General features: G+C 36.9%; 2 protein-coding genes and 1 pseudogene across 2 annotated transcripts; all 3 read right to left on the bottom strand.

Moving 5' to 3' along the window:
- Positions 1-7,853: 7,853 nt before the first annotated feature.
- On the bottom strand, positions 7,854-9,099 carry LOC126080465 (olfactory receptor 10AG1-like). Its single transcript, XM_049891680.1, has 2 exons — positions 9,037-9,099; positions 7,854-8,786 (listed from the first exon to the last, which is right to left on the bottom strand). Exons 1-2 carry the CDS (start codon positions 9,097-9,099, stop codon positions 7,854-7,856), a joined length of 996 nt encoding a protein of 331 aa, XP_049747637.1.
- A 20,853-nt stretch (positions 9,100-29,952) lies between these two features.
- LOC126080464 (olfactory receptor 10AG1-like) lies at positions 29,953-31,208 on the bottom strand (annotated as a pseudogene).
- A 20,929-nt stretch (positions 31,209-52,137) lies between these two features.
- Positions 52,138-57,507, bottom strand: LOC126080463 (olfactory receptor 10AG1-like). The gene is made up of 3 exons (XM_049891678.1): positions 57,403-57,507; positions 55,211-55,389; positions 52,138-52,828 (listed from the first exon to the last, which is right to left on the bottom strand). Exons 1-3 carry the CDS (start codon positions 57,505-57,507, stop codon positions 52,138-52,140), a joined length of 975 nt encoding a protein of 324 aa, XP_049747635.1.
- Between the last annotated feature and the right edge of the window lie 14,582 nt (positions 57,508-72,089).

Here is a 72,089-nt window from a genome sequence, read left to right as displayed (position 1 = left end):
TGTAGACAGCAGAAGGATGGATCATTTTTTTTTAAATCTATTCTGCTGCTCTTTTCTTTTTGCATGGGGTATTTAGACCATTTACATTTAAATTCATTACTGAAAAGGAACATTTACATTTAAGTACATTACTGAAAAGGAAGTGTCTACCTCACTCATTTTGCTGTTTGTTTTTGAATGTTTTGTGTCTTCTTTGATTTTATACTCTGATTTTTCTGTTTTTGTTTGTACATGGTTGCTTTCTTGTGATGAACCTCTTTGCATTTTTTCTTCTTTTCTCATGAAGGTTTTTCCTTGACTATTTCTTAGTGTTTACCACATATATTACATTACACAACTTATAATTGCAACAATGAACAACTGTTAATATATAAACTTAACAAAACAAACTTATTTCTGATATGCTCATCCCTCCCTCATTTATGTTGGTGTGTCTCCATTAACATCAGTATTCAACCTTGATAAGTTTTCTTTGTGCTTATTTCTTATAAAATGCATGTTGTATTGTTTGTGGTATTTAATTACTGAATTTATTCCTTGAAAATGCCATATGCTTCACCCTCATAATTGTCCGTGTTGTTGCATATTTGGAAACCTCTGTCTCATATTTTATTAATTTAGTTATTTTGTTCTGTGTATAGATACAAGTATTTATTTAATGCTCTTGCCTTTCCATTTGGAGTACTCCCTTAATTAACGCATCAAAAGATTCTCTGTTGTTGTTGTTGTTAGAGGCCAAGGAGTTGAATTTGACTCATACCAACCCTGTGTACCACAGAAAGAAACACAGCCACGTCCTTTCCTATCCTCACATTTCTTCGTACCCTTGAGCTCTTTGTTGCAGCTACTGTGTCAATCCATCTCATCGAGCATCTTCCTCTCCTTCACTGATCCTGTACCCTACCAAGCATGATGTCCTTCTCCATGGACTGATCTCTCCTGATAACAAGTCCAAAGTCCTTGCCTGTAAGGAGCATTCTGGTTGTACACCTTCCAAGTCAAATTTGCTTGTACTTTTGGCAGTTTATGATATATTCAATATTCTTTGCCAGCATCACGATCGAAAGGAATCAATTTTTATCCAGTCTTCTTTATTCATCCTCCAGCTTTCACATGCATGTGAGTCAATTGAAAACACCATGGCTGGGTCAGGCACACCTTATTCTTCAAGGTGACACCTTTGCTTTTCAAAACTTTTTAAAGGTCTTTTGTGGCAGATTTGCCTGATACAAATGTGTCTTTTGATTTCTTGACTGCTGCTTCCGAGGGTGTTGATTGTGGATTCAAGTAAAATGAAATCCTTGACGCCTTCAATCTTTTCTCTATTTATCATGATATTGGTTCTTGGCCCAGGTGCGAGGATTTTTGTTTTCTTTATGTTGACATGTAATCCATACTGAAGGCTGTGGCCTCTCATCTTCATCAGTAAGTGCTTCAAGTCCTCTTCACTTTCAGCAAGCAAGGTTATGTCATCTACATAATGCAGTTTGTTAATGAATCTTCCTCCAAACCTGATGTCCTATTCTTCTTATAGGACAGTTTCTCAGATTATATGTTCAGCATATAAATTGAATAGGTACAGCTGAAGGATACAACACTGACACACACCTTTCCTGAATTTAAACCACACAATATTCCCTTCTTTTGTCCGAACGACTACCTCTTGATCTATGTACAGATTCATCATGAGCATAATTTAGTGTTCCAGAATTCCCGTTCTTCACAATGCTATCCATAATTTGTTATGATCCACACAATCAAATGCCTTTACATAGTCAATAAAACACAGGTAGACATCTTTCTGGAATTCTCTGCTTTCAGCCAGGAACTATCTGACATCAGCAATGATATCCCTGGTTCCACATCCTCTTCTGTATCCAGTTTGAATTTCTGGCAGTTCCCTGTGTATATATTGTTGCAGCTGCTTTTGAATGATCTTCAGCAAAATTTTGCTTGCATGTGATATTGATGATATCGTTCAATAATTTCCAAATTCGGTTGGATCACCTTACTTGGGAATAGGCATAAGTATGGATCTCTTCTAGTCAGTTGACCAGGTAGCTGTCATCTAAAGTTCTTGGCATAGATGAGTCAGCACTTCCAGACCTCAACGAGATGGACTGACACAGTGGCTACAACAACGGGCTCAAGCATAACAATGATTGTGAGCAAGTTGCAGGACCTGGCAGTGTTTCCTTCTGTGGTATGTAGGGTGGCTATGAGTTGGAATCAACTCAACGGCACCTAACAACAACAGCATCTTCAAGAAATAAGACTTTCTTTCAAGGTACTAGTGGAATCTTTATGGTTGTTTATGCAGCACTTTACCTTTGCCTCTGAAGCCCTGAGCTCATCTCTTTCTTTTACAAGTTTATCTAGCAAAAGTAGGACCAACCAACTAGCTTCTTTATACTTCTCATTCTGACAAAATTCTAGAAAGCTATCACACATAAAATCACCCAAGCCTCACCTTTCCCCAATACCTCATCTGTTGGTGGTGATACTTTCCATATTTGCATGGCCACCTCACACCATGGATTAGCAGTTCACTCTTTACTACTGGGAGCAGAGTCATCAATATCTTTAAGACTAACCAGACTTGAGAACCCATTTAGAAAACTCATCTTTATAATTTTATTTCTCTGGAACAATTCCCGGTACCAGATTCTGTCTTAGTTATGTAGTGTTTCTGTAACAGAAGTACCACAAGTGGATGGCTTTAACCAATAGAAGTTTATTCTCTCAGTCTGGGAGGCTGGAAGTCCAAATTCAGGGTGTCAGATCTAGAGGAAGACTGTCTCTTTCTGTCAGCTCTGGGTGAAAGTCTTTGTCAATATGTTGTATTGTGTTGTTTTCTTGCCACTTTCAGAATTCAATCCCTGTCTTTGGATTTCAAGAATTTGATTTGGCTGTGGCATGGAGTTGATCATTTGGTGTCTCTTCTGATTGGGTTTCGTGTAGCTTCCTATAGTTGCAGGCTTGATTCTCTGTGCAGGTCTGGGAAATCCTCTCTGATTACCTCTTGGAAAATCATTTTGGATATAACACTTGAAGTAAACTGAACTGTTTCTTGACATACAGTATTATTTTCAACACTTAATTGAACTATCTTACGTTTATCCTCAAAAAATGAGGATGCATATAAAGAGGTACTAATATTTTTAACATTTTCCTCCTTAAGAATCTGATAATATTTTCAATAATGCAAACCTCAACTTTTCCATTATTTGAAATAAAATAAGGTTGTTAAGGCGAAATAGAAAATTGTGCTCTATACAATTCCTGAATCAAAAGAATTGATTGTGAGGATACAGTAAAGGTAGTTACGATATGCATTTGCAGTTCTTTTATTATTAAGCAACAACTGAAAGTCAAACAATAAGTATTGAGTCCCTAAATATTGGTCTGTACTTCTCCATCCTGATTGATATAGTCTCCAAGGAAAGTTTTTTTCTGACACTACCTCAGAGCAAATGAATCAGAATTCAACACTTTTATATCACCCCTGAGATGACTGTAAAGCATGCAAAGGATTGAAAATCATAGAATAGGCAATCTTTAATAAAGCCTTATGGAGCACAGCTCTATTCTGTAACACATGAATTTTCCATGAGTCAGACCCTGACCTGATGTTAGCTAACACCAACAATTGACTTAGATAACATTAAAAAAAGAGTGAACAATATATCTATGAAAAGTGGTTGGAAATAAGGCATAAACAAAAACTTATTTGGATTATACCGAGTGTGAACCCAGTTTGGTGATGATTAATTAATTTTCTATTTGTCTCCATGATATCTTTATTTTTAACATTGTAGATAAGGAAATATGTTAAGGAAATTCCTTAATTACAAATGTGGTCATAATTCAGACTGTAACAATGTCACGTGATAAACTAAATCCATGTTAGGTGTGCTCAACTTTTTTTTTTTTTTAAAGCATGTTAATTCTCACAAAAACACTGCAAGGATCATATATTTTTTTTTCAAATATAAAAAGTGACATTGAAGGATGAAATAATTTCCCAAGTCAAACAAAACTTAAGTGGTGAAGGCCTATCTCAAACCCAAGTCTATAAACAGATTATGGGTAAAAACCTAAAAACCAAACCTGTTTCCATCAAGTCAGTCCAACTCATAGCAACATTACAGGACAAAGTAGAAACTGTCATATAGGTTATTCAAGGAGCAGCTGGTGAATTCGAACTGCCCTCTTTTTGGTTAGTACCCATAGCGCCTAAACACTGCTCTAGCAGGGGTTCTGAACATGGGTACAAAAAAAAAAAAAAACCCATTCCCATCAAGTCGATTCTGACTCATAGTGACCCTATAGGACAGAGTAGAACTGCCCCATAGAGTTTCCAAGTAGATCCTCGTGGATTCAAACTGCCAAAAAGTTTGGTTAGCAGCTGTAGCACTTAACCACTAAGCCACCAGGGTTTTCAGAACATGTGTGTGAAGTAGGAAAAATTATGCAAACTCTTTGTGTGTGGTTTTTTTTTTCTATAAAATATTGTGAGAGTGTTAACACTTTATACATATATATATATAAAGATACGATAAAAGTACATATAGATATTGGTCCCTTAAAGTGTCATTTTTGTTTTTTATCATCTTAAGGAGATCCTTTGCAGCTGTTTTGCCTGATGCAATATGTCATTTGATTTCTTGACTGCTGCTTCCATGGTTTTGATAGTGAATCCAAGTAAAATGAAATCCTTGACAACTTCAGTCTTCTCTCTGTTTATCATGATGGGGCTTATTGGTCCCGTTGTGAGGATTTTTGTTTTCTTTATGCTGATGTGCAATCCACACTGAAGGTTATAGTCTTTGATCTTCATCAGTAATTGCTTCAAGTCCTCTTCACTTTCAGCAAGCAAGGTTGTGCCACCTGCATAATGGAGGTTGTCTATGAGTCTTTCTTCAATCCTGATGCCCCATTCTTCTTCATATAGTACAGTGTTTTGGATTGTTTGCTCAGTATACAGATTGAATAAGTATGATGAAATAATATAACCTGACGCACACCTTTCCTGACTTTAAATCATCCAGTATCCCCTTGTTCTCTTTGAACGACAGCATCATTGTCTGTAAACAGGTTTTTCATGAGCATAACTAAGTGCTCTGGAATTCCCATTCTTCACAGTGTTTATGTGTGTGTGTGTATATATACAAAAGCCAAACACACAGCCATTGAGTCGATTCCAACTCAAAGAGAACATATGGAGCAAAGTACAACTGCCTTATGGGTTTCTAAGGTTGTAAATCTTTGCAGATTCCCACATCATTCTCCTGCAGAGTGGCTGGTGGGTTTGAACTGTTGACCATTTTTTGTTATCTGCAGAGTCCTTTAACCACTGCACTACCAAGGTACATACATACATACATAGATACACACACACATATGTATACATACATACATGTATAATAAATATCATATATAATTATCATTTATAATTAATAGCATAAATGATATATATGTGTATGCAGTTGGCCCTGTGTTTCTGTGAATTCTCCATCCACAGATCCAATCATCTGACATTCAACACATTTGGAAAAGTAGAACAACAACAACAAAAAGTTCCCAATAGCAAAATTTGGATTCAGCAAGCTCTGAGCACCATGCTAAATTCATGCAAATAAACTGATGTGTAGGCTTTCCCTGACATAGCCTGTCAGAATTTCACATGTCCTCAGTCTCTCTCTAGCACTGTTTGTTTGAGCATTGTTTGACTCTTGTCTTGACATTATTCCCTAAACAATACAGTACTGTATAACAAATATTTGCATTGAATTTACATTGTATTAGGGATTATAGGTAGTCTAGAAATGGCTTAAAGTGTATGGGAAGGTGTGCATACATTATATGCAAATATTACACCATTTTATAAAACAGAATTGAGCATCTTCCGATTTTGGTATCAGCAGACATAATGAAAAACAATCCCCCTTGGATACCAAGTGACATATATATATATAAATAATCAACTACCATCTTAGAATGCAGTAACTGCTACTTAATATGGTTCCCATCTCATCTGATTCTTGTTCAAGGCTTGGTTTACAGCCTTAAGTGATTTAAACACTTGAAAGTTTCATTACGGCACTCACCAACCTCTACAGTGCTTTTCTAAGACATTTGCATTTTTTAATTTTTTTTTTGTTTTCCATTAAAAAAAAAAAACAGCAACAACCAAAAAAATCAAACCCCTTGCCTTTGAGTTGGTTCTACCTCATGGTGACCCTATAGGAGAGAGTAGAACTGTCCCATAGGGTTTCGAAGGAGTGGTTGGTAGATGTTCTCTACAGAAGATCTAAAGCACTTTCATGGATTCCCACTGCACTTGGAATAATTCAAATTTCTTACCAGGAATGGAAGACTGCTATATAATTAGGCCACTACCTTTATCTCCATGCTTATCTGCCTAAAGTGTTCTTTACATAGTTACTCCTTCTAATTGTTTAGGACTTGGTTTGAATGTTACTTCTTCACAGAGGCTTGTCCAGGTTTATCATAAAGATTATAGTATTATTGTTCTTGTGCAAAGCACTACACTGATTCCATGCAAATGAAATGATGTGTAGGCATACCCAGCTGTAGCCTCCTACCATGTCACAGATCTTCAGTCTCTCTCTTCAGCACTCATTGTTAGTTCATTGTTCACCTGATGTCTTGTCACTATTCCCAAAACAAGACTGCATAACAAATATTTACACAGCATTTGCATTGTATTAGGTATTATAGATAATCTAGAGGTGATTTAAAGTGTATGGAAGTTTGTGAGTAGGTTATATGCAAATATTGTCCCATTTTATATAAAGGACTTGAGTATCCACAGATTTTAGTATTTTTGGGGGTCCTGTGACCAATTCCCCATGGATACCTAAGGAACACTGCATAGTTTTAATTAATGCATATTTCAAAACCTGGTTTTTAAAATGGGTATCACAACTCTATGGGCACTCATGGAAATTAATAATGTTTTACCTTAAGTGATAGATTATACATTACAACTGACTAACTTAAATCAGCCCAAGCAAAAATTCTTATTGAGGGATGACATTGCACAATGAAATTATAGAATTACTAATATAATGATTTGCTATATGCTAATACATATTTTTTTAAGACATATATTACTTACATAATTTGAGTAGAGATTTTTTATAAGAGATTATTTACTTGGAAATGATTGTTTGGGAAGACAAGGTGTCTTACTAATTTAGTGCTGCTATAACAGAAATACCCCAAGTGTATAGCTTAACAAAAAGAAATTTATTCTCTTACAGTCAAGGAGGCTAGAATTCCAAATTCAGAGGGACAGCTCCAGGGGAAGCTTTCTCTCTTGTTGGCTCCATGGTAAGGTCCTTGTCATCAATTTTCCCCTGGTCTAGAAGCTTCTTGGAGCAGGGACCCCAGGTCTAAAAAACACTCTTGCCTCCTGATTCTTCATTCTTGGTGATAGGAGGTCTCCCTGTCTCTATGATAGTTTCTCTCTTTTATCCCTAAAGAGATTGACACAAGATACAACCTATTGTTGTAGACTGACTCCTGCCTCATTAACATAACTGCCTCTAATCCTGCCTCATTAACATCATAAGGTAGGATTTACAACACATAGGGAAATCACCAAACCAATTGCCTTCTAGAAGTCTCAGGCTCATAAAACAAAATGGTGGACTAGCACTACAATACTGAAGATAATAGCCTAGTCAAGTTGACACACATTTTTGGGGTACAAAATTCGATCCATATTACAAGGTATGGTCAAAGGTGTACATCTTTTGAAATTTAATTAAAAATATGAAAGAAAACAATTTTTATACATTAAACTGATTCTTTAATAGAGTGAGTTATTTACAGAGCAATTTCCTCAGTGCCATTATGACATCCTTGTTCCTTACACAATATATCATGGGATTAAACATAGGAGTTAGGATAGTGTAGAAAAGAGAAAGCATTTTGTCAGTTCCCTCTGAGTGTCTAGTGTTAGGTCTTAAGTAGGCAATAATGGCTGATCCAAAGAATAACACCACAACCATTAGATGAGATGAGCAGGTGGAGAAGGCTTTGGCTTGACTTGTGGCTAATGGCAACTTCAGGATGATGGAGATGATTTTACTGTAGGAGCCCAGTATCCACAGAAATGGAACCATGACAAATAACACAGCAACTGTGTAGACCAACATCTCATTTACAAAGGTGTCCCCACAAGCCAGCTTGAGTACTGGGGGGATATCACAAAAATAGTGGTTAATTTGTTTAGATCCACAAAAAGGCAGAGAGAAAATCTGATATGTCTGCCCTATCACAACTGGGATTCCAATGATCCAGGACCCAGTCACCAGCTGAATGCAAACCCTGGGGTTCATGACTAGAGGATAGTCCAGAGGATCACAAATGGCCACATAGCGGTCATAGGCCATCACTGCCAGGAGCAAGCATTCTGTGCCTCCGAACAGAAGGAAAAAGCACATCTGTGTAGCACAGGCAACTAAGGAAATTCTTCTTCTCTGGGTCCCAATATTAATCAGCATTCTGGTGAGAGTAGTTGATACATAGCAGATTTCCAAGAAGGAAAAATTTGCCAGGAAAAAATACATAGGGCTCTGGAGAGCAGGATCCATTTTTGTTATTAGAAATATGGTGCTATTGCTCATCAGGATAATGATATAGATGATTAAAAACAATCCAAAAAGGAACCACTGGAGATGGGGCATGTCAGCAAAGCCCAAGAGAACAAATTCAATGATTTCGGTTAGATTATCTTGTGATGGTTTGTTTTTCTTGATGATTCATCTGTTGAAAAGGGAAATTTACGTGTGCATTTCCTTAACCTTCCTGTATCTCTTTTTTCTTCTCTAAATTGTATTGAGGTGTCTGGGTTGGATTTTATAATCACTGCAACGGTTTGCAAGTTAAGAATGACACTAGTTATGTATGTCCCATATCCTCCTGTTAAATCAAAATCCACAGTGATTTTAAGATCATTTCCTTATACTTTTAGAACACAGCCCAGGACAGATCAAGCTATACCTGACTCAGCACAGGCACTGGAGCAAATGGCAACTGCTGGAGATGGACCCTCAGCTTTGCCATCTAATCTCACTTTAAATTAATTACACTTCTTGACAATTCTATTATAGTTCTCTATGTATTTTCTGAATCAAGCTTCTCAAACACTTTATCATAAACTCTCTTCTAACAAACATTTTCAATGGCCTATTTCAACATTTCCTTCTCGCATCCCTTGATGATTTTAAGCATATACCCATACCAGCATCATTGAGTCGATTCCGACTCTCTGGGACCCTATAGGGACAATTAGAATTACCACATAGAGTTTCCAAGGAGCCACTGGTAGACTTGAACTACCAGCATTTTGGATAGCAGCTGAGCACTTAACTACTGTGCCACCAGATCGCCTTTAAGCATATAGATTCCTATAATACAGTTCACATTAGATAGTTTAGAAAGAAAAGTGTGAGAGTATTACATTTTGTGTAGGGAATAAAACAAATGTCTTTTGGAAGGATATTAAGTGGGCAAGATAAGAGGATTTTATTCAGGGAAATTGTCCTGGGAACATTGATTCAGATACCAATAATAAAATTGTTCACCCTGTGAAAACAGGGGTAGCATGGAGGGTATTTGTTATCAATGTTTATATGTGGGACAGTAGGAGGAATGATGTTGGCTGTAGTTATACCCATTGGGTGCTCTGTGCACCCCACATGATGTTTTGTTGTTTCTCAGACAAATTTAGGTAACTGTTTCTAAACTCACTATTGTTCAGATTTAAAGATATTCAGACTCACTAAACATGGATAATTCGACCAACTGCACATAAGTTTTGTGACTGCAAATAAGTATTTTTTTTTTTGTAATGGACTTGAGTTTGACTCAATTGCAATATTGAGCATTTTTTTTTAAAGTTTCAAAGGTTTACTTCTTTGTGAGAATTAAATGAGATAATATTGGCCAAACATATTGTCTATTTACCAATTTTAAATTGATTACTTTTTAGTTATGGTTCTATGATAATGTGTTCTTTAAGCCTGTAGCCCTAGAATTTAACATATTGCCTAGTTATGTATTTGATAAAGTAATTTAGAGTTCCTTGTTGGGACTGTTTTTCTCACCATTGACTTTCATCATAGTCAGGACAAGGACTAGTTAGGGAAGCTCCTGAAGTGCAAAATTTAAGAAGGCTCAGGGCCCTCCTTGCATTTGCACAATTCTGAAAGTGAGTGCCTCCTTAAATTTTGCAAGAGGCAAGGTTCCTCTTGTCTCACCCTGCTTCTCATCTCTCCATCCTAATGGGTTTGTACCTTGCCCACCAAGTAGAGAAGAGGTATGGTATGCCATGGTTAAAAATATATATATATATACTGCTGAGGAGACAATTCCAATTCGTAGCTACATTATAGTGCAAAGTAGAACTGCCCCGTAGGGTTTTCAGGGCTGTAAATCTTTAGGGAAGCCAATTGCCATGTCTTTATTCCATTGAGCAGCTGGAGAGTTTGAACCCTTGACCTTTTGATTATCAGCCAAGTGTTTAAGGACTGTGTCACCAGGGCTCAGTGCCATTGTTATAGAATAATATTTTCCAGATAGACTGAAACTGAATTATAGTTCCAACATCTAGCTGTATGATGACCCCACGTATGCTTATTAATCTTTCCATGTCACATTCTGCTCCACTGTAAAATGACTAGCAACTATATCACCATTTATTGTTGTTAAGTGAATTAAATCGTTTAAGTAAAAAATCTGGAAGAAGTTCTGGCATTTATAATAGCCTATTATTATTGTTTTATTGTTCTCTATTATTGTCATCTATACAGTTGCTCGTTATCATTCATTTATTTTAATTGGTATTAAAACTAATATTTTACTCAGTATGCTATACAACATGAACAATACTCTCTAATATATTTTGCTTTTGTATCACTGGATTATTGTGGGAACGATGTGAGATCTTAAAAACAATTATCAAAACGTTACAAACTCCAAAAATGTTCAACTGAAAAAGTACAATTATCCATGAGTTCTCTGCCAATATTTGAGTTTATATCATTACCTCTGCTTTGTGGACACGTAACACTGGTAGTACCCATCACTGTTCAGCACTCAGAATTGCAATTAGGGTAATACCATTTGTATGCGTTTTCTTTTACTGATACTAAATGATCTGAGACGTAAAGGCTGTGACTATATTCCTACCTGAAATCAGTATAGATCCCAGAAAATGGGTGTACACCTAACGTGGTACTCAGGGTTTGGTTCTGAACTAAAATAAAGGAATGGACATTGTTAAAATGAAAGCATCACCCTTAAGAGGGGGAGAAGGATTAAGATTCAAGAGGACAAAAGAACCATATCCTTATGTATTTTTTTTAGAATGATAGCATTTAATAAAAAATAATTTAATTCTAGTTAATTAAATAAAATGACTTGTGAGTGCTAAAAGAAACAACATTTTTAATTTTACAAACTCTACTTTTTGGTGATGAAATTATCCATGTATAACAAATCTGAGCTTTTCTCAGAAGAACAGGGTGGAAAGAGCAGAGATTTACCCTGTGTGTTCTCCTAAAAACATTTGTAATATTCTTGTTTCTTGAAAATATTTAAGTTCTTATTAGTTAAGGGGAAATAAAACTTAATGTTTTCATGTTTTTATTTGAAATCTAAGTATCCATTCCCTGGAAAAATCCAAATGATTATGGAATGCATAACAATATTGAAAGAGTTCTGGTTGTGTAGTGGTTAAGTGCTCAGCTGCTAATCAAAAGTTCCTTAGTCCAAGCCCACCAGCCACTCTCTGGCAGGCAGATGTGGCAGTCTGCTTCTGTAAAGATTTACAGCCTTGGAGATCTGTAAAGATTTACAGCCTTGGAAATCTATAAAGATTTATAGCCTTGGAAATCTGTAAGATTTACAGCCTTGGAAATCCTGTGAGGCAGTTCTACTCTATCCTATAGGGTGGTTATGAGTCAGAAGCCACTTGGAGGCAATAAATCTGGCCTTGGTTAACGAGATTCCGATTCGGTTAAATATTAGTCATTGTCGGCACCGCCACCCTACCTAAACCTCAGCTGTGTTTGTGTTTTTAACATAAATTAGAACATAGACCCTAAAATTAACTTGGAAAACAGTATGAACTTAAAACTTTATATTATTTTATGAATTATTTAACATAAAATATCATTTTCTTTTAAGAAAATATTTCTTGGATTCTTTAGTGGTTGTAGATTTATTTCATGGATTGTTTTACTTTAAATGTCATTAAAATATCAGAACTAAAATGCATAAATATAATCTTATTTGCTACAAAGTCTTTGCTGGAAATAAAATTTTCCTATAGTATTATTTAATATTCTTACAAAAACAGCAATTTTTCAAATTTCCAGTGTTTTAAAGTTGTTAATATCACTATTTAAAATCAGCTTAAGGTAAATTTATTTAATAGAGTCAGAAACATAAATAAGGTGCTTTAATATTTAATGATATTTTTGCTACTCCATATTAAACATTAACTTTAATAATATCATGAACTGAAGTTGAAAATTAATATAAAATATTTCATACTTACCTTTCTTTTTGGGGTAATAGGAGGCTTGGTGGCACAGTGTTAAAGGGCTCAGCTGCTATCCAAAAGGTCTGCAGTTAGAACTCACCATCTGCTTTGTGTGAGAAAGTTTGGGCAGTTGGCTTCCTTAAAGATTTATAGCCTTGGAAACTTGGTGGGGCAATTCTGCTCTGTCCTGAAGTGTCCCTGTGAGCAGTAATCTCCTTAACTGCAGTGGGTTTGGATATTGGTTTGTTTGTGATAACCTTGTTTCTTCCTCACTGAAGAGTGTTTACATATTTATGTATTTAAATTACTTTGGCTGAAACTACTTCTTTCATCACAGGTGTCTAATCTAAAACACTGTTCATTTTTAACATGGAGTGCTCTTTGAAAAAAAAAAAAAGTTATCTCCATCCCCTGGGATCTCTTCCACCTGACACAGTTAAATTTCTAATTAAACAAACCTCTTTGGCACTCTCTGATTTGGTTTATTTATTTATTTTCCCAGATAGCTCTCAGTTTACCCAGAATACTCTTCTTCTACAGCCTCTCATTGGAATAGAGCATGAAGGAAGTTTTACTTCATAGACTTAAATAAGCTCCTGGATTGCTCTTAAGTAGCAATACTTCCCACCCCAAATTGACCCAAATCCAATTCTCACTTTATCTATTATGACTTCTTCATATGGACCCTCTGTTCCTATTAGATTGAGCTCTAGTCACATTTTCCTCAAGTTATTTTGCTTATTTTCTTCTCTGAAATGGATGTCTTCATCCAAATTCTGGGGCTGGCTTTTGTAAAAGTTGTAATAAATGTTCTAACAACAAATACTGTTTTTACCTACTAATCATATAATATATAATTTATTTCTTCGTGAGGACCCGGGCAAACTGAGAACTAGCTGTTGAATATATTAAATCTAGTTCAAAAGTTTTTTTTTTTTTTTTCTTTTTTTGTCCCAAGATTAATCCCAATAGGGAGGATTTTTATTTTCCTTGCAGCATTCCACCATCCACCCTCAATTTCATTCCCTCTGTGAATCCACTTTTAAGAGCTGATTCTTATTAAACTCACAGGAGAAAATAAGATTCTGATATAAGTCCATTTGAAATTAGAGGCAAGACTCTAGGTCAGTAGTCTGCTTATTGTTATAAAATATTTCCCCATCAAGGCTTCAAATCTGAGTGATGCTTAGGTAGGATGATCTTTAAGATTGTGTGTCAGCTTTGCTGAGATATGATTCTCAGTGGCTTGGCAATTATGGAATATTTTGGCAGTCACATAATGATATAATCACCTCCATGATGAGATCTGATATGATGTGATCACCTCCATGATGCGAGCTACTGTAGGTAGCCAATCAGTTTAAAGTGGGTTTCCCTGGGGTTGTGGCCTGCATCCAAAATATGTAGACTTTATGGCAAAGTTCACTGGCTTTTGCTCTGCCCTGGATCCTGCATTTGGCTTATCAGTACCTGACTTCCAGTTCTTGGTATTTGGGCCAACAGCCTCCCACCTTATCAGCTGACTTTGGATTTTTCAGTCTTCCCTGCTGCGAGCCAGCAAACTGACCTCTGATCTGTGGATCTTGGGTTCATCAGCCCCTGATGCCTGACCCAGGGACCTGCCAGCTCTACAACCGGGTGAGTAATTTCTTTGAAATGAATCTTTTTCTCTCTATAATGTGTGTATATACATATATATGTATATCTATCTATATATATATATACAGATACACATAAATATACATATTATATATATATGGTCCCCTGGTTTTATTTCTGAAGTGAACCTAGCCCAAGACAGGTAATTTAAGAATATTGTCTTAAAGTCAAATTTCCCCTTATAAAAACAGGATGTTACTTCCTATTATTAAGCAGTGATTTCTAAGGGTTTATAATTACCCACAACCTTGAGGTTAGTAGAATATATATATATATGTATTTCACTACTAAAGTAAAGGTTGTGTAAATTATCTATCTATCATCTATCTATCATCTCCACAAGAGGGAAACCCGATAGTATTATAATATCAGAGAGTGATTGTTGTTGTTAGGTGCCATCGAGTCAGTTCTGACTCATAGTGACACTATGTAGCACAGAAGGAAACACTGCCTGGTCCTGTACCATGCTTAGTATTATTATGCTTGAGCCTGTTGCTTCAGTCCATCTCACTGAGGGTTTTTTTTTTTTTTTTTTTTTTGATAACCCTCTACTTTACCAAGCATGATGTCCTCCTCCAGGGACATCATGTAACAGTGATTAGGGAAGTTAATTGAAAGGTATCAGGAAGTGTAACCTTGAAAACATGGAAGATGTATGAAGAGTGGGTGGTGAGAAAGGCCTTCCACGGGAATTAGGTGTGACAGAGCACAATGGGGTGGCATGGCAGCCAGGCCCGAGCCACAGTTGGTGCACAGCCCTGAAGTAACTAAGCTAAAGGGAAATCCTAAAGTTCCACAATTGCATGTGGAGTACTCATTGTGCAGTGGTTAAGAGCTTAGCTGCTAATCTAAAAGTTTGGAAATTTGAATCCACCAGTCACTCTTTGGAAACCCTACAGGGGAGTTCTACTCTGTTCTATAGGGTCGATATGAGTTAGCATTGTCTTGATGGCAACGGGTTTGCTATTTTTGGGTATTGTGCATAAATAGCAAGATTTTCTTATGGCATAAATGGAAACCAAAAACACATGAGAATATGTCATATAAGAAGAATAGGAAATGAAATAGGTGAAATGTGGAATTTTAAAGGAAATATTATTGGGATACTTGGACTGTCTTTGAAGAAAAAAAGATACATTTTTATTAATACTTCATACTACAGCAGGAAACACTCCAAATGGTACATTAGTTCAAATATTCTTAAAAATTAAAAAATAATTCTAAGACAAAGATTTTTTAAAATACAATTTTAGGATAAGGAAGATTTGTCAAGTTATGACTAAAATTTTAGAATTCAGGACAAAAATCATTGAAAAATAATTAACTATGTAAAAGTAAATATTTCCACATATTAAAAAAAAGCACCAAAAAGTCATGCGAAAATATAAAAAAGTGGGGAAAACACCTGTAAGTCATACCTCAGATGAAGTGCTAATTTCCCTTATAAGTATTCTTAAACATCAATGAGAAGTGAAAAATATAAATAGAAAAATGGAGAAAACATGTAATGGTTTAATCATCCCTTAAATATATGAAAAGATATCCAATCTCATAAAAAAGTGAAATTTTAAACAGCACAGAATACATTTTATAAAGAATATATGATATCTTGGGAGAACATGCATTTTTTATATACAGATTGTAAAAGTACAAAATGCTTCAAGTCCTGTGGAGAGAAATCGGATGCCATTGACTAATACCACAATTGTATCTAGTCTTTGGTGGCATAAGGGATTTGTGCTCCACTACTAATATTTATGCCTATTCCCAAGAAAGGTGATCCAACCGAATGTGGAAATTATAGAACAGTATCATTAATATCACACGCAAGCAAAATTTTGCTGAAGATCATTCAAAAATGGCTGCAGCAGTATATCAACAGGGAACTGCCAGAAATTCAGGCCAATTTCAGAAGAGGAAGTGGAACCAGGGATATCATTACTGATTTCAGACAGATCCTGGCTGAAAGCAGAGAATACCAGAAGGATGTTTACCTGTGTTTTATGATTATGCAAAGACATTCGACTGTGTGGATCATAACAAACTATGGATAACACTGAGAAGAATGGGAATTCAAGAACACTTAATTGTGCTCATGAGGAACCTTTACATAGATCAAGAGGCAGTTGTTCGGACAGAACAAGGGGATACTGATTGGTTTAAAGTCAGGAAAGGTGAGTGTCAGGGTTGTATTTTCGCCATACCTATTTAATCTGTATGCTGAGCAAATGATACGAGAATCTGGACTATATGAAGAAGAATGGGGCATCAGGATTGGAGGAAGACTGATTAACAACTTGCATTATGCAGATGACACAACCTTGCCTGCTGAAAGTGAAGAGGACTTCAAGCACTTACTGACGAAGATCAAAGATCACAGCCTTCAGTATGGATTATACCTCAACATAAAGAAAACAAAAATCCTCACAACTGGACCAATGAGCAACATCATGATAAACAGAGAAAAGATTGAAGTTATCAAGGATTTCATTTTACTTGGATCCACAATCAACAGCCATGGAAGCAGCAGTCAAGAAATCAAAAGATGCATTGCATTGGACAAATCTGCTGCAAAGGACCTCTTCAAAGTGTTGAAGAGCAAAGATGTCACCCTGAAGACTAAGGTGCGCCTGACCCCAGCCATGGTATTCTCAATCACATCATATGCATGTGAAAGCTGAACAATGAATAAGGAGGACGGAAGAAGAGTTGACACCTTTGAACTATGGTGTTGGCGAAGGATATTGAATATAGCATGGACTGCCAAAACAATGAACAAATCTGTCTTGGAAGAAGTGCGGCCAGAATGCTCCTTAGAGGCAAGGATGGAGAGACTGCATCTTACATACTTTGGACATGTTGTCAGATGGGATCAGTACCTGGAGAAGGACATCATGCTTGGCAGAGTACAGGGTCAGCAGAAAAGAGGAAGACCCTTGACAAGGCGGATTGACACAGCGGCTGCAACGATGAGCTCAAGCATAACGATTGTAAGGATGGCGCAGGACTGGGCAGTGTTTCGTTCTGTTGTGCATAGGTTTGCTATGAGTCGGAACTGACTTGACGGCACCTAACAACAACAACAACTAATCTAAAGTTCGGCAGTTTGAACCCATTCTGCAACACAGCAGTGTAAAGACCAATGTTTGCTTCTGTTAAGGGCACGGTCAAGAAAACTCTGTAGAGCAGTTCTACTCTGTAACATAAGGAGTCACCATGAATCAGAATCAATTTGACAGCAATGGGTGTTTTGTTTATTTAGTCTTTGAATCAATAAAACATGCACACATATGAAATTATCCAATAAATCTATATTGCAGCCTTGTTTGTAATTGCAAAATATTGTAAGCCAGTTAAGTTTGAATCATGAAGTGGGCTGTCGTTCTCTCACTTTAAAATTCTCATCATTCTTTTCTTTTTTCACAGCTATTTGATGTCTCTAAAGATCCTTAAACATGTACCCAGATTTTTCTAGTGCCTGAACAGGAACTTTGACTTTCTGTGAGCCACTGAAACTTAACCAGAAATGGAAGTCCTTTCTTTGTTGTAAATGTTGGAAACTATATCTGTTCATTCATGAACATTTTTGTTTCTTAAAATTAGTTTATTTGACTTAATTAAAATTTAGATTGCTATTTATCAAAGGACATTTATGGTGTGAAAAGTAAAGGTAATGAATGGGAAATTCATTTTAAGATATATAATGGTCAAAGAGATTATATTGCTAATATAAAAAAGTCAAATAAGAATAAAGACAAATAATTCAAAATAGAATTGATCAAATGATACCTGAAAGTACTTTACAAAAGTGAACATCCATAAACATATTAATTAACATTCAAATTGAAACTACTGCTATGACTGCTTTTGAATGATCTTCAGCAAAATTTTACTTGCATGTAATATTAATGATATCATTAGATAATTTTCACAGTAGGTTGAATCGCCTTTTTTGGGAATAGGCATAAATATGGATCTCTTCCAGTAGGTTGGTCAAGTAGCTATCTTCCAAATTTCTTGGCATAGACGTTTGAATACTTTCAGGATTTCATCCATATTTTGAAACATCTCAACTGGTATTCTGTCAATGCCTGGAGCCTTGTTTTCCCCAGTGCCTAAAACCTACAATGCAGCTTGGACTTCTTCCTTCAGTACCATAGATTTCTGAGCATATACTTCTCCCTGAAAGGTCAACCAGCCTTTTTTTTTTTTGGTATAATGACTCTGTGTATTTCTTCCATCTTCTTTTGATGCTTCCTACGTCATTTAATATTTTTCCCATTGAATCCTGAATCATGGGCTAGCTCTATTTCTAGTTTTTTTTTTTGCAAGCGGCGCACCATTTTTCATAGAGGGTGTACCTTTTTGCAGTCTCACCAGCGATGGGTATGGATTCCACTTTCCCCATGATTTTGCCAACATTTGTTGTTATCTGTTTTGTCTTTGTCATTTTATTTATTTATTTTTTAATCAATGCCATTTTAGCTGGGGTAAGATGGTATCACATTGCAGTTTTGGGTGCATATCTCTAATGTCCAATGATAGTGAACATGTTCTCATATATTTTTTGCATGTTTGAATAAACTCAGGTGAGCTTTCTGCTTATTTCCTTTTCCCTTTTTGTGAATGGGTTGTGTGTCTTTTTTACTGTTGACTTGTTGCAACTTTTTACAGATTTTAGTGGTTATACCTTTATCCAGTAAGTCGTTTCCCAAGATTTTTTTGCCGTCTCTCAGCTGTCTATTTACTCTTTTGATGACCATAAGTTTCTAGTTTTTCTGAAGTCCCATTTATCTCTTTTATCTTCTATTCATGTATTTGTTATGCTTGTTATTCTATTTATATAAAAGCTTAGGTCCCACGTTTGTCCCTTTGTGTTCTTCCATGAAAGTTCATGGTATTAGCTTTATCATTTAGGTGTTTGACCCATTTTGAGTTACTTTTTGTGTGTGGTGTGAAGTATGAGTCCTGTTTAATTTCCTGCAGGTCGATATTCAGTTTCGCCAGCACCATTTATTAAAGAGACTGTTTCTGCCCCACTGAATGGACTTTTACTCATTTTCAAAAACCAGTTTTCCATAGATGCCTGGGTTTAATTCTAAGTTCTCAATTCTAGTCCACTGGTTTATATGTCATTATTGAACATATACTAGGTTATTTTGATTAAAGCGGCTACATAGTGTGTTTTAATATTAAGGAGTGTGAGGCCTCCTGCTTTGTTCTTTTTCTACAACATTGCTTTGTCTATCAGGGTTTTCTTTCTTTTCCATATGAAGCTGATCATCAGTTTTTCCATTTTAGTAAAGAATGTCATTGGGTTTTTATTGAGTTTGCATTGTATCTGAAGATCGCTTTGATAGAATCGACATTTTGACTATATTAAGTCTAACTATCCATGAGCACTAGATGTATTTCCATTTATGTAAGTTTATTTTAGTCTCCTGTAGTAGTGTTTTATAATTTTCATTTTATAATTCTTTTATTTCCCTAGTTAAATTAATTCCTAGGTATTTTGTCAATTTGGGGGCTAATGTAAATGGTATTGTTTGCTTGATTTCTTTTTTGGAGCCATCTTTTTTAGTGTAGAGGAACACAACTGATTTTTGTGTGTTGCTCTTGTAACCTGCAAAGTTGCTAAATTCTTTTATTAGTTCTGGTAGTTTTCTTGTGTAGTCTTTACGGTTTTCTATGTATAAGATCATGTCATCTGAAAATACAGTTTTATATCTTCCTTTCCAACTTGTATACTTTTTTATCTCTCTTTCTCTTTTCATTCTTGGTGGCATGAGGGCCCAGAAAGAGGCTGTAGCACTGTGGCTGTGCACTTTCAAGTGGTGCCTGCATATCACACAGAACCATCTGTAAACCAGACAGGATATTACTCTTCCTTAGTCAATTGGTCACGAGGAACTCTCCATAAGACCATAGGTGAAGACTGGGAGATGGAAGGTAATGCAGCCGGATTGGAGACCATAGGCAATTGGGCCACTTGCTCATGCAACTTGTGCCTTCAGGTCCTGCTTGAGCCCAGTCTCATAGGTACAACTTCCATTTAATGATGGAGTGTTGCTATGCACATCCAACTTAATGACTTTGTGGGTCAGACGACACCTACTTCATGATATGCATCTCAGGCTGCATGGTGACTTGGTGTCCCATGATTAAGCATTCAGTCTCTACTAACGCTGGGTAAGAAGCCAAAAGCTGTTTCTCAAAAGGACAGCAGTTATCCACAGTGGATGGTAGAGCTTTACTCCAAAATCCTAATGGTCTGTGTTGTGATTCACCAGTAGGGGCCTGCCAAAGTCTCCAAACAGCATCTATATTTGCAACAGACACTTCAGGCTTCATTGGATCAGTCAGTTCATGTGGCCCAAGTGGCAGAGCAGCTTACACAGCAGCCTGAACCTGTTTCAGAGTCTACTTTTGTTCTGGGCCCTGCTGAAAACTTGCAGCTGTTCGAGTCACTAGATAAATAGGCTTCAATAGCACACCCAAATGAGGAACATGTTGCCTTTAAAATCCAAAGAGGCCCACTAGGTGTTGTGCTTACTTTTTAGTTGTGGGAGAGGCCTGACACAATAACTTATTCTTTACTTTATGAGGAATATCTTGACATGCCGCACACTACTGGACCCATAGAAATTTCACTGAGGTGGAAGGTGCCTGAATTTTTGTGGGGTTAATTTCCCACCCTCTAGCACACAAATGTTTTACCAATAAATCATTGGCATTTCTTCCTTATTGGTCCAATAAACATAATGTCATCAATGTAATGGACCAATGTGAAGTCTTGTGGAAGGGAAAGTGATCAAGGTCCCTGAGGACTAAATTATGACACAGGGCTGGAGAATTGATGTAGCCCTGGAGTAGGCAACTAAAGTTGTATTGCTGGCCTTGCCAGCTGAAGGCAAACTGCATCTGGTGGTCCTTCAAAGCAGGTATGGAGAAAAAGGCATTAGTCAGATCAATAACTGCATACCAGGTTCCAGGAGATGTATTAATTTGCTCAAGCAATGAAACCACATCTGGAATAGCAGCTGCAACTGGAGTCACTCCCTGGTTAAGTTTTCTGTAATTCATTGCCATTCTCCAAGATACATCTGGTTTTTGCACAACCCAAAGAGGCAAGTTGAATGGTGATGTGGTGGGAATAACCCCCTTGCATCCTTCAGGTCCTTGATAGTGGCAGTAATCTCTGCAGTCCCTCCAGGAATGAGGTATTGCTTTTGGTTTACCATTTTCCCGGGTAGGGGCAATTCTAATGGTTTCCACTTGGCTTATCCTACTGTAATAGCCCTAACTCCATTTATCAGGGATCCATTGTGGAGGTTCTGCCAGTTACTGAGTATATCTATTTGAATTATGCATTCCTGAACTGCGGAAATCACTAAAGAATGGGTTCAGGGAGTCACTGGACATACTGTATGATGGACATGAGCTAAGACTCCATTAATAACCTGACCTCCATATGCCCCACTCTGACTTGTGGGCCACAGTGACATTTTGTGTCTCCAGGAATTAGTGTCAGTTCAGAGCCAGTATCCAGTAACCCCCCCAAAACTCTATTTCCTTTTCCCCAGTGGACAGTCACTCTCATAAAAGACCATAGATCCCTTTGAGAAAGGCTGGGAGAAAAATTAACAGTATAAGTTTTTGACAGTGTATTGGAGTCCTTCCTCAAGGGGACCTGGCCTCCCTTTCATTCAAGGGGTTGTAGGTCTTTAAACTCACTCAAGTCTGGGAATTGATTGAGGGGTCGTGATTCTCTATTCTGGAGATTCAAGTTAGACTGCTGTTCACTTGATCTAGAATTCATCGGCTTTTACAGATCAAGTAAATATTTAGTAGGTTTTCCGTCTATTTTACCCCTAGGAACAACATAACTAAGTAACCAAAACGTAAGTTCATGCAGATCAGACTATTTCGATTACTGATTACTGCTTTGACTCTGCTGTCCATTACAGTAGTTACACCCACTTTGTCTTTGTGGATTGAGTGCTGACAGTTGGCCTTTACCACCAAAGGGTCCAATCAACCTCATTGTAGTTGGGTGTCTGAAGTCCATTAAGGCAGTTCCCACTGGCAAATCTGACTTCCATAAAATAGCAATCACAGCAGTCTTCAAGGATGCTGGGGCTTCCTTCATAAATTTGTGCTTCACCACTGCAGTAAAAGATATTTTCCCTGGGCACTCCATGTGTGGGTCTGTGAGTTGAACCTGATAAATCCATCTAATGTGCCAGTTTCCCTAAACCTTTGGATACCTTCATCTACAGTATGCCAAGGCAAGTCTGGTACTTCAACTTGATTTAGCATAGGCCTCGGAGTAATCCATGCTTCAGGAACCCAACCAACTAAACTGCTAGATTCTTTTCCTAACTTCTCAAGCTGAAATGCCAAATGAAAAACCTTTGCTTAGGGGGCCCATATCAATACACTCAGACTGATCCATCTTTATGTTCCTTTCACAATTATCCCATACCTTTGTAGCCATTCCCACACATATTGCCCAGGTTTCCATTTGTACCCATTAGAAAACATAAAGCAGTTCTTTTAGAGTGTAGCTTAGCTTGTCTCCTCCTCAGTCACACATTGTACTTCACCTTAAGTCTAGTTATTGATCTAGTAGCCCAAATCAGTGGTGGGGAAATGTTTTGAGAACATTCAGCATTGTGTTGTAAAGCATCTGCCTTGTTTGATGCCCCAGGCAATAACTCAGACAAAGGCTCTTTAGACAAGGCTGTGTTATTCTCATTAGATGGGGGTGGAGGGGGAAATGGTTCTACTGAGGAGGGTGGTTTAGCAGACAAGCAGGGAGTAATCTCTTCAGATAGGAGTGAGAGGGCTTGTTGTATTGGTAGGAGTGATTCAATGAAATTTAGGGGCTCAGCTTCTCCAGCTTCCTGATGATCTAGCCATACGTCCCCATCCCAAGTTTCAGGATTCCATTTCTGCCTAATCAATGCCTTCACTTTAACTTCAGACACCTCTCAAGGTTGGTAATTGAGTTGGCACTGTAATTCAGCCACTCTTAGGATAAGATTCTGTGTTTGCTTTTTGGCTATAACAACTCTGTTACTACAAGAAATTATTTGCTTGGCATACAGATTGAATAGATATGGCGAAAAGATACATCCCTGATGCATACCTTTCCTGAATTTAAACCATGCAGTATCCCCTTGTTCTGCTGGAACAACTGCCTCTTGATCTTTGTGCAGATACCTCATGAGCACAATTAAGCGTTCTGGAATTCCCGTTCTTCACAAAGTTATCCAAAATTTGTTATGATCCACACAGTCGAACATCTTTGCATAGTCAATAAAACACGGGTAAATATCCTTCTGGTATTCTCTGCTATCAGCCAGGAGCCATCTGACATCAGCAACGATATCCCTGGTTCCACAGGGATATCTATATCCAGCTTCAATTTCTGGGAGTTCCCCTGATATATTGCTGCAGCCTCTTTTGAATGAGCTTCACCAAAATTTTGCTTGCATGTGATATTAATGATATCTGTCAATAAATTCCACACTGGGCTAAATCACCTTTCTTGGACCAAAAAAACCCAAACCCATTGCTGTTGAGTCAATTCTGACTCATACCGACCCTACAGGACAAGAGTAGAACTGCCCCATACAGTTTCCAAGGAGTGCCTGGCAGATTCGAACTGCCGACCTTTAGATTAGCAGTTGTAGCACTTAACCACTACGCCACCAGTGTGTTCACCTTTCTTGGGAATAAGCATAAATATGGATCATTTCCAGTTGGTTGGCCAATAGCTATCTTCTAAATGTCTTGGCAGAGACAAGCGAGAACTTCCAGGGCTGCATCCATTTGTTGAAACATTTCAGTTGATATTCCATCCGTTCCTAGAGCCTTGATTTTTGCCAATGCCTTCAGTGTAGCTTGGACTTCCTTTAGTACCCTTGGTTCCTGATCATACACTATCTCTTGAAATGGTTGAATGCTGACCAATTCTTTTTGATATAATGACTCCGTGTGTTTCTTCCATCTTCTTTCAATGCTTCCTGCGTCGTTTAATATTTTCCCCATAGAATTCTACACTATTGCAACTCGAGGCTTGAATTTTTCTTCAGTTCTTGCAACTTGAGAAACGCCAAGTGTGTTTTTCCCTTCTGGTTTTCTATTTTCAGCTCTTTGCACATGTTATTATAATACTTTGTCTTCTCGAGCTGTCCTTTGAAATCTTCTGTTCAGTTCTTTTACTTCATCTTTTCTTCCTTTTGCTTTAGCTGCTTGATGTTCAAGAGCAAGATTCAGAGTCTCTTCTGAGATCCATTTTGGTGTTTTCTTTGTCTTCTATCTTTTTAATTACCTCTTGCTTTCTGCATGTATGATGTCTTTGATGTCATTCCACAGCTTATCTGGTCTTTGATCATTAGTGTTCAAAACATCAAATCTATTCTTGAGATGGTTTCTAAATTCAGGTGGGATATACTCAAGATCATACTTTGGCTCTTGTGGACTTGTTCTAATTTTCTTCAGTTTCAACTTGAACTATCATATAAGCAATTGAAGGTCTGTTCCACAGTCTGCCCCTGACCTTGTTTTGACTAATGTTGTGGAGCTTTTCCATCGTCTTTTTCCACAGATGTAGTCAATCTGATTCCTGTGTGTCCTATCTGGCAAGGTCCTCCTGTATAGTCACCATTTATGTTGGTGAAAAATGTATTTGCAATGAAGAAGCAGTTGTTCTTGCAAAATTCTACCATGCAATCTCCAGCATCGTTTCTATCACTGAGGCCATATTTTTACAACTGTGAGTCCCTCTTCTTTGTTTCCAACTTTTGCATTCTAATCAGCAGTAATTATCAATGCATCCCGATTGTATGTTTGATCAATTTCAGACAGCAGAAGTTGTTAAAAATCTTCAGTTTCTTCATCTTTGGCCTTAGTGTTTGGTGCATAAATTTGAAGGGTTTTATTAACTGGTCTTTGTAGGTGTGTGGGTATTATCTTACTGTGTGTGGATACCTATCCTATTGTACTTCAGGATAGATCTTGAAATGTTCTTTTGGAGGATAAACGCAGTGCCATTCCTCTTGAAATTTTCATTCCCAACATAGTAGACCATATGATTGTGCAATTCGAAGTGGCCAGTAGCAGTTCCATTTCAGCTCACTAATGCCTAGGATATTGTTGTTTATGCATTCCATTTCATTTATAATGATTTCCAATTTTCATAGATTCATACTTCACACGTTCTGCATTCTAGTTATTAATGGATGTTTGCAGCTGTTACTTCTCATTTTCAGCCATGCCACATCACCACATCCTTTCATCATATCTATTCAATCTGTAGTCTGAGCAAAAAGAATATTTCAAGATCTATCCTGAAATAGAATGCTGTCAGTGATGGGATAATATCCATATGCCTACAAGGAAGACCAATTAATATGACTATTATTCAAATTTATGCACCAAACACTAAGGCCAAAGATAAAGAAATTGAAGATTTTTAACAGCTTCTGCTGTCTGAAATTGATCAAACATACAATCGGGATGCATTGATAATTACTGCTGATTAGAATGCAAAAGTTGGAAACAAAGAAGAAGGATCAGTCATTGGAAAATACTGCCTTGGTGATAGAAACAATGCTGGAGATTGAATGATAGAATTTTGCAAGACCAATGACTTCTTCATTGGAAATACTTTCTTTCACCAACATAAACGGCGACTATACACATGGATCTCACCAGATAGAACACACAGAAATCAAATTGACTACATTTGGGGAAAGAGACGATGGAGAAGCTCAATATCATCAGTCAGAACAAGGCCAGGAGCCCACTGTGAAACAGACCATCAATTGCTCATATGCAAGTTCAAGCTGAAACTGAAGAAAATCAAAGCAAGTCCACAAGAGCCAAAATATGACATATGTACATATGTATAAATATACAGTAAATGTGTATCTTGATATTGGGGCCATCAAAGTGTCATCTTTCTTTCTCATCATCTTAAAGAGTTCTTTTGCAGCAGATTTGCCCATTGCACTATATCATTTGATTTATTTACTGCTGCTTCTATGTGTGTTGATTGTGGGCCCAAGTAAAATGAAATCCTTGACAACTTCAGTCTTTTCTGCTTATCATGATGGTGCTTATTGGTCCAGTTGTGAGAATTTTGATTTCTTTATGTTGATGTGCAATCCACACTGAAAGATGCAATCTTTGATGTTCATCAGTGAGTGCTTCAAGTCCTCTTCACTTTGAGGAAGCAAGGTAGTGTCATCTGCATAATGCAGGTTGTTTATGAGTCTTTCTCCAATCTCAATGCCCCATTCTTCTCCATATAGTCCAGCTTTCAGATTGTTTGCTCAGTATACAGATTGAATAAGTATGGTGAAATAATACAACCCTGACATATACCTTTTCTGACTTTAAATCCTTCAGTATCCCATTGCTGTCTTTGAACCACAGCAGCATTGTGGTATCTAAACAGTTTTCTCATGAGCACCACTAAGTACTCTGGAATTCCCATTTTTCACAGTACATACAACCAAACCCAGTGCCATCGAGTCAATTCGAACTCATAGCGACACCATAGGACAGAGTAGAACTGCCCCATAGAGTTTCCCAGGAACACCTGGCAGATTCGAACTGCCAACCCTTTGGTTAGCAGCTGTAGCACTTAACCACTATGCCACCAGGGTTTCTGTCACAGTACGTATACATATATATATGCATATATACATAATAAACATATATAGACACACATGTATATGTGTGTGTGTGTGTGTGTGTATATATATATGCCAAAACCAAACCCATAGCCAATGAGTCTGTTCCAACTCATAGAGACCATATAGAACAAAGTAGAATTGCCCCATAGGGTTTCCAAGGCTGTAAATCTTTACAGATTGCCACATTATTCTCCTGCAGAGTGGCTGGTGGGTTTGAACTGTTGACTATTTTTTGTTATCTGCAGAGTCCTTTAACCACTGTACTACCAGGGCAAATAGACAGATAGATACATAGATAGATACACATATGTACACAAACATACATATGTAATAAATATATATAATTATCATTTTTAATAAATAACGCAAAGTATATATATACTAGTCGACCCTCTGTATCTGTGAATTCTGCATCCGTGGATTCAACCATCTGAGATTAAATGCACTCAGAAGAGAGAGAAAAAAAAAAAGAAAGTTCCAGAAAGCAAAATTTGAACTTGCCACACTCAGAGCACCATGCTAAATTCATGCAAATGAATTTATATGTAGGCATTCCCTTACATAAAAAAAAAAAAAAAAAAAAAATTATAGCCTCTCAGAATTTCAGATTCTCAGTCTCTCTCTCCAGGACTCATTGTTTGAGCATTGTTTGCCCCTTGTCTTGGCATTAATCCCTAAACAATACAGTACTGTATACCAACTATTTACATTGAAGTTACATTGTATTAGGTATTACAGGTAATCTAGAGATGGCTTAAAGTATATTGGAGGATATGTATATGTTGTATGAAAAACTACGCCATTTTGCAAAATGGATTTGAGCATCTTCAGATTTTGGTATTAGCAAGGGTCCTGAAAAAAATCTACCTCTGATACCAAGGGACAAATGCAGTTCAAATCTGCCAGGCGCTCCTTGGAAACCCTATGGAACAGTTCTACTCTGTCCCATAGGGTCCCTATGAGTCGGAATCGACTCGACAGCACTGGGTTTGGTTTATATATATATATACATATATACATATATATACACACACACGTGTATATATATATATATAAAATATCAAATACCATCACAGAATGCAGTAGACATCTACTTAATATGTTTCCATCTCATCTGGTTCTTGTTTCCAGTCTGGGTTTACAATCTTAAATGATTTAAAGACTTGAAAGATTCATTAGCACACCCACCAACCTCTACGCTGTTTTTCTATGGTATTTGCATTTCTAATTATTCCTTAATTGTTTTCTAGTAAAACAAATAAACCAACCAACAAACAAAAGACAATAAACCAAACCCCTTGTCTTTGAATCGATTCCTGCTCATAGTAACCCTATAGGCAACAGTAGAACTATCTCAAGTAGTGGCTGGTAGAATCTACCAGTGTTCTCTACAGAAAATGTAAACCACTTTCATGGATTCCCATAGTACTTTGGATAATTCAGATTTCTTACCAGGGGTTGAAAACTGCTATATAACTCAGCTGCTACCTTTATTTCTATGCTCATCTGCTAACACATTTTTTTCCCCAGACAATTTGTTCTTTAGGACTCTAAGAATGTAAAACTTAACACTCGTCCTTTGCTTTTACATCTGCTTAAAATGTTCTTTAGTTACTCCTTCTAACTATTTAGGACTCAGTTCAAATGTTACTTCTTCAGAGAGGCTTTTCCAGGTTTATCATAGAGACTACATTATTATTGTTAATGTGCCAGGAATACACTGAATCCATGCCAATGAAATGATGTGTAGGCACACTCAGCTAGCTGTAGCCTTCCACCATGTCACAGATCCCCAGTCTCTCTCTTCAGCACTTGTTGTTTGAGCATCGTTCACCTCGTGTCTTGTCACTATTCCCTAAACAATACTGTATAACAAATATTTACATAGCATTTGCATTGTATTAGGCATTATAAGTAATCTAGAAATGATTTAAAGTATATGGAAGTTTCTGCATAGGTTATATGCAAATATTGTGTCATTTTATATAATGTGCTTGAGCATCCATGGATTTTTGTATTTGTGGGAGCCCTGTAACCAACCCCCATGGATACCTAAGGAACACTTTATAGTTTTAATTAATGCATATTTCAAACCTAGTTTTTAAAATGGGTGTCACAACTGTATGGACACTTATGGAAATGAATAAGTTTTATGCTAAGTGATATAACGGATTATACATTACAACTCACTAAAATAAATCAGCCTGAGCAAAAATTCTCATTGAGGGAGGACACTGCACAATGAAATTATAGAATTACTAATATAATGATTTTTTTTTAACATATATACTACTTATATAATTTGAGCAGAAAGTTCTGACAATATTACAAGAGATTTTTAACTTGGAAACGATTGTTTGGAAAGACAAGGAGTCTTAGCAATCTAGTGCTGCTATAACAGAAATACCCCAAGTATGTAGCTTAACAAAGAGAAATTTGTTCTCTCACAGTCAAGGAGGCTAGAACTCCAAATTCAGAGATGCAGCTCCAGGAGAAGCTTTCCCTCTCTGCTGTCTCTGGGGTAAAGTCCTTGTCATCAATTTTCCCCTGGTCTAGGAACTTCCCAGTGCAGGGACCCCAGGTCCAAAGAACATGTTTCCTTCCTCGTTCTTCAATCTTGATGGTAGGAAGTCCCCTGTCTCTATGCTAGCTTCTCTTATTTCAAAAGAGATTGACTCAAGGTATAACCTAATGTTGTAGATTGAGCCCTGCCTCATTAACATTACTGCCTCTAATCCTGCCTCGTTAACATCGTAGAGGTAGGATTTACAACACAGGAAAATCACCAAAACAAACAAATTGCCTTCTAGAAGTTTCCGACTCATAAAACAAAGTGGTGGTCTATCACGCAACACTGAGAATCATAGCCTAGCTAAGTTGACACACATTTTTTAGGTGACACAACTCAATCCATAACACAAGATATGTTAAAAGTATACATTTGTTGAAATTTAATTAAAAATACATAAGAAAGCAATTCTTATACATTTAACTCATTCTTTAATGAAGTGAATTACATAGCAGTTTTCTCAGTACCATTATGACATCCTTGTTCCTTAGACTATATATCATGGGATTAAACATAGGAGTCAGGATAGGGCAGAAAAGAGAAAGCATTTTTTTCAGTTCCCTCTGAGTGTCTAGTGTTAGGTCTTAAGTAGGCAATAATACCTGATCCAAAGAATAACACCACAACCGTAAGATGAGACGAGCAGGTAGAGAAGGCTTTGGCTTGACTTGTGGCTGATGGCAACTTCAGGATGATGGAGATGATTTTACTGTAGGAGCCCAGTATCCACAGAAATGGAACCATGACAAATAACACAGCAACTGTGTAGACCAACATCTCATTTACAAAGGTGTCCCCACAAGCCAGCTTGAGTACTGGGGGGATATCACAAAAATAGTGGTTAATTTGTTTAGATCCACAAAAAGGCAGAGAGAAAATCTGATATGTCTGCCCTATCACAACTGGGATTCCAATGATCCAGGACCCAGTCACCAGCTGAATGCAAACCCTGGGGTTCATGACTAGAGGATAGTCCAGAGGATCACAAATGGCCACATAGCGGTCATAGGCCATCACTGCCAGGAGCAAGCATTCTGTGCCTCCGAACAGAAGGAAAAAGCACATCTGTGTAGCACAGGCAACTAAGGAAATTCTTCTTCTCTGGGTCCCAATATTAATCAGCATTCTGGTGAGAGTAGTTGATACATAGCAGATTTCCAAGAAGGAAAAATTTGCCAGGAAAAAATACATAGGGCTCTGGAGAGCAGGATCCATTTTTGTTATTAGAAATATGGTGCTATTGCTCATCAGGATAATGATATAGATGATTAAAAACAATCCAAAAAGGAACCACTGGAGATGGGGCATGTCAGCAAAGCCCAAGAGAACAAATTCAATGATTTCGGTTAGATTATCTTGTGATGGTTTGTTTTTCTTGATGATTCATCTGTTGAAAAGGGAAATTTACGTGTGCATTTCCTTAACCTTCCTGTATCTCTTTTTTCTTCTCTAAATTGTATTGAGGTGTCTGGGTTGGATTTTATAATCACTGCAACGGTTTGCAAGTTAAGAATGACACTAGTTATGTATGTCCCATATCCTCCTGTTAAATCAAAATCCACAGTGATTTTAAGATCATTTCCTTATACTTTTAGAACACAGCCCAGGACAGATCAAGCTATACCTGACTCAGCACAGGCACTGGAGCAAATGGCAACTGCTGGAGATGGACCCTCAGCTTTGCCATCTAATCTCACTTTAAATTAATTACACTTCTTGACAATTCTATTATAGTTCTCTATGTATTTTCTGAATCAAGCTTCTCAAACACTTTATCATAAACTCTCTTCTAACAAACATTTTCAATGGCCTATTTCAACATTTCCTTCTCGCATCCCTTGATGATTTTAAGCATATACCCATACCAGCATCATTGAGTCGATTCCGACTCTCTGGGACCCTATAGGGACAATTAGAATTACCACATAGAGTTTCCAAGGAGCCACTGGTAGACTTGAACTACCAGCATTTTGGATAGCAGCTGAGCACTTAACTACTGTGCCACCAGATCGCCTTTAAGCATATAGATTCCTATAATACAGTTCACATTAGATAGTTTAGAAAGAAAAGTGTGAGAGTATTACATTTTGTGTAGGGAATAAAACAAATGTCTTTTGGAAGGATATTAAGTGGGCAAGATAAGAGGATTTTATTCAGGGAAATTGTCCTGGGAACATTGATTCAGATACCAATAATAAAATTGTTCACCCTGTGAAAACAGGGGTAGCATGGAGGGTATTTGTTATCAATGTTTATATGTGGGACAGTAGGAGGAATGATGTTGGCTGTAGTTATACCCATTGGGTGCTCTGTGCACCCCACATGATGTTTTGTTGTTTCTCAGACAAATTTAGGTAACTGTTTCTAAACTCACTATTGTTCAGATTTAAAGATATTCAGACTCACTAAACATGGATAATTCGACCAACTGCACATAAGTTTTGTGACTGCAAATAAGTATTTTTTTTTTTGTAATGGACTTGAGTTTGACTCAATTGCAATATTGAGCATTTTTTTTTAAAGTTTCAAAGGTTTACTTCTTTGTGAGAATTAAATGAGATAATATTGGCCAAACATATTGTCTATTTACCAATTTTAAATTGATTACTTTTTAGTTATGGTTCTATGATAATGTGTTCTTTAAGCCTGTAGCCCTAGAATTTAACATATTGCCTAGTTATGTATTTGATAAAGTAATTTAGAGTTCCTTGTTGGGACTGTTTTTCTCACCATTGACTTTCATCATAGTCAGGACAAGGACTAGTTAGGGAAGCTCCTGAAGTGCAAAATTTAAGAAGGCTCAGGGCCCTCCTTGCATTTGCACAATTCTGAAAGTGAGTGCCTCCTTAAATTTTGCAAGAGGCAAGGTTCCTCTTGTCTCACCCTGCTTCTCATCTCTCCATCCTAATGGGTTTGTACCTTGCCCACCAAGTAGAGAAGAGGTATGGTATGCCATGGTTAAAAATATATATATATATACTGCTGAGGAGACAATTCCAATTCGTAGCTACATTATAGTGCAAAGTAGAACTGCCCCGTAGGGTTTTCAGGGCTGTAAATCTTTAGGGAAGCCAATTGCCATGTCTTTATTCCATTGAGCAGCTGGAGAGTTTGAACCCTTGACCTTTTGATTATCAGCCAAGTGTTTAAGGACTGTGTCACCAGGGCTCAGTGCCATTGTTATAGAATAATATTTTCCAGATAGACTGAAACTGAATTATAGTTCCAACATCTAGCTGTATGATGACCCCACGTATGCTTATTAATCTTTCCATGTCACATTCTGCTCCACTGTAAAATGACTAGCAACTATATCACCATTTATTGTTGTTAAGTGAATTAAATCGTTTAAGTAAAAAATCTGGAAGAAGTTCTGGCATTTATAATAGCCTATTATTATTGTTTTATTGTTCTCTATTATTGTCATCTATACAGTTGCTCGTTATCATTCATTTATTTTAATTGGTATTAAAACTAATATTTTACTCAGTATGCTATACAACATGAACAATACTCTCTAATATATTTTGCTTTTGTATCACTGGATTATTGTGGGAACGATGTGAGATCTTAAAAACAATTATCAAAACGTTACAAACTCCAAAAATGTTCAACTGAAAAAGTACAATTATCCATGAGTTCTCTGCCAATATTTGAGTTTATATCATTACCTCTGCTTTGTGGACACGTAACACTGGTAGTACCCATCACTGTTCAGCACTCAGAATTGCAATTAGGGTAATACCATTTGTATGCGTTTTCTTTTACTGATACTAAATGATCTGAGACGTAAAGGCTGTGACTATATTCCTACCTGAAATCAGTATAGATCCCAGAAAATGGGTGTACACCTAACGTGGTACTCAGGGTTTGGTTCTGAACTAAAATAAAGGAATGGACATTGTTAAAATGAAAGCATCACCCTTAAGAGGGGGAGAAGGATTAAGATTCAAGAGGACAAAAGAACCATATCCTTATGTATTTTTTTTAGAATGATAGCATTTAATAAAAAATAATTTAATTCTAGTTAATTAAATAAAATGACTTGTGAGTGCTAAAAGAAACAACATTTTTAATTTTACAAACTCTACTTTTTGGTGATGAAATTATCCATGTATAACAAATCTGAGCTTTTCTCAGAAGAACAGGGTGGAAAGAGCAGAGATTTACCCTGTGTGTTCTCCTAAAAACATTTGTAATATTCTTGTTTCTTGAAAATATTTAAGTTCTTATTAGTTAAGGGGAAATAAAACTTAATGTTTTCATGTTTTTATTTGAAATCTAAGTATCCATTCCCTGGAAAAATCCAAATGATTATGGAATGCATAACAATATTGAAAGAGTTCTGGTTGTGTAGTGGTTAAGTGCTCAGCTGCTAATCAAAAGTTCCTTAGTCCAAGCCCACCAGCCACTCTCTGGCAGGCAGATGTGGCAGTCTGCTTCTGTAAAGATTTACAGCCTTGGAGATCTGTAAAGATTTACAGCCTTGGAAATCTATAAAGATTTATAGCCTTGGAAATCTGTAAGATTTACAGCCTTGGAAATCCTGTGAGGCAGTTCTACTCTATCCTATAGGGTGGTTATGAGTCAGAAGCCACTTGGAGGCAATAAATCTGGCCTTGGTTAACGAGATTCCGATTCGGTTAAATATTAGTCATTGTCGGCACCGCCACCCTACCTAAACCTCAGCTGTGTTTGTGTTTTTAACATAAATTAGAACATAGACCCTAAAATTAACTTGGAAAACAGTATGAACTTAAAACTTTATATTATTTTATGAATTATTTAACATAAAATATCATTTTCTTTTAAGAAAATATTTCTTGGATTCTTTAGTGGTTGTAGATTTATTTCATGGATTGTTTTACTTTAAATGTCATTAAAATATCAGAACTAAAATGCATAAATATAATCTTATTTGCTACAAAGTCTTTGCTGGAAATAAAATTTTCCTATAGTATTATTTAATATTCTTACAAAAACAGCAATTTTTCAAATTTCCAGTGTTTTAAAGTTGTTAATATCACTATTTAAAATCAGCTTAAGGTAAATTTATTTAATAGAGTCAGAAACATAAATAAGGTGCTTTAATATTTAATGATATTTTTGCTACTCCATATTAAACATTAACTTTAATAATATCATGAACTGAAGTTGAAAATTAATATAAAATATTTCATACTTACCTTTCTTTTTGGGGTAATAGGAGGCTTGGTGGCACAGTGTTAAAGGGCTCAGCTGCTATCCAAAAGGTCTGCAGTTAGAACTCACCATCTGCTTTGTGTGAGAAAGTTTGGGCAGTTGGCTTCCTTAAAGATTTATAGCCTTGGAAACTTGGTGGGGCAATTCTGCTCTGTCCTGAAGTGTCCCTGTGAGCAGTAATCTCCTTAACTGCAGTGGGTTTGGATATTGGTTTGTTTGTGATAACCTTGTTTCTTCCTCACTGAAGAGTGTTTACATATTTATGTATTTAAATTACTTTGGCTGAAACTACTTCTTTCATCACAGGTGTCTAATCTAAAACACTGTTCATTTTTAACATGGAGTGCTCTTTGAAAAAAAAAAAAAGTTATCTCCATCCCCTGGGATCTCTTCCACCTGACACAGTTAAATTTCTAATTAAACAAACCTCTTTGGCACTCTCTGATTTGGTTTATTTATTTATTTTCCCAGATAGCTCTCAGTTTACCCAGAATACTCTTCTTCTACAGCCTCTCATTGGAATAGAGCATGAAGGAAGTTTTACTTCATAGACTTAAATAAGCTCCTGGATTGCTCTTAAGTAGCAATACTTCCCACCCCAAATTGACCCAAATCCAATTCTCACTTTATCTATTATGACTTCTTCATATGGACCCTCTGTTCCTATTAGATTGAGCTCTAGTCACATTTTCCTCAAGTTATTTTGCTTATTTTCTTCTCTGAAATGGATGTCTTCATCCAAATTCTGGGGCTGGCTTTTGTAAAAGTTGTAATAAATGTTCTAACAACAAATACTGTTTTTACCTACTAATCATATAATATATAATTTATTTCTTCGTGAGGACCCGGGCAAACTGAGAACTAGCTGTTGAATATATTAAATCTAGTTCAAAAGTTTTTTTTTTTTTTTTCTTTTTTTGTCCCAAGATTAATCCCAATAGGGAGGATTTTTATTTTCCTTGCAGCATTCCACCATCCACCCTCAATTTCATTCCCTCTGTGAATCCACTTTTAAGAGCTGATTCTTATTAAACTCACAGGAGAAAATAAGATTCTGATATAAGTCCATTTGAAATTAGAGGCAAGACTCTAGGTCAGTAGTCTGCTTATTGTTATAAAATATTTCCCCATCAAGGCTTCAAATCTGAGTGATGCTTAGGTAGGATGATCTTTAAGATTGTGTGTCAGCTTTGCTGAGATATGATTCTCAGTGGCTTGGCAATTATGGAATATTTTGGCAGTCACATAATGATATAATCACCTCCATGATGAGATCTGATATGATGTGATCACCTCCATGATGCGAGCTACTGTAGGTAGCCAATCAGTTTAAAGTGGGTTTCCCTGGGGTTGTGGCCTGCATCCAAAATATGTAGACTTTATGGCAAAGTTCACTGGCTTTTGCTCTGCCCTGGATCCTGCATTTGGCTTATCAGTACCTGACTTCCAGTTCTTGGTATTTGGGCCAACAGCCTCCCACCTTATCAGCTGACTTTGGATTTTTCAGTCTTCCCTGCTGCGAGCCAGCAAACTGACCTCTGATCTGTGGATCTTGGGTTCATCAGCCCCTGATGCCTGACCCAGGGACCTGCCAGCTCTACAACCGGGTGAGTAATTTCTTTGAAATGAATCTTTTTCTCTCTATAATGTGTGTATATACATATATATGTATATCTATCTATATATATATATACAGATACACATAAATATACATATTATATATATATGGTCCCCTGGTTTTATTTCTGAAGTGAACCTAGCCCAAGACAGGTAATTTAAGAATATTGTCTTAAAGTCAAATTTCCCCTTATAAAAACAGGATGTTACTTCCTATTATTAAGCAGTGATTTCTAAGGGTTTATAATTACCCACAACCTTGAGGTTAGTAGAATATATATATATATGTATTTCACTACTAAAGTAAAGGTTGTGTAAATTATCTATCTATCATCTATCTATCATCTCCACAAGAGGGAAACCCGATAGTATTATAATATCAGAGAGTGATTGTTGTTGTTAGGTGCCATCGAGTCAGTTCTGACTCATAGTGACACTATGTAGCACAGAAGGAAACACTGCCTGGTCCTGTACCATGCTTAGTATTATTATGCTTGAGCCTGTTGCTTCAGTCCATCTCACTGAGGGTTTTTTTTTTTTTTTTTTTTTTGATAACCCTCTACTTTACCAAGCATGATGTCCTCCTCCAGGGACATCATGTAACAGTGATTAGGGAAGTTAATTGAAAGGTATCAGGAAGTGTAACCTTGAAAACATGGAAGATGTATGAAGAGTGGGTGGTGAGAAAGGCCTTCCACGGGAATTAGGTGTGACAGAGCACAATGGGGTGGCATGGCAGCCAGGCCCGAGCCACAGTTGGTGCACAGCCCTGAAGTAACTAAGCTAAAGGGAAATCCTAAAGTTCCACAATTGCATGTGGAGTACTCATTGTGCAGTGGTTAAGAGCTTAGCTGCTAATCTAAAAGTTTGGAAATTTGAATCCACCAGTCACTCTTTGGAAACCCTACAGGGGAGTTCTACTCTGTTCTATAGGGTCGATATGAGTTAGCATTGTCTTGATGGCAACGGGTTTGCTATTTTTGGGTATTGTGCATAAATAGCAAGATTTTCTTATGGCATAAATGGAAACCAAAAACACATGAGAATATGTCATATAAGAAGAATAGGAAATGAAATAGGTGAAATGTGGAATTTTAAAGGAAATATTATTGGGATACTTGGACTGTCTTTGAAGAAAAAAAGATACATTTTTATTAATACTTCATACTACAGCAGGAAACACTCCAAATGGTACATTAGTTCAAATATTCTTAAAAATTAAAAAATAATTCTAAGACAAAGATTTTTTAAAATACAATTTTAGGATAAGGAAGATTTGTCAAGTTATGACTAAAATTTTAGAATTCAGGACAAAAATCATTGAAAAATAATTAACTATGTAAAAGTAAATATTTCCACATATTAAAAAAAAGCACCAAAAAGTCATGCGAAAATATAAAAAAGTGGGGAAAACACCTGTAAGTCATACCTCAGATGAAGTGCTAATTTCCCTTATAAGTATTCTTAAACATCAATGAGAAGTGAAAAATATAAATAGAAAAATGGAGAAAACATGTAATGGTTTAATCATCCCTTAAATATATGAAAAGATATCCAATCTCATAAAAAAGTGAAATTTTAAACAGCACAGAATACATTTTATAAAGAATATATGATATCTTGGGAGAACATGCATTTTTTATATACAGATTGTAAAAGTACAAAATGCTTCAAGTCCTGTGGAGAGAAATCGGATGCCATTGACTAATACCACAATTGTATCTAGTCTTTGGTGGCATAAGGGATTTGTGCTCCACTACTAATATTTATGCCTATTCCCAAGAAAGGTGATCCAACCGAATGTGGAAATTATAGAACAGTATCATTAATATCACACGCAAGCAAAATTTTGCTGAAGATCATTCAAAAATGGCTGCAGCAGTATATCAACAGGGAACTGCCAGAAATTCAGGCCAATTTCAGAAGAGGAAGTGGAACCAGGGATATCATTACTGATTTCAGACAGATCCTGGCTGAAAGCAGAGAATACCAGAAGGATGTTTACCTGTGTTTTATGATTATGCAAAGACATTCGACTGTGTGGATCATAACAAACTATGGATAACACTGAGAAGAATGGGAATTCAAGAACACTTAATTGTGCTCATGAGGAACCTTTACATAGATCAAGAGGCAGTTGTTCGGACAGAACAAGGGGATACTGATTGGTTTAAAGTCAGGAAAGGTGAGTGTCAGGGTTGTATTTTCGCCATACCTATTTAATCTGTATGCTGAGCAAATGATACGAGAATCTGGACTATATGAAGAAGAATGGGGCATCAGGATTGGAGGAAGACTGATTAACAACTTGCATTATGCAGATGACACAACCTTGCCTGCTGAAAGTGAAGAGGACTTCAAGCACTTACTGACGAAGATCAAAGATCACAGCCTTCAGTATGGATTATACCTCAACATAAAGAAAACAAAAATCCTCACAACTGGACCAATGAGCAACATCATGATAAACAGAGAAAAGATTGAAGTTATCAAGGATTTCATTTTACTTGGATCCACAATCAACAGCCATGGAAGCAGCAGTCAAGAAATCAAAAGATGCATTGCATTGGACAAATCTGCTGCAAAGGACCTCTTCAAAGTGTTGAAGAGCAAAGATGTCACCCTGAAGACTAAGGTGCGCCTGACCCCAGCCATGGTATTCTCAATCACATCATATGCATGTGAAAGCTGAACAATGAATAAGGAGGACGGAAGAAGAGTTGACACCTTTGAACTATGGTGTTGGCGAAGGATATTGAATATAGCATGGACTGCCAAAACAATGAACAAATCTGTCTTGGAAGAAGTGCGGCCAGAATGCTCCTTAGAGGCAAGGATGGAGAGACTGCATCTTACATACTTTGGACATGTTGTCAGATGGGATCAGTACCTGGAGAAGGACATCATGCTTGGCAGAGTACAGGGTCAGCAGAAAAGAGGAAGACCCTTGACAAGGCGGATTGACACAGCGGCTGCAACGATGAGCTCAAGCATAACGATTGTAAGGATGGCGCAGGACTGGGCAGTGTTTCGTTCTGTTGTGCATAGGTTTGCTATGAGTCGGAACTGACTTGACGGCACCTAACAACAACAACAACTAATCTAAAGTTCGGCAGTTTGAACCCATTCTGCAACACAGCAGTGTAAAGACCAATGTTTGCTTCTGTTAAGGGCACGGTCAAGAAAACTCTGTAGAGCAGTTCTACTCTGTAACATAAGGAGTCACCATGAATCAGAATCAATTTGACAGCAATGGGTGTTTTGTTTATTTAGTCTTTGAATCAATAAAACATGCACACATATGAAATTATCCAATAAATCTATATTGCAGCCTTGTTTGTAATTGCAAAATATTGTAAGCCAGTTAAGTTTGAATCATGAAGTGGGCTGTCGTTCTCTCACTTTAAAATTCTCATCATTCTTTTCTTTTTTCACAGCTATTTGATGTCTCTAAAGATCCTTAAACATGTACCCAGATTTTTCTAGTGCCTGAACAGGAACTTTGACTTTCTGTGAGCCACTGAAACTTAACCAGAAATGGAAGTCCTTTCTTTGTTGTAAATGTTGGAAACTATATCTGTTCATTCATGAACATTTTTGTTTCTTAAAATTAGTTTATTTGACTTAATTAAAATTTAGATTGCTATTTATCAAAGGACATTTATGGTGTGAAAAGTAAAGGTAATGAATGGGAAATTCATTTTAAGATATATAATGGTCAAAGAGATTATATTGCTAATATAAAAAAGTCAAATAAGAATAAAGACAAATAATTCAAAATAGAATTGATCAAATGATACCTGAAAGTACTTTACAAAAGTGAACATCCATAAACATATTAATTAACATTCAAATTGAAACTACTGCTATGACTGCTTTTGAATGATCTTCAGCAAAATTTTACTTGCATGTAATATTAATGATATCATTAGATAATTTTCACAGTAGGTTGAATCGCCTTTTTTGGGAATAGGCATAAATATGGATCTCTTCCAGTAGGTTGGTCAAGTAGCTATCTTCCAAATTTCTTGGCATAGACGTTTGAATACTTTCAGGATTTCATCCATATTTTGAAACATCTCAACTGGTATTCTGTCAATGCCTGGAGCCTTGTTTTCCCCAGTGCCTAAAACCTACAATGCAGCTTGGACTTCTTCCTTCAGTACCATAGATTTCTGAGCATATACTTCTCCCTGAAAGGTCAACCAGCCTTTTTTTTTTTTGGTATAATGACTCTGTGTATTTCTTCCATCTTCTTTTGATGCTTCCTACGTCATTTAATATTTTTCCCATTGAATCCTGAATCATGGGCTAGCTCTATTTCTAGTTTTTTTTTTTGCAAGCGGCGCACCATTTTTCATAGAGGGTGTACCTTTTTGCAGTCTCACCAGCGATGGGTATGGATTCCACTTTCCCCATGATTTTGCCAACATTTGTTGTTATCTGTTTTGTCTTTGTCATTTTATTTATTTATTTTTTAATCAATGCCATTTTAGCTGGGGTAAGATGGTATCACATTGCAGTTTTGGGTGCATATCTCTAATGTCCAATGATAGTGAACATGTTCTCATATATTTTTTGCATGTTTGAATAAACTCAGGTGAGCTTTCTGCTTATTTCCTTTTCCCTTTTTGTGAATGGGTTGTGTGTCTTTTTTACTGTTGACTTGTTGCAACTTTTTACAGATTTTAGTGGTTATACCTTTATCCAGTAAGTCGTTTCCCAAGATTTTTTTGCCGTCTCTCAGCTGTCTATTTACTCTTTTGATGACCATAAGTTTCTAGTTTTTCTGAAGTCCCATTTATCTCTTTTATCTTCTATTCATGTATTTGTTATGCTTGTTATTCTATTTATATAAAAGCTTAGGTCCCACGTTTGTCCCTTTGTGTTCTTCCATGAAAGTTCATGGTATTAGCTTTATCATTTAGGTGTTTGACCCATTTTGAGTTACTTTTTGTGTGTGGTGTGAAGTATGAGTCCTGTTTAATTTCCTGCAGGTCGATATTCAGTTTCGCCAGCACCATTTATTAAAGAGACTGTTTCTGCCCCACTGAATGGACTTTTACTCATTTTCAAAAACCAGTTTTCCATAGATGCCTGGGTTTAATTCTAAGTTCTCAATTCTAGTCCACTGGTTTATATGTCATTATTGAACATATACTAGGTTATTTTGATTAAAGCGGCTACATAGTGTGTTTTAATATTAAGGAGTGTGAGGCCTCCTGCTTTGTTCTTTTTCTACAACATTGCTTTGTCTATCAGGGTTTTCTTTCTTTTCCATATGAAGCTGATCATCAGTTTTTCCATTTTAGTAAAGAATGTCATTGGGTTTTTATTGAGTTTGCATTGTATCTGAAGATCGCTTTGATAGAATCGACATTTTGACTATATTAAGTCTAACTATCCATGAGCACTAGATGTATTTCCATTTATGTAAGTTTATTTTAGTCTCCTGTAGTAGTGTTTTATAATTTTCATTTTATAATTCTTTTATTTCCCTAGTTAAATTAATTCCTAGGTATTTTGTCAATTTGGGGGCTAATGTAAATGGTATTGTTTGCTTGATTTCTTTTTTGGAGCCATCTTTTTTAGTGTAGAGGAACACAACTGATTTTTGTGTGTTGCTCTTGTAACCTGCAAAGTTGCTAAATTCTTTTATTAGTTCTGGTAGTTTTCTTGTGTAGTCTTTACGGTTTTCTATGTATAAGATCATGTCATCTGAAAATACAGTTTTATATCTTCCTTTCCAACTTGTATACTTTTTTATCTCTCTTTCTCTTTTCATTCTTGGTGGCATGAGGGCCCAGAAAGAGGCTGTAGCACTGTGGCTGTGCACTTTCAAGTGGTGCCTGCATATCACACAGAACCATCTGTAAACCAGACAGGATATTACTCTTCCTTAGTCAATTGGTCACGAGGAACTCTCCATAAGACCATAGGTGAAGACTGGGAGATGGAAGGTAATGCAGCCGGATTGGAGACCATAGGCAATTGGGCCACTTGCTCATGCAACTTGTGCCTTCAGGTCCTGCTTGAGCCCAGTCTCATAGGTACAACTTCCATTTAATGATGGAGTGTTGCTATGCACATCCAACTTAATGACTTTGTGGGTCAGACGACACCTACTTCATGATATGCATCTCAGGCTGCATGGTGACTTGGTGTCCCATGATTAAGCATTCAGTCTCTACTAACGCTGGGTAAGAAGCCAAAAGCTGTTTCTCAAAAGGACAGCAGTTATCCACAGTGGATGGTAGAGCTTTACTCCAAAATCCTAATGGTCTGTGTTGTGATTCACCAGTAGGGGCCTGCCAAAGTCTCCAAACAGCATCTATATTTGCAACAGACACTTCAGGCTTCATTGGATCAGTCAGTTCATGTGGCCCAAGTGGCAGAGCAGCTTACACAGCAGCCTGAACCTGTTTCAGAGTCTACTTTTGTTCTGGGCCCTGCTGAAAACTTGCAGCTGTTCGAGTCACTAGATAAATAGGCTTCAATAGCACACCCAAATGAGGAACATGTTGCCTTTAAAATCCAAAGAGGCCCACTAGGTGTTGTGCTTACTTTTTAGTTGTGGGAGAGGCCTGACACAATAACTTATTCTTTACTTTATGAGGAATATCTTGACATGCCGCACACTACTGGACCCATAGAAATTTCACTGAGGTGGAAGGTGCCTGAATTTTTGTGGGGTTAATTTCCCACCCTCTAGCACACAAATGTTTTACCAATAAATCATTGGCATTTCTTCCTTATTGGTCCAATAAACATAATGTCATCAATGTAATGGACCAATGTGAAGTCTTGTGGAAGGGAAAGTGATCAAGGTCCCTGAGGACTAAATTATGACACAGGGCTGGAGAATTGATGTAGCCCTGGAGTAGGCAACTAAAGTTGTATTGCTGGCCTTGCCAGCTGAAGGCAAACTGCATCTGGTGGTCCTTCAAAGCAGGTATGGAGAAAAAGGCATTAGTCAGATCAATAACTGCATACCAGGTTCCAGGAGATGTATTAATTTGCTCAAGCAATGAAACCACATCTGGAATAGCAGCTGCAACTGGAGTCACTCCCTGGTTAAGTTTTCTGTAATTCATTGCCATTCTCCAAGATACATCTGGTTTTTGCACAACCCAAAGAGGCAAGTTGAATGGTGATGTGGTGGGAATAACCCCCTTGCATCCTTCAGGTCCTTGATAGTGGCAGTAATCTCTGCAGTCCCTCCAGGAATGAGGTATTGCTTTTGGTTTACCATTTTCCCGGGTAGGGGCAATTCTAATGGTTTCCACTTGGCTTATCCTACTGTAATAGCCCTAACTCCATTTATCAGGGATCCATTGTGGAGGTTCTGCCAGTTACTGAGTATATCTATTTGAATTATGCATTCCTGAACTGCGGAAATCACTAAAGAATGGGTTCAGGGAGTCACTGGACATACTGTATGATGGACATGAGCTAAGACTCCATTAATAACCTGACCTCCATATGCCCCACTCTGACTTGTGGGCCACAGTGACATTTTGTGTCTCCAGGAATTAGTGTCAGTTCAGAGCCAGTATCCAGTAACCCCCCCAAAACTCTATTTCCTTTTCCCCAGTGGACAGTCACTCTCATAAAAGACCATAGATCCCTTTGAGAAAGGCTGGGAGAAAAATTAACAGTATAAGTTTTTGACAGTGTATTGGAGTCCTTCCTCAAGGGGACCTGGCCTCCCTTTCATTCAAGGGGTTGTAGGTCTTTAAACTCACTCAAGTCTGGGAATTGATTGAGGGGTCGTGATTCTCTATTCTGGAGATTCAAGTTAGACTGCTGTTCACTTGATCTAGAATTCATCGGCTTTTACAGATCAAGTAAATATTTAGTAGGTTTTCCGTCTATTTTACCCCTAGGAACAACATAACTAAGTAACCAAAACGTAAGTTCATGCAGATCAGACTATTTCGATTACTGATTACTGCTTTGACTCTGCTGTCCATTACAGTAGTTACACCCACTTTGTCTTTGTGGATTGAGTGCTGACAGTTGGCCTTTACCACCAAAGGGTCCAATCAACCTCATTGTAGTTGGGTGTCTGAAGTCCATTAAGGCAGTTCCCACTGGCAAATCTGACTTCCATAAAATAGCAATCACAGCAGTCTTCAAGGATGCTGGGGCTTCCTTCATAAATTTGTGCTTCACCACTGCAGTAAAAGATATTTTCCCTGGGCACTCCATGTGTGGGTCTGTGAGTTGAACCTGATAAATCCATCTAATGTGCCAGTTTCCCTAAACCTTTGGATACCTTCATCTACAGTATGCCAAGGCAAGTCTGGTACTTCAACTTGATTTAGCATAGGCCTCGGAGTAATCCATGCTTCAGGAACCCAACCAACTAAACTGCTAGATTCTTTTCCTAACTTCTCAAGCTGAAATGCCAAATGAAAAACCTTTGCTTAGGGGGCCCATATCAATACACTCAGACTGATCCATCTTTATGTTCCTTTCACAATTATCCCATACCTTTGTAGCCATTCCCACACATATTGCCCAGGTTTCCATTTGTACCCATTAGAAAACATAAAGCAGTTCTTTTAGAGTGTAGCTTAGCTTGTCTCCTCCTCAGTCACACATTGTACTTCACCTTAAGTCTAGTTATTGATCTAGTAGCCCAAATCAGTGGTGGGGAAATGTTTTGAGAACATTCAGCATTGTGTTGTAAAGCATCTGCCTTGTTTGATGCCCCAGGCAATAACTCAGACAAAGGCTCTTTAGACAAGGCTGTGTTATTCTCATTAGATGGGGGTGGAGGGGGAAATGGTTCTACTGAGGAGGGTGGTTTAGCAGACAAGCAGGGAGTAATCTCTTCAGATAGGAGTGAGAGGGCTTGTTGTATTGGTAGGAGTGATTCAATGAAATTTAGGGGCTCAGCTTCTCCAGCTTCCTGATGATCTAGCCATACGTCCCCATCCCAAGTTTCAGGATTCCATTTCTGCCTAATCAATGCCTTCACTTTAACTTCAGACACCTCTCAAGGTTGGTAATTGAGTTGGCACTGTAATTCAGCCACTCTTAGGATAAGATTCTGTGTTTGCTTTTTGGCTATAACAACTCTGTTACTACAAGAAATTATTTGCTTGGCATACAGATTGAATAGATATGGCGAAAAGATACATCCCTGATGCATACCTTTCCTGAATTTAAACCATGCAGTATCCCCTTGTTCTGCTGGAACAACTGCCTCTTGATCTTTGTGCAGATACCTCATGAGCACAATTAAGCGTTCTGGAATTCCCGTTCTTCACAAAGTTATCCAAAATTTGTTATGATCCACACAGTCGAACATCTTTGCATAGTCAATAAAACACGGGTAAATATCCTTCTGGTATTCTCTGCTATCAGCCAGGAGCCATCTGACATCAGCAACGATATCCCTGGTTCCACAGGGATATCTATATCCAGCTTCAATTTCTGGGAGTTCCCCTGATATATTGCTGCAGCCTCTTTTGAATGAGCTTCACCAAAATTTTGCTTGCATGTGATATTAATGATATCTGTCAATAAATTCCACACTGGGCTAAATCACCTTTCTTGGACCAAAAAAACCCAAACCCATTGCTGTTGAGTCAATTCTGACTCATACCGACCCTACAGGACAAGAGTAGAACTGCCCCATACAGTTTCCAAGGAGTGCCTGGCAGATTCGAACTGCCGACCTTTAGATTAGCAGTTGTAGCACTTAACCACTACGCCACCAGTGTGTTCACCTTTCTTGGGAATAAGCATAAATATGGATCATTTCCAGTTGGTTGGCCAATAGCTATCTTCTAAATGTCTTGGCAGAGACAAGCGAGAACTTCCAGGGCTGCATCCATTTGTTGAAACATTTCAGTTGATATTCCATCCGTTCCTAGAGCCTTGATTTTTGCCAATGCCTTCAGTGTAGCTTGGACTTCCTTTAGTACCCTTGGTTCCTGATCATACACTATCTCTTGAAATGGTTGAATGCTGACCAATTCTTTTTGATATAATGACTCCGTGTGTTTCTTCCATCTTCTTTCAATGCTTCCTGCGTCGTTTAATATTTTCCCCATAGAATTCTACACTATTGCAACTCGAGGCTTGAATTTTTCTTCAGTTCTTGCAACTTGAGAAACGCCAAGTGTGTTTTTCCCTTCTGGTTTTCTATTTTCAGCTCTTTGCACATGTTATTATAATACTTTGTCTTCTCGAGCTGTCCTTTGAAATCTTCTGTTCAGTTCTTTTACTTCATCTTTTCTTCCTTTTGCTTTAGCTGCTTGATGTTCAAGAGCAAGATTCAGAGTCTCTTCTGAGATCCATTTTGGTGTTTTCTTTGTCTTCTATCTTTTTAATTACCTCTTGCTTTCTGCATGTATGATGTCTTTGATGTCATTCCACAGCTTATCTGGTCTTTGATCATTAGTGTTCAAAACATCAAATCTATTCTTGAGATGGTTTCTAAATTCAGGTGGGATATACTCAAGATCATACTTTGGCTCTTGTGGACTTGTTCTAATTTTCTTCAGTTTCAACTTGAACTATCATATAAGCAATTGAAGGTCTGTTCCACAGTCTGCCCCTGACCTTGTTTTGACTAATGTTGTGGAGCTTTTCCATCGTCTTTTTCCACAGATGTAGTCAATCTGATTCCTGTGTGTCCTATCTGGCAAGGTCCTCCTGTATAGTCACCATTTATGTTGGTGAAAAATGTATTTGCAATGAAGAAGCAGTTGTTCTTGCAAAATTCTACCATGCAATCTCCAGCATCGTTTCTATCACTGAGGCCATATTTTTACAACTGTGAGTCCCTCTTCTTTGTTTCCAACTTTTGCATTCTAATCAGCAGTAATTATCAATGCATCCCGATTGTATGTTTGATCAATTTCAGACAGCAGAAGTTGTTAAAAATCTTCAGTTTCTTCATCTTTGGCCTTAGTGTTTGGTGCATAAATTTGAAGGGTTTTATTAACTGGTCTTTGTAGGTGTGTGGGTATTATCTTACTGTGTGTGGATACCTATCCTATTGTACTTCAGGATAGATCTTGAAATGTTCTTTTGGAGGATAAACGCAGTGCCATTCCTCTTGAAATTTTCATTCCCAACATAGTAGACCATATGATTGTGCAATTCGAAGTGGCCAGTAGCAGTTCCATTTCAGCTCACTAATGCCTAGGATATTGTTGTTTATGCATTCCATTTCATTTATAATGATTTCCAATTTTCATAGATTCATACTTCACACGTTCTGCATTCTAGTTATTAATGGATGTTTGCAGCTGTTACTTCTCATTTTCAGCCATGCCACATCACCACATCCTTTCATCATATCTATTCAATCTGTAGTCTGAGCAAAAAGAATATTTCAAGATCTATCCTGAAATAGAATGCTGTCAGTGATGGGATAATATCCATATGCCTACAAGGAAGACCAATTAATATGACTATTATTCAAATTTATGCACCAAACACTAAGGCCAAAGATAAAGAAATTGAAGATTTTTAACAGCTTCTGCTGTCTGAAATTGATCAAACATACAATCGGGATGCATTGATAATTACTGCTGATTAGAATGCAAAAGTTGGAAACAAAGAAGAAGGATCAGTCATTGGAAAATACTGCCTTGGTGATAGAAACAATGCTGGAGATTGAATGATAGAATTTTGCAAGACCAATGACTTCTTCATTGGAAATACTTTCTTTCACCAACATAAACGGCGACTATACACATGGATCTCACCAGATAGAACACACAGAAATCAAATTGACTACATTTGGGGAAAGAGACGATGGAGAAGCTCAATATCATCAGTCAGAACAAGGCCAGGAGCCCACTGTGAAACAGACCATCAATTGCTCATATGCAAGTTCAAGCTGAAACTGAAGAAAATCAAAGCAAGTCCACAAGAGCCAAAATATGACATATGTACATATGTATAAATATACAGTAAATGTGTATCTTGATATTGGGGCCATCAAAGTGTCATCTTTCTTTCTCATCATCTTAAAGAGTTCTTTTGCAGCAGATTTGCCCATTGCACTATATCATTTGATTTATTTACTGCTGCTTCTATGTGTGTTGATTGTGGGCCCAAGTAAAATGAAATCCTTGACAACTTCAGTCTTTTCTGCTTATCATGATGGTGCTTATTGGTCCAGTTGTGAGAATTTTGATTTCTTTATGTTGATGTGCAATCCACACTGAAAGATGCAATCTTTGATGTTCATCAGTGAGTGCTTCAAGTCCTCTTCACTTTGAGGAAGCAAGGTAGTGTCATCTGCATAATGCAGGTTGTTTATGAGTCTTTCTCCAATCTCAATGCCCCATTCTTCTCCATATAGTCCAGCTTTCAGATTGTTTGCTCAGTATACAGATTGAATAAGTATGGTGAAATAATACAACCCTGACATATACCTTTTCTGACTTTAAATCCTTCAGTATCCCATTGCTGTCTTTGAACCACAGCAGCATTGTGGTATCTAAACAGTTTTCTCATGAGCACCACTAAGTACTCTGGAATTCCCATTTTTCACAGTACATACAACCAAACCCAGTGCCATCGAGTCAATTCGAACTCATAGCGACACCATAGGACAGAGTAGAACTGCCCCATAGAGTTTCCCAGGAACACCTGGCAGATTCGAACTGCCAACCCTTTGGTTAGCAGCTGTAGCACTTAACCACTATGCCACCAGGGTTTCTGTCACAGTACGTATACATATATATATGCATATATACATAATAAACATATATAGACACACATGTATATGTGTGTGTGTGTGTGTGTGTATATATATATGCCAAAACCAAACCCATAGCCAATGAGTCTGTTCCAACTCATAGAGACCATATAGAACAAAGTAGAATTGCCCCATAGGGTTTCCAAGGCTGTAAATCTTTACAGATTGCCACATTATTCTCCTGCAGAGTGGCTGGTGGGTTTGAACTGTTGACTATTTTTTGTTATCTGCAGAGTCCTTTAACCACTGTACTACCAGGGCAAATAGACAGATAGATACATAGATAGATACACATATGTACACAAACATACATATGTAATAAATATATATAATTATCATTTTTAATAAATAACGCAAAGTATATATATACTAGTCGACCCTCTGTATCTGTGAATTCTGCATCCGTGGATTCAACCATCTGAGATTAAATGCACTCAGAAGAGAGAGAAAAAAAAAAAGAAAGTTCCAGAAAGCAAAATTTGAACTTGCCACACTCAGAGCACCATGCTAAATTCATGCAAATGAATTTATATGTAGGCATTCCCTTACATAAAAAAAAAAAAAAAAAAAAAATTATAGCCTCTCAGAATTTCAGATTCTCAGTCTCTCTCTCCAGGACTCATTGTTTGAGCATTGTTTGCCCCTTGTCTTGGCATTAATCCCTAAACAATACAGTACTGTATACCAACTATTTACATTGAAGTTACATTGTATTAGGTATTACAGGTAATCTAGAGATGGCTTAAAGTATATTGGAGGATATGTATATGTTGTATGAAAAACTACGCCATTTTGCAAAATGGATTTGAGCATCTTCAGATTTTGGTATTAGCAAGGGTCCTGAAAAAAATCTACCTCTGATACCAAGGGACAAATGCAGTTCAAATCTGCCAGGCGCTCCTTGGAAACCCTATGGAACAGTTCTACTCTGTCCCATAGGGTCCCTATGAGTCGGAATCGACTCGACAGCACTGGGTTTGGTTTATATATATATATACATATATACATATATATACACACACACGTGTATATATATATATATAAAATATCAAATACCATCACAGAATGCAGTAGACATCTACTTAATATGTTTCCATCTCATCTGGTTCTTGTTTCCAGTCTGGGTTTACAATCTTAAATGATTTAAAGACTTGAAAGATTCATTAGCACACCCACCAACCTCTACGCTGTTTTTCTATGGTATTTGCATTTCTAATTATTCCTTAATTGTTTTCTAGTAAAACAAATAAACCAACCAACAAACAAAAGACAATAAACCAAACCCCTTGTCTTTGAATCGATTCCTGCTCATAGTAACCCTATAGGCAACAGTAGAACTATCTCAAGTAGTGGCTGGTAGAATCTACCAGTGTTCTCTACAGAAAATGTAAACCACTTTCATGGATTCCCATAGTACTTTGGATAATTCAGATTTCTTACCAGGGGTTGAAAACTGCTATATAACTCAGCTGCTACCTTTATTTCTATGCTCATCTGCTAACACATTTTTTTCCCCAGACAATTTGTTCTTTAGGACTCTAAGAATGTAAAACTTAACACTCGTCCTTTGCTTTTACATCTGCTTAAAATGTTCTTTAGTTACTCCTTCTAACTATTTAGGACTCAGTTCAAATGTTACTTCTTCAGAGAGGCTTTTCCAGGTTTATCATAGAGACTACATTATTATTGTTAATGTGCCAGGAATACACTGAATCCATGCCAATGAAATGATGTGTAGGCACACTCAGCTAGCTGTAGCCTTCCACCATGTCACAGATCCCCAGTCTCTCTCTTCAGCACTTGTTGTTTGAGCATCGTTCACCTCGTGTCTTGTCACTATTCCCTAAACAATACTGTATAACAAATATTTACATAGCATTTGCATTGTATTAGGCATTATAAGTAATCTAGAAATGATTTAAAGTATATGGAAGTTTCTGCATAGGTTATATGCAAATATTGTGTCATTTTATATAATGTGCTTGAGCATCCATGGATTTTTGTATTTGTGGGAGCCCTGTAACCAACCCCCATGGATACCTAAGGAACACTTTATAGTTTTAATTAATGCATATTTCAAACCTAGTTTTTAAAATGGGTGTCACAACTGTATGGACACTTATGGAAATGAATAAGTTTTATGCTAAGTGATATAACGGATTATACATTACAACTCACTAAAATAAATCAGCCTGAGCAAAAATTCTCATTGAGGGAGGACACTGCACAATGAAATTATAGAATTACTAATATAATGATTTTTTTTTAACATATATACTACTTATATAATTTGAGCAGAAAGTTCTGACAATATTACAAGAGATTTTTAACTTGGAAACGATTGTTTGGAAAGACAAGGAGTCTTAGCAATCTAGTGCTGCTATAACAGAAATACCCCAAGTATGTAGCTTAACAAAGAGAAATTTGTTCTCTCACAGTCAAGGAGGCTAGAACTCCAAATTCAGAGATGCAGCTCCAGGAGAAGCTTTCCCTCTCTGCTGTCTCTGGGGTAAAGTCCTTGTCATCAATTTTCCCCTGGTCTAGGAACTTCCCAGTGCAGGGACCCCAGGTCCAAAGAACATGTTTCCTTCCTCGTTCTTCAATCTTGATGGTAGGAAGTCCCCTGTCTCTATGCTAGCTTCTCTTATTTCAAAAGAGATTGACTCAAGGTATAACCTAATGTTGTAGATTGAGCCCTGCCTCATTAACATTACTGCCTCTAATCCTGCCTCGTTAACATCGTAGAGGTAGGATTTACAACACAGGAAAATCACCAAAACAAACAAATTGCCTTCTAGAAGTTTCCGACTCATAAAACAAAGTGGTGGTCTATCACGCAACACTGAGAATCATAGCCTAGCTAAGTTGACACACATTTTTTAGGTGACACAACTCAATCCATAACACAAGATATGTTAAAAGTATACATTTGTTGAAATTTAATTAAAAATACATAAGAAAGCAATTCTTATACATTTAACTCATTCTTTAATGAAGTGAATTACATAGCAGTTTTCTCAGTACCATTATGACATCCTTGTTCCTTAGACTATATATCATGGGATTAAACATAGGAGTCAGGATAGGGCAGAAAAGAGAAAGCATTTTTTTCAGTTCCCTCTGAGTGTCTAGTGTTAGGTCTTAAGTAGGCAATAATACCTGATCCAAAGAATAACACCACAACCGTAAGATGAGACGAGCAGGTAGAGAAGGCTTTGGCTTGACTTGTGGCTGATGGCAACTTCAGGATGATGGAGATGATTTTACTGTAGGAGCCCAGTATCCACAGAAATGGAACCATGACAAATAACACAGCAACTGTGTAGACCAACATCTCATTTACAAAGGTGTCCCCACAAGCCAGCTTGAGTATTGGGGGAATGTCACAGAAGAAGTGGTTAATTAGTTTAGATCCACAAAATGGAAGAGAGAAAGTCTGATATGTATACCCGATAGTGAGAGGGATTCCAATGGTCCAGCAGCCAGTCACCAACTGGATACAGACCCTGTGGTTCATGACTAAAGGATAGTGCAGAGGGTTACAAATGGCCACATAGCGGTCATAGGCCATTACTGCCAGGAGCAAACATTCTATGCCTCCGAACAGAAGGAAAAAGCTCATCTGTGTAGCACAGGCAACTAAGGAAATTCTTCTTCTCTGAGTCCCAATATTAATTAGCATTCTAGGGAGAGTAGTTGATACATAGCAGATTTCTGAGAAGGAAAAGTTTGCCAGGAAAAAAATACATAGGGCTCTGGAGAGCAGAATCCATTTTTGTTATTAGAAATATGGTGCCATTGCTCATCAGGATGATGATATAAATGATTAAAAACAATCCAAAAAGAAGCCACTGGATATGCGACATGTCAGCAAAGCCCAAGAGAACAAATTCAATGATTTCAGTTAGATTATCTTGCGGTGGTTTTTCTTGATGATTCATCTGTAGAAAAGGTAAATTTACGTGGGCATTTCCTTTGCCTACCTGTATCCCTTTGCCTCTTCTCTAAGGTATGATGAGGTGTCTGGGTTGGATTTTATAATCACTGCAATGGTTTGCACTTTAAGAATGATACTATTTATGTATGTCCCACGTCCTCCTATTAAATCACAGTAAACAGTCCCCTCACATTTATTTTAAGATCATTTCCTTATACTTTTGAAGCACAGCCCGGGATAGATCAAGCTATACCTGACTCAGCACAGGCACTGGAGCAATTGGTAACTGCTGAAGATGGGCCCTCAGCTTTGCCATCTAACCTCACTTTAAGTTAATTACACATCTTGACAATCCTATTGTACTTCTCTATGCATTTCCTCAGTCAAGCTTCTCAAACACTATATCATAAGCCGACTTCTAACATACATTTTCAGCTGCCTGTTTCAACATTCCCTTCTCCCATCCCTGATGATTTTAAGCATATACCCATACCATTGCCATTGAGTCAACAGCCTCACAGCTACTCTATAGGGACAAGTAGAATTACCACATACGGTTTCCAAGGAGCCGCTGGTAGTCTTGAACTCTCAATCTTTTGGTTAGCAGCGGACACTTAACTACTGTGCCACCAAGTCACCTTTAAGTATATAAGTTCTTATAATACAGTTCACATTAGGTAGTTTAGAAAGAAAAGTGTGAGAGTATTTCATTTTGCGTAGGGGAATAAAACAATTATCTTCCAGTAGGATGTTAAGTGGGCAAGATAAGAGGATTTTATTCAGGGAAATTGTCTGGGAACATTGATTCAGATACTAATAATAAAAGCGGTCTCCCTGGAAAAGCAGGGGTGGTAGGAGGATATTCGTTACCTGTGTTATATGTGGGACAGCAGGAGGAATGATATTGGCTGTCGTTATACCCATTGTGGTCTGTGAACCCGAGACTATGTTTGTTGCTTCTCAAAAAACAATTTAGATCACTGTTTCTAAACTCACTTTTCTTTACATATAAAGATACTGAGACTCACTAAGTGTGGATAATTTGACCAATTGCATGTAGATTTTGTGACTCCAAATCTGCATCTTTTTTTTTTTTAATGGATGAGTTTGACCCCTTTCTCAATGATTTATTATCTTTGTGATATCAAGCTATTATTTAAAGTTTCTGTTACCTCTTTGTGAGAATTAAATGAGATAATATTGGTAAAATGTATCACTACTTACCAATTTTAAGCTGATTACTTTTTAGTTATGGGTCTATAATTCTGATTATGATAATATGTTATTTAACCTGTAGCCCTAGGATTTAACAGATTGCCTAGTTAAGTACTTGATAGCGATTTTGAGTTTCATTGCTGAAAATTGTTTTCCCACCATTGTCTTTAGTCAGGGTCAGGAAAGGACTAATTAGTGAAGCTCCTAAGGTGCAAAATTTAAGGAGGTTTAGGCTCTCTTGCACTTGCACAATCCTGAAAGTAAGTGCCTACTTAAATTTTGCAAGAGGCAAGGTGCCTCTTGTCTCACCCTGATTTATATCTCTCCACCCTAATGGGTTTCCATCTTGTCAACCAAGTAGAGAAGAAGCATGGTGCCATGGTTAAAAAAAAAAAAAAAATCATTGCTGAGGAGCCAATTCCAACTCATAGCTACACTATAGGTCAGCGTAGAACTGCCCCATAGGGTTTTTAAGGCTGTAAATCTTTAGGGAAGCCTACTGCCATATCTTTATTCCACTGAGTAGCTGGAGAGTTTGAACTGTTGGCCTTCTTATTACAGCCAAGTGCTTAAACACTGTGCCACCACTACTCTGTGCCATGGTTATAGATCAATATTTCCCAGATGGACTGAAATTGAATTGTAGCTCCAACATCTAGCTGTGTGATGACATCTTGTATGTTTATTAATCTTTCCACGGCACATTTTCTCTGCTGTAAAATGACTATCAACTATATCAACATTAAGTGTTGTTAAGTAAATCATTTAATATAAATAAAAAATCTTGAAGAACTTCTGGCATTTATAAAGCCTCTTACTATTGTTATCTATTATTGCTATTGTTATCAATAGTGACTTATTATTATCACCCATTTATTCTAATTATTATTAAAACTAATGTTTTACTGGGACAGTGTAGAAAAGAGAAAGCATTTTGTCAGTTCCTTCTGAGTGTCTCGTGTTGGGTCTTAAGTAGCAATAATACCTGATCCAAAGAATAATACCACAACCATAAGATGAACAGGCAGAGAAGGCTTTGGCTTCACCTGAGGCCGATGGCAACTTCAGGATGATGGAGGTGATTTTACTGTCGCTACACAACATGCTACTCTCTAATATATTTTCCTTTTCTATCACAGGATTATTAAGGGAATGAAGTGAGATCTTAAAAGGAATTATCAAAATGTTACAAACTCCAGAACTTTCAACTCAAATGATGCAATTTCTCCATGAATTTTCTGCCAAAATTTGGATTTATATCATTATCTCTGCTTTGTGGACATATAACACCTATAGTACCCATCACTGCTCAGCATTTAGAATTGCAATTAGGGTAATAGCCTTTGTATACATTTTCTTTTACTGGTACTAAATGATCTGAGTGGTAAAGGCTGTGACTATTCTACTACTTGAAATCAATACAAATCCCAGAAAATGGGTGTACACCTAATGTGGTACTTAGGATTTGATTCTGAACTAAGATAAAGGAATAAAACCCAGTGCTGTCGAGTTAATTCCGACTCATAGCGATGCTATAGGACAGAGCAGAACTGCCCCATAGGGTTTCCAAGAAGCGCCTGGCGGATTCGATCTGCCAGCCCTTTCGTTAGCAGCCGTAGCACTTAACCACTACACCATCAGGGTTTCCATTATTAAAATGAAAGCATCACCCTTAAGAGGGAGAGAAGAATTAAGATCAAAAGAGGACAAACGAAACAAACTTTATGTATTTTGAATGATAGCATTTAATAAAAAGTAATTCTTATTAATTAAATAAAATGACTGTGAGTGCTAAAAGAAACATTTTTAATTGTACGAACTCAACTTTTTGGTGATGAAATTATCCATGTGTAACATTATATAAGATTTGTCTGTGTTTTCCTCAAGAGAACAGGGTAGAAAGAGCAGAGATTTACCCTGTATGTTCTCCCAAAACTATCTATATTACTGTTCTTGCTTGAAAATGTTTAAGTTGTTATTATTTAAAGGGAAATAAAACTTGATGCTATCATGTTTTTACTTGAAATCTGAGCATCCATTCCCTAGGAAAAAAAACCCAAATGATTAAGGAATACGTAACAAAACTGAAGGAGTCCCGGTTGTGCAGTGCTTAAGTGCTCAGCTGCTAATCAAAAGGTCGTTGGTTCAAATCCACCAGCCACTCTGTGGGAGGCAGATGTGACAGTCTGCTTTTGTAAAGATTTACAGCCTTGGGAACGCTGTGAAGCAGTTCTACTCTATCCTGTAGGGTGATTATGAGTCAGAATCCACTTGAAGGCAATGAGTTTGGTTTTGGTTAACAAGAGTCTGATTCAGTTAAGTATTAGTCATTGTCAATGCCCCCAATCTACCTAAACCTCAGCTGTGTTTATATTTTTGACATAAATTAGAAATGTAAACCTTAAAATTAACTTGAAAAACAATATGAACTTAAAACTTTATATTATTTTATGAATTCTTTAACATAAAAATATTATTTTCTTTAAAATAAGTGTTTCTTGGATTCCTCAATGGTTGTAGATTTATTTCATGGATTGTTTTATTTTAAATGTCTTATTAAAATATCAGAACTAAAATGCATAAATATAATGCTTATTTGCTATGAAGTCTTTGCTAGAAATAAAAAAAAAAAAAAAAAGAAATGAAGTTTTCCTATAATATTATTTAGTATTCTTACAAAAACATAGCAATTTTTCAAATTGGCAGAGTTTCAAAGTTATTAATATCACTACTTAAAATCATTGTTTAAGGTAAATTATATTTAATAGAGTCAGAAATATAAACAAGCTGCTTTAATAAAACAGTACATTTGCTACTGCATGTTAAACATTAATTTTAATAATATCATGAACTAAGTTGAATATTAATAAAATATTTCATATTTACCCTTCTTATTTTGGGTAATTAGAGACCTGAAGGTGCTGTGGTTAAAGTACTCGTCTGCTACCCAAAAGGTCTGCAATTAGAGCCCACCATCTGCTCCATATGAGAAAGTTGTGGCCGTCAGCTTCCTTAAAGATTTATAGCCTCAGAAACATGATAGGGCAGTTTTACTCTGTCCTGAAGGGTCCCTTTGGATAGTAATCTACTTGAGTGCAGTGGATTTGTGTTTTGGTTTGTGATAACCTTGTTTCTTCCTCACTGAAGAGAGTTTACATATTTATGTATTTAAATTACTTTGGCTGAAACAACTGCTTTCATTAATGGTACGTAATCCATCTGTAAAACACTTCGTTTTGAACATGGAGTGTTCCTTAAATCAAACAAAATAGTTCTCTCCATCTCGTGGGATCTCTTCAAGCGGACACAGGTAAATTTCTAATTAAACAAATCTCTTTGACACTCTCTGATTTTATTTATTTATTTATTTTCCCGGGTAACTCTCTCTCTACCCAGAATACTCTTCCCTGCAACCTCTCAATGGAATAGAGTGTGCAGAAAGTCTTATTTCTTAGACTTGAATAAGGTCCTGGGTTGTCCTAAACTGAGTAATACCATTGGAAGCCATCCAAGATTGACCCAAATCCAATTCTTCCCTTAGCTACTATGACTGCTTCATATGGGCCCTCTGTTCCTCTGAGACTGAACTCCAGTCACATTTTCCTCAAGTTATTTTGCTTATTTTCTCCTCTGAAATGGGAGCCTTGATCCAAATTCAGAGGCTGGCCTCTGTAAGAGTTGTAAAAAATGTTCAGACAACAAAGAAGATTTTTACCTACAAATCTTATAATAAATAATTTATTTCTTGAAGACTCCCTGGGCAAACTGAGGGCTGGCTGTTGAATATATTTAATCTAGTTCAAAACTTTTTTTCTTTTTTAATTTTGGAAACCCTGGTGGCGTAGTGGATAAAAGCTATGGCTGCTAACCAAAAGGTCAGCAGTTCGAATCCACCAGGCACTCCTTGGAAACCATAAGAGGCGGTTCTACTCTGTCCTATAGGTTCGCTATGAGTTGGAATCTACTCAATGGCAGTGGGTTTTTTTTTTTTTTTTTAATTTTGGCCCCAAGATTAATCACCACAAGGGAACTCTTATTTTGTTTACGATAGTCCATCATCCTTCCCCAATTTTATTCTCTCTGTGAGCCCATTTTTAGGATATGAATCCTATTAAAACTTCGTTTAGGAGAAAATGAGATGCTGATATAATTCCAGTGGATATTAGGGCAAGACTCCAGGTCAGTAGTCTGTCTATTTTTATAAAATATGTCCCCTTCAAGACTTCATATCTGAGTGACTCTTAGGTGGTTTAGGAATATTGACTTGACGCCAAGTTTCCTCTTCTGAAAATAAGATTTTACTTCCTATTATTTAGTAAATAGTGATTCCTAAGTGTTTATAATTACCTCCATCCTTGAGGTTAGTAGAAGATTATATATATTTCCACTACAAACCTAAAGATGGTTTAAAGTATCTATCTATCTATGTACTTGTCTATCCATCTGTCTATCTATGTATGTATCATCTATCTACAGGAAAGGGAACTCCCTATAATATAATTACAGAGAGTGATTAGGGAAGTTAATTGAAAGGTATCAGGAACTATGACCTTGAAATCATGGAAGATGAGTTAAGAGTATGTGGTAAGAAAGGCCTCCCATGGGAATCAGGTGTGGCAGAACACAGCAATGGAGTGAAATGCCAGCCAGGTCTGCGCTACAGTAGGTGCACAGCCCAGAAGTAACTAAGCTAAAACGGAATTCTAAAGACTCATAATATGATCAGGGTTATATTGTGCATAACCATGGAGATTTTCTGATGCCATAAATGGAAGACTCAAATACAAATGAGAATTTATCATATAATAAAGATAGCAAATGGAATATGTGAAATATGGACTTTTAAAATTAACTTTATTGGTATAATTGGGCAGTCTCGTAGGAAAAAAGATAAATTTTCATCAATATATTACAGCAGGAAAGACTCCAAATGGTATATTAGTTTAAATATTTCAGAAAATTAAATAACAAAATCATTCTAAAAGAAATGATTTCTTAATATAATTTTGAGGTAAGGAAAATTTGTCTAGTTGTGATTAAATTTTAGAATCTGGAACACAAATTATTAAAAAAAAAACTCCAATTATGGAAAATTAAATAGTTCCCTATGTTAAAAATAAACAAGCGCCAAAAGTCTTATCAAAATAGAATTAATAACATTGAGGAAATAATTATAAATGACATCTCTGATAAAGTGCTAATTTCTCTTATAAAGTATTTTTGAGTATCAAAGAGAAGTGAAAAATACAAATAGAAAAATGCACCAAATATATAAAATAACGCTTCACATAAAAACATATGAAAAGACATTCAACTCCATAAAAAGTAGTGAAATTTGAAATTGCACAGAATTTAGTTTATAAAAATATTAAATTTCTTGGGAAAACATGCATTTTTTATATTCTGCTTAGAGAAGCGATTCGAGTCCTGTGGAGAGGAATTGGAAATCATTGACTAATATCACTGTTGTATCTAGTGTTTGGTGGCAGAAATGGTTTGAACTCCACTACTAACCTAAAGGTTGGTGGTTTGAACCCACCCTGTAACACAACAAAAGAAAGGTCTGGTGATCTGCGGCTGTTAAAGAGTACAGTCAAGAAAGCTGTATAGAGCAATTCTACCCTGTAACACAGGAGGTTACCTGAGTCCACTTGACATCAATGGGTTTTTGGGTTATTTAGTCTTTGAATCAATAAAACATGCAGAATTATGTAATAATCCAGTAAATCTGTATTGCAGTATTGTCTGTAATTACAAAAGATTGTAAGCCAATTAAGGGTGAAAAATTTTCTTAAAAAGGCCAGGCTTAATGGCCTGATTGAGACTGGAGGGATCCAGTAGGTCATGGACCCCGGACCCTTTGTTAGCCCAAGATTGGAGCCATTCCCGAAGCCAACTCTCCAGACAGGAATTGGACTGGACTATAAGATAGATAATGATACTGGTGAGGAGAGAACTTCTTGGCTCAAGTAGACACATGAGACTATGTGGTCAGCTCCTGTCTGGAAGTGAGGTGAGAAGAAGAGGGGGACAGGATCCTGTTGAATGGACATGGAAAGTACAGGATGGAGAGGAGGAATGTGCTGTCTCATTAGGAGGAAGGCAGCTAGGAGTACGTAGCAAGGTGTGTATAACCTTTTGTATGAGAGACTGACTTGATTTGTAAACTTTCACTTAAAGCACAATTAATTAATTAATTAAAAAAAAAGAGTGAACCATTTTGTGAGTTGTCATTCTCTGACTTGAGAAAGAAGTTTTCATTTAAATATTCTCATCATTCTTTTTTTCTATTACAGATATTTGATGCCCAGAATTTTTTTTTTTAATTTTTTTATCTTGATTTTTTCAGTGGTTGAAGTAGGAACATTGGCTTGCCGTGACCCACTGAATCTTAACCAGAAATAAAGTTCTTTCTTTGTTTTAAACCTTGAAAACTACATGTGATTTGATTTTCAGTCTGTTCATTCATAAACATTTAGATTTGTTTCTTCAAATTGATATGACTAAACCCAAATTTAGATTTCTATTTATCAAAGGACATTTAGGGAGTGAAAACCAAAGCCAATGAATGGGAGGGAATAGTTCCTAGGTATATAAGTGTCAAAGAGATTACATGCCTAATATAAAAGAAAATGTCAAATAAATGAGAATAAAAATGAATAACTCGAAAGAAAATTGATCAAATGACTTCTGAAAGCACTTTACAAAGCGGAAAATCCATAAACAGATTGAAATGTGTCCTACCTCAATAACAATAATAATACTTCCTATGCATGTGACAGATGGACAACGAATAAGGAAGACTTTAGAAGAATTGATGCCTTTGAATTGTGGTGTTGGCAAAGAATATTGAATATACTGTGGATTGCCAAAAGAATGAACAAAACTGTCTTGGAAGAAGTACAGCCAGAATGCTCCTTAGAACCAAGGATGGAGACACTACATCTCACATACTTTGTACATGTTATCTGGAGGGATCCGTTCCTGGAAAAGGACATCATGCTTGGTAAAGTACAGGGTCAGTGAAATAGAAGAAGACCCTCAATGAGATGGATTGACAAGTGGCTGCAACAACGGGCTCAAGCATAGCAACAATTGTGAGGATGGCACAGGACCAGGCAGTGTTTCATTCTATTGTATATCAGGTCACTATGAGTTGGAACTGACTTGATGGCACCTAACAAAAACAAAAACACCTCAAGAATCAGAAATATTCAAACTGAAATTACAATGATGTATTCTACATCACTCTAATGGATAAAAATAATTAAATATGATATAACTGAGTGGTGGTCAGGAAGTGGAACATCACATTGGCACTTTCAAACACTGCTGTTATAAGTATTACAAGTATGAATTGTTACATCCACTTTGAAAAATTATTTAAGAGCTAAATAAATGCCCGATAATTTCAGGAATAAACCTCACTCTAATGAAAAAAGAGGAAGACCCTGGATGAGATGGACAGTGGTTGCAAAAATGGGCACAAGTATAACAAGGGGATGGCAAAGGATTGGGCTGTGTTTTGTTCTGTTTTACACAGGCTCTCTATGAGTCGGAACCCTCTTGGCAACACCTAACAACAACAACAATGAATTCTTATCTGCAATGCAACAGTATGCCAGCCCCAAAATGGAAACTTCCCAAAATGCCCACCAGAGTAGAATGCATTTTTTAAAGCTCTGAATATTTATACCATTGAATAATAAATAGATATAAAACTGAACAAACTTTAAGTATATGCAACAATATGAATGACTTTTAAAATACAATGTTCAATGATGAAATTAAAACAGGTATAATATACAGTACATGAATGATTCCTTTACATGAAGTTTGCAAAGAAGGAATATTAATTTGTACTTTTTGATAGCCATAGTTACATAGTAAAAATATATAGAAAAGCAAGTGCATAAATATAATAAAAGTCACACTTGTGGCTATCACTGGGCTGGGAGGAAGATATGATCAGGAAAATGTTGGCAACTCACTTCTAACAGTGCTGGTAAAATTCTATGTATCAGTCTACTTGGGAGTTACATGGGTATTTGCTTAAATTTTTAAAAATCAATTAGCAAAATATTTTAATTAATATTTTATTGAATTTTTGGTGAAAGTTTACAAAGTAAGATAGGCTCCCATTTGACTATTTCTGCACAAATTGTTCAGTGATATTAATGACACATGTCACAATGTGTCAACATTCTCTTGTTTTCTGTAGTTTCCATACCCTCTTATCTTCTTATCTTTTGCTTTTGAGTTATTGTTGACTCTTTGGTCCCATACTGATGGTTTTTAAGTAGAACACAGATCTTATGAGTAATATTTATTTTGTGTGCTACTCTGCTTTTCCACTAAAAGGTGATCTCAGGGGTAGCCTCTGTTCTAAAGAGTGTCACAGGGCAATAATCTCAGGGAGTACTCTGTCCTCTATTCTTCCACTTCGTCTGGCTTTTTTGTTTGTTTAATAAGCATTTGAGTTCTGTTTCACATTTTTCTCCTGTTCCATCTGGACCATCTATTACAATCCCAGTCAGAACAGTCAGTGGTTGTAGCTGTGCACCGTCTACTTTTTCTGGTCTCAGGGTAGATGACGTTGTGGCTCGTTAGGACTTGTTTCTTCTCTAAGCATTTGGTTACCTTCTTACTGTTTTGCTCCTGGTGGGTAGACACTGGTAGTTGTGCTTTACATGGCTGCTCTCAGGCTTTAACACCCAAGATGATACTCACTTTACTAGGCTGCAGATCATGGTATTTTCTGAGCTATGTTATGCCAGTTGACTGAGTTGACTCATGAGACTATGGTCTTAAGTTTTCAAACCCAGAAAACCAGCATTGGGAGACATTTGGTTTTCAATGAATATATGTGTCTTCACCTACATATTTGTACTTACACATAGCTAAAGATACTTCTATCTGTTCTCGCCAATATGGTCACTTGTACCTATCCATATACCAATATACCTGTATCCATCCATATGTGCTCAAACACTTCTTTTTCCTTCGGTTGTGCTGCGCCTACTACATCCACATTTAGTGGCACTTATCCCTTCTCTAAAATAAATAGGTAGGTAGATAAAATACAAGTCTTAATGATATGCAGTGTACTTTCCCCTCCCCAACTCCTCTCCTGGTAACTACCAATGAACATTAGTCTCTTTATGTATACCTATTCTTGTCTTCTTATAAAAAAGGAATCATACAATATTTTTCCTTACATGCTTGACTTATTTCACTTTATGGTTGCATAGTATTCCATTGTATGTATGTATCACAAATTTGCTCATACATTCATCTGTTGATGGGCACTTCACTTGTTTCCATTTATTTGCTATACCATTTCCCATAGTTCTTGTACCATTTTATAGTCCCACTAACAGTGAATAAGTATTCCCGTCCCCTCACATCCTCTCCAGCATTTGTTGTTATCTGTTATTATTATTTTAGTGTCATTTTAGCTGGGGTAATATGGTATCTCATTTTAGTTTTGATTTGCCTCTCTTTATTTATTTTTTGCATTATGTTTATTATACCTTATTCTTTTTGTGTGTGTGTGCTTTAGGTGAAAGTTTATAATTCAAGTCAGTTTCTCATACAAAAAAATTATACACTGTTTTTTATGTGACCCTAGATGCTTCCCCTACAATGTGACAGCACACTACTCCTTTCCTCCATGCATTTTGTGACCCATTCAATCAGCTCCTGTCCCCCTTTGCCTTCTCAACTCTCCTCCAGACAGGAGCTGCCCACATAGTCTTGTGCGTCTACTTGAGCTAAGAAGCACACTTTTCACCAGTATCATTTTATGTCTTATAGTCCATTCTAATCTTTGTCTGAAGAGTTGGCTTAGAGAATGGTTTTTGTTTTGGGCTAACAGAGAGTCTGGAGGCCATGACATCTGGGGTCCCTCCAGTCTCAGTCAGACCATTAAGTTTGGTCTTTTCACTAGAATTTGAGGTCTGCATCCACTTTTCTCCTGTTCCATCAGGGGTTCTCTGTTGTGTTCCCTGTTAGGGAAGTCATTGGTGGTGGCCAGACACCATCTAGTTCTTCTGTCTCAGTGTGATGGAGTCTCTGGTTTACGTGGTTTATGAGGTCATATTTTCCTTGTTGCTTTGGCATTCTTCATTCTCCTTTGCTCCAGGTGGTTAGAGACCAATTGATACAACTTAGATGGCTGCTTATTAGGTTTTAAGACTCCAGACACCACTCACCAAAGAAGGGTGCAGAATGTTTTCTTAATACGTTCTGTTATTGACCTAGATGTCCCCTGAAAGCATGGACTCCCCACCCCTGCTACTCTCTCCCCCCAAATGTTTGGTTGTATTCAGGAAACGTCTTTGCTTTTGGTTTAGTTCAGCTGTGCTGACCTCCCCTGCATTGTGTGTTGTCATTCCCTTCACCTAAAATAACTCTTGTCTGCTATCTATTTAGTGAATGCCCCCTCTCTTTCTCTCCTACCCTCATAGCCACGAAAGAATGTTTTCTACCTTTTCCTTTTCATGAGTTCTTATGATAGTGATCTCATACAATATTTGCCCTTTTGAGACTAATTTCACTCAGCATAATGCGATTCAGATTCATCCATGTTATGAGATGTTTCATGGATTCATTGGTTTTCTTTATCATTGCATAGTATTCCATTGTGTGAATATACCATATTTGTTTTTCCATTCATCCGTTGATAGGCACCTTGGTTGTTTCCGTCTTTTTGCTATTATAAACAATGCTGCAACGAACATGGGTATGCATACATCTATTCGTGTGAGGGCTCATTTTTCTCTAGGATATATTCCAAGGAGTGGGATTTCTGGATCATATGGCTGTTCTATTTCTAGCATTTTAAGGAAGCACTAAATCAATTTCCAAAGTGCTTCTACCATTTTACATTCCCACCAGTAGTGTTTAAGTTTTCCAGTCTCTCCCCAACCTGTCCAACATATATTACTATGTGTTTTTTCAATTAAAGCCAGCCTTGTGGGGTGAGATGGTATCTCAGTGTAGCTTTGATTTGCATTTCTTAATACCTAATGATTGTGAGCATTTTGTCATGTATCTGTTAGCCATCTGAATGTCTTCTTTGGCAAACTGATAGTTCATATCCTTTGCCCGTTTTTTAATTGGGTTATTTGTCTTTTTTTTGAGATTTTGCAGTATCTTGCAGGTTTTAGAGATTCGACACTGATCAGATTTGTCATAGCCAAGATTTATTTCCCAGTCTGTAGGTTGTCTTTTTACTCTTTTGGTGAGGTCTTTGGAAGTGCATAAGTGTTTGGTTTTAAGGAGTCCCCGGTTATCTAGTTTCTCTTCTGGTGTTTGCATATTGTTAGTAATGTTTTGTATTCTGTTTATGCCATGAATTAGGGCTCCTAGCAATGTCCTTACTTTTTTTTCCAAGATTTTTATCATTTTAGATTATATCATTAGGTTTTTGATTCATTTTGAGTTAGTTTTTGTGCATGGTGTGAAATATGGGTCTTGTTTTACTTTTGCAGATGGATATACAGTTTTATGCTCATACCATTTCTTAGAAAGATTGTCTTATCCCCATTTAATGGTCTTTGGAACTTTGTCAAGTATCAGCTTCTCATAGGTGGAGGAATTTATATCTGGGTTCTCAATTCCATTCCATTGGTCTATGTACCTGTTGTTGTACTAGTAACAGGCTGTTTTGACTATGGTGGCAACATAGTAGTTTCTAAAATCAGGTAGTGTGAGTCCTCCCACTTTGTTCTTCTCTTTCAGTAATGCTTTACTTATCAGGACCCTCCTCCCTTTCCATATGAAGTTGGTGACCTGTTTCTCCATCTCATTAAAAAATGCCATTGTAATTTGGAATGGGATTGCATTTTATCCATATATAGCTTTGGGTAGAATAGACATTTTTGCATTTTTGAGTCTTCCTATCCATGAGCAAGATATGTTTTTCCACATACGTAGATCTCTTTTGATTTCTAGCAATAGTGTCTTGTAGTTTTCTTTGTATAGGTCTTTTACGTGTCTGGCTAAATTAATTCCTAAGTATTTTATCATCTTGAGGATTACTGTAAATGCTATTGATCTGGTTATTTCCTCTCTGAATTCTCTTTGTTGGTGTAGAGGAATCCAACTGTTTATCTTCTATCCTGATACTTTGCTGAACTCTTCTATTAGTTCCAATAGTTTTCTTGTGGATTCTTTAGGGTTTTCTCTGTATAAGGTCATATCATCTGCAAATAAAGATACTTTTAATTATTTCTTACCAATTTTGATGCCCTTTATTTCTTTTTCTATCGTTACTGCTCTGGCTAGGACATCCAGCACAATGTTGTATAAGAGTGGTGATAAAGGGCATTCTTGTCTGGTTCCTGTTCTCAAGGGAAATGCTCCCAGACGCTCCCCATTTTGGATGATGTTGGCTGTTGGCTTTGTAAAAATGCCCTTTATTATGTTGAGAAATTTCCATTCTATTCCTATTTGCTGAGAGTTATTATCATGAGTGAGTGTTGGACTTTGTCAAATGCCTTTTCTGCATCAATTGATAAGATTATGTGGTTCTTGTCTTTTGTTTTATTTATGTGATGGATTACATCGATTGTTTTTCTAATATTAAACCATCCCTGCATGCCTGGTATGAATCCCACTTGATCATGGTGAATTATTTTTTCAGCTACATTGTTGAATTCTATTTGCTAGAATTTGAGGATTTTTGCATTTAAGTTCATGAGGATATAGGTCTGTAATTTTCTTTTTTTGTGGTTTCTTTGCCTAGTTTTGGTGTCAGGATTCTGCTGGCTTCATAGAATTAGTTTTGAAGTATTCCAACCTCTTCTATGCTCTTAAACCCCCCATGTGTCTGTCAGTTTGTTGAACTGTGGGGGCTTGTGTGTTGCTGGGATGCTGTAAGCTATGCCACCTGTATTCATATACAAGCAGGGTCACCCATGGAGGACAGGCTTCAGCTGAGCTTTCAGACTAAGACAGACTAGGCAGAAGAACCGGCAGTCTACTTCTGAAAAGAATTAGCCAGTGAAAACCTTATGAATAGCAGCAGAACATTGTCTGATATAGTGCCGGAAGATGAACCCCCAGGTTGGAATGCACTCAAAAGATGACTGGGGAAGAGCTGCTTCCCCAAACTAGAGTCGACCTTAATGACGTGGATGGAGTAAAGCTTTTGGGACCTTCATTTGCTGATGTGGCATGACTCAAAATGAGACGAAACAGCTGCTAACATCCATTAATAATCTGAACCTGGAGTGTATGAAGTATGAATCTAGGAAGATTAGAAATTGTTAAAAATGAAATGGAACACATAAACATAGATATCCTAGGCATTAGCAAGCTCAAATGGACTGGTATTGGCCATTTTGAATCAGGCAGTCATATAGTCTACTATGCTGGGAATGACAGCTTGAAGAGGAATGGTGTTTCATTCATTGTCAAAAAGAATATTTCAAGATCTATCCTGAAGTACAATGCTGTCAGTGATAGGATAATATCCATATGCCTACAAGAACATATGGACCAGTTGATACAACTATGATTCAAATTTAGGCATCAACCACTAAGACTAAAGATGAAGAAATTGAAGATTTTTATCAGCTTCTGCAATCTGAAATTGATTGAACATACAATCAGGATGCATTGGTAATTACTGGTGATTGGAATACAAAAGTGGGAAACAAAGAAGGATGAATAGTTGAAAATATGGGCTTGGTGATAGAAACAATGCTAGAGATTGAATAATAGAATTTTGCAAGACCAATGACTTCTTCATTGTAAATACCTTTTTTCACCAACAAAAACAGCAACTATACACATGGGCCTCACCAGATGGAATATACGGGAATCCAATTGGCTACATCTGTGGAAAGAGACGATGGAAAAGCTCAATATCATCAGTCAGAACAAGGCCAGGGGCCGACTGTGGAATAGACCATCATTTGCTCATATGCAAGTTCAAGCTGAAACTGAAGAAAATCAGAGCAAGTCGGCAAAACACAAAATATGACCTTGAGTATATCCCACCTGAATTTAGAGGCCATCTCAAGAACAGATTTGACTCATTGAACACTAATGACCAAAGACCAGACTAGTTGTGGAATGACATCAAGGACTTCATACATGAAGAAAACAAGAGGTCATTGAAATTACAGGAAAGAAAGAGAAGGCCAATATGGTTGTCAGAGGAGACTGAAACTGGCTCTTGAACATCGAGCAGATAAAGCAAAAGGAAGAAATAATGAAGTAAAAGAACTGAACATAAGATTCCAAAGGGCAGCTCAAGAAGACAAAGTATTATAATGACATGTGCAAAGAGTCAAAGATAGAAAGCCAAAAGGGAAGGACACACTCAGCGGTTTTCAAGCTGAAAAAACTGAAGAAAAACTTCAAGCCTCAAGCTGCAATAGTGAAGGATTCAATGGCGAGAATATTAACAATGCAGGAAGCATCAAAAGAAGTTGGAAGGAATACAGACAGTCATCCCACCAAAAAGAATTAGCTGACGTTCAACCTTTTCAAGAGGTAGCATATGATCAGGAACTGATGGTACTGAAGGAAGAAGTACAAACCGCACTGAAGGCAGTGGTGAAAAACAAGGCTCCAGGAATTGATGGAATATCAATGGAGATGTTTCAACAAATGGATGTAGCACTAGAAATGCTCACTCATCTATGCCAAGAAATATAGAAGGCAGCTGCCTGGCCAACTGACTGGAAGAGATCCATGTTTATGCCTATTTCCAAGAAAGGTAATCCAACCAAATGTGGAAATTATTGAACAATATCATTAATATCACATGCAAGCATAATTTTCCTGAAGGTCACTCAAAAGCGAACGCAGCAGTGTATTGACAAGGAACTTCCAAAAATTCAGGCCAGATTCAGAAGAGGACGTGGAACCAGGGATATCATTGCTGATGTTACATGGATCCTGGCTGAAAGCAGAGAATACCAGAAGGATGGACATCTGTGTCTTATTGACTATGAAAAGGCATTTGACTGAGTGGATCATAACAAATTACCCCTAACGTTGAAACGAATGGGAATTCCAGAACACTTAATTGTGCTCATGAGGAACCTATACATAGATCGAGAGGCAGCTGTTTGGAGAGAAAAAGGGGATCTGAGTTGTTTAAAGTCAGGAAATGTGTGTGTCAGGGTTGTATCCTTTCATCATATCTATTCAATCTTTATGCTGAGCAAATAATCTGAGAAGCTGGACTATACAAAGAATGGGGCATTAGGATTGGAGGAAGACTCACTAACAACCTTCATATTGCAGATGACACAACCTTTCTCGCTGAAAGTGAAGAGGACTTGAAGCAGTTACTGACGAAGATCAAAGACCACAGCCTTCAGTATGGATTACAAGTCAACATAAAGAAAACAAAAAATCCTCACACCTGGACCAATAAGCTACTTCAAGATAAATGAGGAAAAGATTGAAGTTGTGAAGGATTTCAGTTTACTTGGATCTGCAATCAGCGCCCATGGAAACAACAGTCAAGAAATCAAAAGACGCGTTGCATTGGGTAAATCTGCTGCAAAGGACCTCTTTAAAGTGTTGAAAAGTAAACATGTCACCTTGAAAAATAAGGTGCACCTGACCCAAGCCATGGTATTTTCAATCGCATCATATATATGAAAGCTGGGAAATGAATAAGGAAGACGGAAGAAGAATCGAAGCCTTTTGAATTGTGGTGTTGGAGAAGAATATTAAATATATCATGGAGGGCCAAAAGAACAAAAAAATCTGCCTTGGAAGAAGCACAACCGAATGCTCCTTAGAAGCAAGGATGGCGAGACTGAGTCTTACATACTTTGGACATGTTATCAGGAGGGATCAGTCTGTGAAGAAGTACATCATGCTCGGTAAAGTACAGGGTCAGTGGAAAAGAAGACCCTTAATGAGATGGATTGACTCAGTGGCTTCAACAATGGGCTAACACATAACAATGATTGTAAGGATGGCATAGGACCAGGCAGTATTTTGTTTTATTGTGCATAGGGTCACTATGAGTTGGAACTGACTCGACAACACCTAACAACAACAACAACAAATACCTTTAATAGTAGTGGTGTTAACTCTTCTCTGAACTTTTGGTAGAATCTGCCAGTGAAGCCATCTGGTCTAGGCCCTTTTTTGTTGGGGTTTCTTAAATTACCTTCTCAGTTTCTTCTTTTGGTATAGGTTATTTAGTTGTTCTCTGTGTTAGTTTAGGTGAGTATTTTGTTTCTAGAAATTTGTCCATTTCCTCTACATTTTCAAGGTTTTTAGAGTACAATTTTTCATAATATTCTTTTAGCATTCTATTAATTTCAGTTGGGCCTGTTGTGATGTCGCCCATCCCATTTCTTACTGGGGTTATTTTCTTCTCCTGTTTTTCTCTTGTCAGATTAGCCACTGGTTTATCAATTTCGTTGATCTTTTCAAAGAACCGAACTTTGGTCTTGTTAACTCTTTCAATTGTTTTTCTCTTCTCTCTTTCTTTTATTTCTGCTCTAATTTTTATTATTTACTTTCTTCTGCTGATCTCCTTCTATTTGTTCACATTGTAGGGTTAATCTTTTGATTTTGTCCCGTTTTTTCTTTTTGGTTGTACGCATTTATTGCTTTCAATTGACCTCTAAGCACTGCTTTTGCTGTGTCCCAAAGATTCTGGTAAGAAGTGTTTTCATTCTCATTTGATTCTATGAATTTCTTTATTCCATCCTTAATTTCTTCTATAACCCAGTAGGTTTTGAGCAAAGTGTTCTTTAGTTTCCATGTATTTAATTTCTTTTCCTTGCATTTTCTGTTACTGATTTCTACTTTTATGGCTTTATGATCAGAGAAGATGTTTTGTAGTAGTTCAATGTTTTTGATTCTGTTAATATTTGCTTTATGACCTAATATGTGATCTATTCTGGAGAATGTTCAATGTATGTTGGAAAAGAAGTATACCTGGTTGCTGTTGGGTGGAGTGTCCTGTTTATGTCTATGAGGTCAGGTTGGTTGATTGTGGCATTCAGACCTTCCATGTCCTTATTGAGCTTCTTCTGGATGTTCTGTCAGTCACTGAAAGTGGTGTGTTGAAGTTTCCTACTATTATTGTGGAGCTGTAGATCTCTCTTTTCAATGCTGTTAGAGTTTGTTTTATATATTTTGGAGCCCTGTAGTTGGGTGTGTAAATATTTATTATGATTATACCCTCCTGGTATAAAAAAACACATTGACCATTTAATTATTATATAGTGTCTGTCCTTATCCTTTGTGGTGGATTTTACTTTAAAGTCTACATTAATATTGCCGCTCCTGCTTTTTTTGATCGTTGTTTGCTTGATATATTTTTTTCAGCTTTTGAATTTTAATTTGTTTGTGTCTTTAAGTCTAAGGTGTGTCTCTTGTAGGCAGCATATGGACTGATTGTGTTTTTTATCCGTTCTGCCACGCTGTCTCTTTATTCGTGCATTTAGTCCATTTACATTCAGCTTGATTATTGACAGATATGAGTTTAGTGCTGTCATTATGATGTCTTTTTGTGTGTGTGTTGTTGACAGTTTCTTTTTTCCACTTTATTTTCTGTGCTGAGTAATTTTTCTTTCTATATAGTCTTTTCCTCTTTTTCATCGTTGTTGCTTTTGTATTTGCTGAACCTCTCTGTTTCTCATTTTAATGTATAGGATTATTAGCTTCCTTTGTGCTTACCTTCATATTTACCCCTACTTTTATAAATTTAAAACAAACTTTTATTTCTTTATACTGCCTTGACTTCCTCTCCATATGAAAGATCTGTGCTATATTGTTTAGTGCCTCTTTTTTGATTTAATGTTGTCATCTTTTACTTAATGACATGTGTGTTGCCCTGTTTTGTGCACTTTAGCTTTGATTTATTTTTG

Source organism: Elephas maximus, chromosome 7, assembly GCF_024166365.1.
Source record: "Elephas maximus indicus isolate mEleMax1 chromosome 7, mEleMax1 primary haplotype, whole genome shotgun sequence".
NCBI classification, from domain to species: Eukaryota; Metazoa; Chordata; class Mammalia; order Proboscidea; family Elephantidae; genus Elephas; species Elephas maximus.
The sequence above is the reverse complement of the archived record's forward strand: the minus strand, read 5'-3'. Positions and strand labels throughout refer to the sequence as shown.

Excerpts from the sequence above, each read along its gene's own strand:
- LOC126080463 (XM_049891678.1), bottom strand. The coding sequence starts at position 57,507 with ATGGAGAGAACTATTTTGTTTGATTTAAGGAACACTCCATGTTCAAAA. Across the intron at positions 55,390-57,402 it reads AAGCAGTTGTTTCAGCCAAA|ATCTCACTTCATTCCCTTAA; the intron begins GTAATTTAAATA and ends ATTCCTTTTAAG. Across the intron at positions 52,829-55,210 it reads GGTATTATTCTTTGGATCAG|AGCCCTATGTATTTTTTTCC; the intron begins GTATTATTGCTA and ends TCTGCTCTCCAG.
- LOC126080465 (XM_049891680.1), bottom strand. The coding sequence starts at position 9,099 with ATGGCAAAGCTGAGGGTCCATCTCCAGCAGTTGCCATTTGCTCCAGTG. Across the intron at positions 8,787-9,036 it reads CAGTGCCTGTGCTGAGTCAG|AAAAACAAACCATCACAAGA; the intron begins GTATAGCTTGAT and ends TGAATCATCAAG.